The 72,089-nt window shown below is 37.2% G+C and overlaps 4 protein-coding genes and 1 long non-coding RNA gene across 6 annotated transcripts in view; 3 read left to right on the plus strand and 2 right to left on the minus strand.

Annotated features, from left to right (window-relative positions):
• Positions 1-7,471: 7,471 nt before the first annotated feature.
• On the plus strand, positions 7,472-33,148 carry LOC149053523 (uncharacterized). Its single transcript, XM_089183207.1, has 5 exons — positions 7,472-7,511; positions 8,542-8,871; positions 9,600-9,848; positions 10,424-10,538; positions 32,890-33,148. The coding sequence occupies exons 1-5, from the start codon at positions 7,481-7,483 to the stop codon at positions 33,146-33,148; spliced, it is 984 nt and encodes a 327-aa protein (XP_089039333.1). The 5' UTR covers positions 7,472-7,480.
• Positions 33,149-40,099: 6,951 nt separating this feature from the next.
• Positions 40,100-48,218, plus strand: LOC149053524 (G protein-coupled receptor GRL101-like). The gene is made up of 17 exons (XM_089183215.1): positions 40,100-40,152; positions 40,382-40,453; positions 41,138-41,209; positions 41,520-41,591; positions 42,031-42,102; positions 42,277-42,348; positions 42,714-42,785; positions 43,276-43,347; positions 43,508-44,504; positions 44,762-44,843; positions 45,474-45,536; positions 45,672-45,752; positions 46,587-46,631; positions 47,037-47,087; positions 47,406-47,462; positions 47,586-47,648; positions 48,187-48,218. Exons 1-17 carry the CDS (start codon positions 40,100-40,102, stop codon positions 48,216-48,218), a joined length of 2,028 nt encoding a protein of 675 aa, XP_089039341.1.
• Positions 48,219-52,363: 4,145 nt separating this feature from the next.
• LOC149053525 (diacylglycerol kinase theta-like) lies at positions 52,364-57,322 on the minus strand. Its single transcript, XM_089202664.1, has 9 exons — positions 57,220-57,322; positions 56,312-56,621; positions 55,900-55,990; positions 55,413-55,474; positions 54,924-54,966; positions 54,504-54,572; positions 54,226-54,279; positions 53,804-53,902; positions 52,364-53,513 (listed from the first exon to the last, which is right to left on the minus strand). The coding sequence occupies exons 1-9, from the start codon at positions 57,284-57,286 to the stop codon at positions 53,400-53,402; spliced, it is 909 nt and encodes a 302-aa protein (XP_089058790.1). The 5' UTR covers positions 57,287-57,322; the 3' UTR covers positions 52,364-53,399.
• Positions 57,323-57,608: 286 nt separating this feature from the next.
• Positions 57,609-59,818, minus strand: LOC149053526 (uncharacterized). 2 transcript variants are annotated; one of them, XR_016185553.1, is made up of 5 exons: positions 59,687-59,818; positions 58,927-59,001; positions 58,293-58,419; positions 58,005-58,046; positions 57,609-57,747 (listed from the first exon to the last, which is right to left on the minus strand). It is a non-coding gene; the product is annotated as an uncharacterized LOC149053526 (long non-coding RNA). The 2 variants fall into 2 exon arrangements; XR_016185554.1 differs by having other exon boundaries at positions 58,927-58,958; positions 59,687-59,808.
• Positions 59,819-60,039: 221 nt separating this feature from the next.
• LOC149053527 (uncharacterized) overlaps positions 60,040-72,089 on the plus strand; it is a 79,348-nt gene continuing 67,298 nt past the window's right edge. Inside the window, exon 1 of the mRNA XM_089202824.1 lies at positions 60,040-60,212. Coding sequence (XP_089058950.1) covers positions 60,112-60,212 — 101 coding nt within the window. The 5' untranslated portion in view covers positions 60,040-60,111. The remainder of the gene's footprint in view (positions 60,213-72,089) is intronic.

The following is a 72,089-nucleotide window of genomic DNA, read 5'->3' on the forward strand; positions in this document are numbered from 1 at the left end:
CTGCTCCCCAACTGGCCGAAAAACAAATTTTAAAACAAAGTTAAAGGGCAAAATTTATACAAAAAGACTTTACAAGTAACGAAGTGATAATCAGCTGCAATCAAAGTGATCTCAGAAAAGAACCCTTCCACATTCCGCCTTCAATCAGATTCGAACCCGGGCCTCCCAGATAATAGTTGGGGACTGCTAGCAATTGAGCTGTGAAGCCACATGATGTGAGGGAGACAAATTTTGAAAGGTTATTCGTTCCCGTAAAGGAATCAGGTCATAATTATATGAAATAGATAATATTGACCTACACGAATCATACTTTCACCGGGGATAAAAACCTTGCAGCTTAAAACTACTTGTTGAAGCAGATGTTCTGCGATTTTCTTGCAATTAAATTGAACATCCAACTATTACAAAATTAATTCGAATTAATTTGATTGAACTCAAATTCAAGCTTTTACTTACCTGCCTATGTTAAGAACTACATTCCTTCTAGTGTTCGTAAGTCGAGCTTTTTGCCATCAATTGCAGCGAAAAGGAAGTCACAACAGAGGATGCTGAGTAAACAAGATACTGGTGTCTGGAAAGTTAAAGAGGAGGAGGCAAACAACCACTGTAAAACGCCAAAACAAAATGCTCAGGTGTGTTTAGGGCATGAAATAAAAAAATTGTGCAACTGATATACATGCAATCATTAAGTGAAAGACGATGATGATTTGGACCGACACTCAATGCTAAGAAAGTTAAGTTTGAAAAACAAGACTGACTCCCCTATTGATGGGCTATTTAAGCTTTCCTCAACGTGAAGTGACTTCAAAATTTGCTATTCCACCTGATTATGATGGTTGTCCATTGCAGCTTACACTCCTCCCCCTCTCCCTCCCCCTCCGCGGGATTTTGTCAGGTTTTCTTAGCCGTTCGCTCGCTCCTAGGTGGCGAGAGGCTCTCTGAGAAGACAGTGTTCATCCCATGAGGGCATCAACACGAGTTGGCCAAGGCAAGAACATAAACCTTTCCACCCGTAGTACGGTCCGCTTTCCATGTTAGCCATCCCTTTAGGTACATAACCCATTCTGATACAGGGTTTTAATAACCTTTTTCCATAAGCAGCTGTCGATGGTAAAATAGGCGGCTGCGCCCGAAAAGGAGCAGTATGGTGAAACCTAAACATGAGCCCGCCCTCAGGATAAACAGAAGGCAGTGAGAGGTCTTACAGTCAGCGGTACACTCCTTTTATAAAAGATCAGCCATTCAATACCATCGTTCTATAGATTAATTAATCACCTCTATTTCGACCTCTTGAGTAAATGTCCGCGAGTAGCCTTTGACCATTTTCTTTATACCTGCTCTAAAGTAAACTCCTTTCTTGTGAAGCCTGAAACAAAAAGAAACAAAAAAGAACAAAAAAGCGGGAAAATTATAGATTCAACAAAGTCGCACTAACAATAAATTGCAAAACACAAAGTCGGTTTTTTTCATTTTTTAAATCTCTTTGTTTGTCCTCAATACATATTACTTAAAATAAGAAATTTTCACGGAGTTGCAAAAAAGTTGTGACATTTCAACCAAGTTGAAAGTTTTTCAAAACATTTAGAACTTAGCTTTTTTTGTTTGTCTTTAATTCTGAGCACGTGCAATATGTAAACCCTGTGTTGCACTCCAGAATTTATTTTGTCATGAGTCATTGACCAATCACGAACGAGATGTCTGTTGGGCATGTAGTAATAGCCAAATAGGGAAATTTTTCTTTTAAATTTCTTGTAATAACATAGAAAGGGAATGGTCAAGAAGCCTTTCCTTTTCCCTCAATTAGCAATATTTCTCCACAACCCCATACTTCACTATGTAGATAGTTTATGGCTAAAAAAAACAACGGCAGAAACAATATATTGCCTCTAGGACTATGACTTTAAATTGTTTTATTACAATAATAGTATGGGGTTATACAGAAATATTTCTACTACTCATGATATTAATATCATTCTACGTTACTAAATAAACAGTGAATCCAAACATCTTCTTATTTTTGCTTTATTCAAGCATAGCCAACTCTGTACTTATTTTTACCACCGAGTTCATGTCCATTAAGAGGAAGTCGCTGTTCGATCCGAAGTTACTGCTGCAAATAGGATTTTGGCCGTTCGTGGCTGGAATGATCTTGTACTATCTGTATAGAAAGGCATCTAAGAAATCTGGCAGGCCTGAAACAAAGTCGAGCAAGGAAAACAAAAAGAAATAATAAAACTGGAAACTGTTTAATTAATGAGATTATTCGTAAATGGTGTCACAATATACCTCTTACCCGGCTTAAGTTGGCTGTGACACGATTTTTTCCCCTCATTTTGGAAACTTTCCATGCGCAACGCTTGAAGTTCGTTGACCACCTCTGGAGCAATCAGCCCAGAAACCAGAACTCAGTTAGTGTCTGAGTAAGGTGACAATTTAGGTACAATGCATGGAGCGCGGGCAAACGCCAGTGTCAAAGTCGCGATTGGCTTTTAATTTAGATCTGATTGGTTGACAGGATGGTGCGAGTTTTCTGGACCAATCACAGAGCAAAGTGAAGCAAACCCAAAGAGAACTTGGCTTGTTTTTAGACTCTTCACACTTACTTTAGACACCGAAAAATTGCTCTAAATCGATAATTTCTAAGAACCAGTCAAATAATTTATCGTAAAGTACTATCCGCCTCCATTGACGATTATTCAATGGTAACGCTACTCACTAAATGACAAGGAAAGTCACGGTTAGTAGGTTCAAATGGTTATGTTAGAGTTGTAAGAATTTGTTCGTTTGTACGACGTAATGGCGCTTATACATCCTATCTTTATTCCAATGGATAACTGAAGTTAAATGAGATAACTTAAACAAGAAACGAGGCGGTTTAATTCGGCTTTCGCTCACTGAATTCTTTCGGTTTCTGATGTGGAATCCTGTAATGAAAAAACTTTCATAGACTTACCCAAAGTTTAGCTTTAGAAGAAAAAGGAGTAAAAATTTAGATAAGTAATTTGCCTGATGAAGGTGGACCCTACTAGAAGTGAACTACGAGCAAGGTTTTAAACACGCTGTCCCGCCGGAAAAAAACGGATATTTATATATAACAAAGCTCATCACCCGACAGATATCACCCGCTGCGAGCGTGAGAGTGTGTGTGCGTGTGTGGAAGAGGGGGGTGGGGGTGGGGGGAGAAGGGGGATTGCCCGCTCCGAGAACCAATCAAATTACAAAATTGTAAAATTCCGCCCGCTCACGAGCTGAGAAAAAAAGAGAAACTAATGGTAAGCTATTAACCGTCTAAGGGAAGGTCCGTATGGTGGAAACTTGAAAATGCTGCCCTCTAGCGGAGATTTCCACTGACATGTCATTTTCAATCCGAGGACATAATACTGCGGAAATAAGTTTTCCTTTTCGAGAAGTTGATAAAAGAAGAAAATGAAAATGCCTTTGAGATGAGATCCGTAGTTTTGGATTCCCGGCTCAAAAAAGTAAGTCAGTGTTCATGAAAAAAAAAATATTCAGCGTAAAGAAGATTTGGCATAATTTGGATTTGAAAGTCAAATACTGTTATGAAATAATAAAAGCGTTGGTTGCCGATGAATAGTCACGTTAGTCATATAATTTAGTCAGTTTATTCAGTTCATTGCAACATTATATAAATTAGTTATTAAAACTGCTCAAAGAGAAAAGGGAGAAGAAAAAAAAACAAATAAACCTTATTTCAGTTCTCTTTTGAGGTAGACGTGATGGAAATTTTTGTCTATCTAAAACTCTCAATTTATTAAAAACGACAATGAAAACAGCTGTAAAAGCCTATACCTCTGTGTGAATTAATTCTCTTCTGCTTATGCGGATAAACGCGATCAGATTCTTACAGAGTAAAGGGAAATCAGCATTCAGGTACTAAACATAAGAGTTTCGTTTCTTTCTGTTCTTATTTCATAATAGTTTAATTCATCTCTCTCGCTCACTATACGGTACAAAAGTTAGATTTGAAAGTAGAGAGAATTTTTTTGTTCATAGGAAATAAGCTTCCTAGATATTGACACATGGCGATCCTTTCGATGACATTATTTTTGTTCTGTTTGTTACCACTGTATTTATCCTAAAATATTCTAGCCTCTGAAGTTCTGTAATTCGATCATTTTAGTTTGTTTTCTCTATTTTTGTGATTTTATGTTATAGTTAGGTGAATTTTCCGCTTTTTTTGAGAAACAAAGGACACGAAAAAAGTTAAACATTTTAATCGACTGATTGATCGACATAGAAAAGAGTCTAAATTCTTCGAAAAACACAAATAGTAGTATTATCCTCGAAATAATAATCAAGAGTGTATGTTTTGTAACGGTATTTTACAATAGAGATGCGAATTTTACTGAAAGGGAAACATATTCCTTGTAAAACGTTAATTTGAAAGTCAAATGGCACCTGAGAAAAAAGAAACGAAGAAGTCAGTTAGTGAACGATAAACAGTTATATTTACAGAGTAACGGACACAAAAAAAAAGTTTACAACTCTTCGATTTTGTGGAGTCTTTCCATAAGCCTTGTTCAAAAATCTATGTCCCGATGAGAAATTGAAAAATTACTGAATCAATTAGTCTTTTAGGTGCTATAGAAAGCGCGCAACGCAGACAGATCTTTTTTTTCTGTCAGTTCTTTTATGATGTGTTGTCAGTTACACAGTTATGCAGTAGAGTGATGTAAGCGCAATTTCCCCTTTCTATCTTCAATATATGATGATATTAAGCAGATTTACTTTGAGAAGAACAAGACCGGTTAAACCACAAAATCGCAAACCTAACATTTCTGCGGCTTTTCTTCATCTAAAGATTAAAAAACAGTTTTAAATAGTTTCTCGCGACGTTCGCACCATAAACTATGCAAAATATGGCTAGAATATTTATATAGACATTGAAACATCTTTTGTTTAAAGGGAAGTAGCCGTTTTCTTGCCAAAAAGAACGAATAGCGACGGTTTTCGAATTTAAGATAAATTTCAAACAATGAAGAACCTAGTTATTTTATTACGAGCTCTTTTTATCTAAAGGTGGCGAGCATCCCTTTTTTTATTGCGAGATAACTACATGTACACAGTCAGTACAGATGTCGATCCTGTTGATGAATATGCTACGTGCTTTGCCACAATATAGTTTCTAATATGTCTAGAATATTTTTCCACTACAAAATCAACTCGATTCCTTTCAGTTTTTAACCATAGTATGTGTGAGTTATGCTCGAGATGTGCATTTTACGCCCTGTCAAAACCAGTACACAACAAAATGAGTAAAACTTGAATCAATTCATGATAACACTTCATTCAATTCATCGAAATCTCATTTCCCTCTACCAACATCGTTATATTGTCAAGAAAATTAGTGTTGAGAATTTTGGAAAACGGTCAACTCGATCAAATGAAAAATTCAAATGACATCAGAGCACAAACAAAAAGCATGCAGCTTGTAAAATTATCAGCTGAGTGATGGATAAAAGGATAACTATTCCCAGCGCGAGGATTTCAATTTATTTCCTCCAAAACTGTAAATGTGTCATCAATATCTTCGCCAAAGAGGTTGGAGAACTCCACAAGGGGAAAAGAAAAGCACTTTCTTTATAGGAAGGAAAATCCCAAAAATTTGTACATTCTTTCTTCCTTACATTAAAAATGCATGAACATAATATTTACTTTGCGCAACGGTCGGGATTTTGTTCAGCTTTTCCAAAGCAATAAAAATCACCTTTATATTTCATGTTTAGAGGATGAAAAGCGCTAAATATAGTATGGAATATTTTCATCGGTCGCCATGATTAGCAATAAGTTTATCGACGATTCATCTCGTAACTGAATTCTAACTAAGCTCAGTGATCACATTAGAATTCCTATTTCTTATTTGATTGGGTTGTTAAGTACTCTGTAAGCGAGAGTTGAGAGACTGATTCATTTCGGGTGCATGTTGATGGACTGCGTAATTTAAACCTGATAATATGAACTTATCGAGAAACTTTGAATGGCCTCTTTTCCAAGATATTTTGGCTAAGGAAGGAAAAGAAGAATAATTATCCGCTCTACAAAATTTCGTACGCGTATTTAAGGTCATTTAAAAAAAAAAAAAAAGACAAGAATAGTGATGAGGAATCAAAGTGGAACTAGCTTTTACTACCTTTTACTATTCCTCACATTTAGGATTAGTAGGGGCTTTGGAATCGATAGCGAACTACCAAGATTTTTTAGGATTAAAACTTTCAATATTCTTCACATTACTATTATTACTTTTTTTCCAATTATCTTCTTATTCAAAGTTCAAGAAGTAAACGTAAACGAAGCGTGTATCTGTTAGTTGTTCTTAGATTTTTATTTGACATTTTCATGTTTTTTTCGATTTTTATGGATTTTATCATTATTTTGTAAATATTTTTAGTGATTACAGTGAATAACGGATTATTATTACTACCTGTCTATGATCAAAATAAAAGGGAAACAGCGATTTTTATTCGAAAATTTCCGACTCTATGTAGATGAAGTTAATATAAAAATTGCTTTCTTTTAAGGTGAATACATATGGTTTCTGTAGTATCAGACGAAGAAGAAAGGAGACTTCTAGTAAACACAAGCTAGCACGAGGTTTATTCATGATGGCCGACCTTTAACCCAGCATGCAATGCAAAGCCTAATCCTACAGCTTCCTTAGATACATATATCACTCCACGCGTTAAAACAAGACAAAAACTTATATTCAAAAAGCTGCTCTTTCAATTATTTTTTCTTTTTATTTCGTGTTCCCATTTTGGAATTCTTAGTCCAACAAAAGATTTTACAACCGGTTTATTAATCTTTTTTGTTGGCTTTTGATGCCCATAGGCAGGGACTTTTTTCTCCTTCACCATGAAATATTGAAAGCTTAAAAAAAAGACAGCATTCGAATTCAATTTCTATTTAGATTCTGAATGCAGAAAAGTCATCCATCAGTCATAAGGGTTCCAACAATTAATATTTTTTTATGCTGATATTAGATGACATCAGCCTCAGTAACCAAATTACATTATCCCAATTTCAGATTTAAAAAAGAGTTAACTCTCTCAACATATCAACATTTTTTTTTCAGGAAATTTATGGACTATCCAGAATAAACCGTATAATAAATGATCTTGTTGTTTTCAATCTTGGTCCCAAACTACGTAATGGACCGATCAAGAGCTTCGGCTTCTTTTCAATACACTTTTTTCTAGAGTTGGCTCTCACACTAGCAATGATTTCCAAAACTCAGGTGAAGTAATGGTCTATAGAAAAGAAAATGTCAATCAATTTCGTGGAAGATAAAAGCATACATAAACATAATTTTCTATTTGAATACAATTATTGCGTTTCATTGTGTCTACATGTATTTTGTTTACAAATCTCTGTTGGCTTGATGTAAGCTTACAGTGAATAAGGAAAAATTAAGCATATGAACTTTACTTCTAGAGCACACAACATTGTGATGGTATCTTCAATGGCCAAGTGGAGTTTCATCCTTGTTTTCTGTAAGCGCCTTGGCTGTTTACAACCATTATCTAAAAATTTTAAGCTTTTTCATTCTTTTTTTCTAATTATTAAGGAGGGGAGGCTCCATGGGTGGGGTGGGCGCCACTGGGAAGGGAACAGAGATAATGAGTGGGATATTCGTCAAAGGAGCGTATTGAAGAGTTAGAGGATGAACGAAGACGGCATCTGCTGAAAGAATGTATCATGCAACTTTTAGGTTTAAAAACTATGCATGTCAAATGGGCGCTTTCTTTGTTACAAATTGTCCAAGACGTCAAGATTGTCTCATCTGAGGTTGAAATAAGGATCTCTTGCATATTTTGCTGGTGCACTAATTTTTATGAGATTTCAATCTCTTTCAAGTTCAACAAAATTAACTCAAATTAAAATTCAATAAAATAGTTTCAATGAAATGTATTTGAAAACCAGTGATAAACCAACTTTTCTCTATCCTCGATACACTTTTTTCACAAGGAAACTAGATTTACGGTCTTAATTCTAAATCGCTGGCACTTTTTTCATTTGGAATCGGAGACTCTTTGGTGCAGTGGCTATACTCCAAGCTTGGTGAGCCCTAGCCCTGACCGACAATTTATGTTGTGTTATTGAGCTAGTTACTTCACACAATGTCTGTGCTTATTTCTTCATTTAGCTTTTGTTTGTTTTGTTTCTGTCAAGCTAGGATAACCTCTGCGGGGTAATAAATGGATTTTTTTAAGATTTAATTTAACTCGAATGTTTGAAATCGTCATTCGTTTTGTTCCAGCTGGAGCAGAAGTCGATTTGTGGTATTACTTCACATTCTCCTGCGCGGAGTATAAAATAAAGTAAAGTATATTTTTATTTAGGATTTGTTTAATGGTCTAAAATTCAATAAATGGAGTAATTGTGCTCACAAGACAGAACTCAGCTTTTTTGCAAGCTACTGTCTTTTTTCGTGGTCTTAATGTATCATTTATAATTTCTTCATAATAACTATCAACTTTTTTTGTTGCAACCAGACTAATTGACTCGTTGCAGTTATTGCAGGTTTGATTGAGTATGATAAGCAAGCACGTGCACAAGATTGGAAACGAGTCCAGGAGTTTGACGGGAAAAAAGTTCTCTCAGTTTCACGGGGAAATTATGTGGAACTAAACTTTACAATAGGCAGCGACTTTCCACTACTATGTATATTGGGATTTAATCTTGAAATTCGTGATGGCAGTAGTCAGTCAACCAATCTTCTTGGTGAATTCTGTGGAGATTACGGAACTGGAGTAGTGAGATCCAGTGGACGATACATGTGGTTGAAATTTATCGGGACAGATCTCTATAACTTCGACGTATTCTATACTGCCAGATCCGTCAATGAAACAGGCATGATGTTTCTTTCAATTAATCAATATATACCTATATATATGCATATAGATATATATCTATTACTAATTTTAAATTCCAGAAACAAGTAGACTTTTAGTTAACAGAGTAACAGAAGTGGTAGGTTTTGAGCTGGGTAAAAAAGTAGAAAAAGATGCTTTTGGTCTGGTCTCGAGCGTAGAACGAAGAAATGAAAATCTCCAAAACTACAAGGTTTTATCCACTTTGTGAGATTATTTCGCCATTCCGCGAGGAATTTCTTTACTTCTTTTGCTGAAAGCCAGGTTTCTTTTTACTTTCACCTATGGACTCTTTTCCTTTTTATTTTTCTCCATTCACATGCTAGTTTTAAACGCAGACGGATAACAGAGATTTTCGCCCGCATTTCAATATCTCACCAAAATGTTCTTGAAAATCATAGTGAAATCAATAATGCTTAGTTTGACATGAAAAAAAAATTAAAACATAGAAAAATAGAAAGGTGGCACTCGAAGGTCTACCGTATCCTTAAATCCACAGACAGACAGGTGGAGACAAAGAAATGGGAAGGATACAAATAGAATCCGTATGTTACTTTGGCCTGAACACTGAATTGTGTCAGAGTTAGAATATTTTTTGATGTGCATGTATACGAATTATCCTCCCGAACTGTTTCTAAGGTTTTCTGCATACATACACCATAATAATTCCAACAATTGCTTTCCTTTTTTCTTTGAAATCTAATATAGTCAATCCTACGTTGGATCAAGCTACAAATACGCAGTATGTATTTTTGAACAGAACCTCTAAACTGTGGTGCCCAGTAAAAGGTGCGCCAGCTCCATACATTGTATGGAGAAAAGATGGTGTCACTGTTCAAAATAGTACCAGCATAACATTTCAGCTTCAAGTAACTTCAGAAGACAACGTGAATTACAGCTGCGAGGTAAGAAGAGATGGAGAGGTATTAAGAAGAAACATCAGCCTCAGAATTGAAGGTGAGGTATTATTGTTTTGTTGAAGTATATCAGTACTTTGTATAATTGGATTATCTAAACCTGTACTTTTTCATTTGCTCAAAATTCTAACCCCCCCGAAAAACGTTTAAGCCACTTTGGTGGTTGGATCTTATTTGACCTTTCAAAAGTGATCTTTCCATATCCCTTTAATTTAATTTGTATATTGTTTTTAGGTTTGAATGTTAATTATTTGTATGATAGCTATCTCGTGAAGGGGAAGGCGTATATGATGATAACCAAAGGAAATTCACATTTCTACGCTTAAACTTGTTTCTCTTTCAAGTGAAGTTACTTTACCAGTTTGTCGACTTTAGCGCCTGCATAGAGTGTACCTGTAGTTCGTGTTTTCAATCCAGTTTTCATCTTTGACTCATGATCAGTTAATTTACATCGTAACTCTGAAGTGTTCGTTTAATCTTGGTAATTGTGATTTTACAGTAATGTTCTATCAAAGTGAAATATTCTTCGTTGCCAAAACAGCTGACTTAAGTCTTTCAAATTTGAAGCCTTTGTTGACGAATTTTAACGGCCAATCATTTCTTGCCTCATTTTAGAGTGCCCAGGCCCTTGTGAATGTGACGTCTTCCACCAAACTATCGTTAGTGTGAATTGTAGTGGAAAAAGCTTTAATTCAATTGCATGGAAATTTCCGCCTGCTATGTCAAAATTGTGAGTGTAATTAAACAGTTATAAATACCAAGAAAAGATTGACCCAAAGGCCTGCTTCTCCACTAGAAGCCCTATTCTTAGAGGAATTCCTCTCATGCTATCGTAGACCTTATTCTCAAAGGAATTACTTTCATGTTATGGCAAGACTCAAATCGATTAGGATAACCCCAGGACAACGTAAAATGTACCATAACAGGTAGTCGAGTCGTGGGAATTCTTAATGTGCACAATTTTCTACGCTGGATTGGCTATATCCTCCTAGGATCTACAAGGAAGGGTTTGATCCTAAAATAATTTAACAGAGATAAGTTCAAGAATAAGGCTTACATGTGGGATTCAGTCTCTTTACTTGATCCTCTCTTAAAACTAGTAACGCGTACGTCCTAAACCGTGCGAATTTAACACTCAGCGTGTAGTTTAATAAAAAAGTGGGAAATGAAGGATTTCCTTTATCGGGTTGATCAAAGAGTGCAATTAGTTCTCAAGCCACGCTAACGAAGAATCTAAACTCATTTTAAGTTTTAACTCTCAATTTCAACAAAGGTTGCAGCACACAGAGCTGTAAACGTTCTATAATAAAAAAACTTATCGGTTCAGTTTGGTTTATCTGTTGACGTTGTGACAAATTTAGTTTGCGCTATTTTTTCACTTTCACTGGTGTAATAACTGACCAGAAATCAATGTAACTATCTCGATGCCAAGGTTAAATATAAGGAATAAATTATTCGATCAATGAGATTTGAACCATAAAACAGTTGCTTAATACCAAAGGAAGTAAAAGAACGCCAATCATAAGAAGCAGCGCATGGGCCAATTGCTAACACTGCTCTTAACATTGCAAGGTTCAGTGACCAACTGGTGAGAGTGTTTGACTCCAGATTGACAGGTTCGGATTTAAGCCCTGGCCAGATCAATGTATTTTGTTTTGGGGAAAGACATTCTCTCTAGCCAGAGATCAAAAATAGATACAGTGAAACTAAGAAACTACGAAAACTATCGATGAAGTTCCCGGCGATGGGCTATCGTTCCACTCAAATAGAGTATCATCACTTTCAATATCCCTACTCTTCAGAAAGTGACAAAATATCAGGCGGTGATGGATCATTAGGCTGACAAGAGTAATCTATGATTCAAGATAAGATATTAGTCATTTATTAGTTGTTTTCTTTATAAATTTCCTTATAGTTTTGACAATGAAGAGATTAGACGTTCAGGTGTCATTCTTATCGTAACGGTTGTACTCAGCATGTACATTACACGTTCTAACGTTATCTTGATAGGCACTTAAGCAACAACAAGCTGAAGGACTTGCCCCAAGGAATCTTCAGTAATTATACCCAGCTGGAGTGGCTGTAAGCCAGGACTATTTGTTATTTGTGCCAGACACATTTGTAATGATTCTTAATAGGAATTTGAGTTACAGTGAACTAAAGGACTCCTCACCGAGTAATCTGCGGTTGTAATGTTGAGTCTTTCTAGCTCCCAAAAATCATGACTAGCTTCGCCCAACCTTTACATGAACACCTGATGTGTACCTGAACTCATTACTTCAGTCACTGTGTCAGTGACACGGACTGACGTGTGATCTTGTGGCCTGATCGTCCGGATGGGGGTAGTCCTGCGAAGGATTGTTGTCGACAGACAATATTTATTTACTCGACCCTTAGGATAACCTCCACTGGACTTATCGAAACGTTGGAATTGGTTCCGAACACAATCCTTCGAAGCACCACTTTCACCCGGACAATAATAATTACCCGATAAATTCTTCTTAATTTGGGGAGCCTCCCCGCTAGAGATTGTGAAATTCCCCCCACCCCTGCTTTTTTAGTGTTAATGGGTATTTAACCAATTCCCCCTCCCCCTCCTTCAGGCTCTGGGTTTACATAGAGCTCTCAAATCTAAGAATTAAGGCACAGTTTCCAAAAATTAAGAAAAAATACTTAGCGTGAAAATGGATCGAGCTCACTTACAGTTCTGGTTAAGCACAAAATAGGCTTTATTCATGGCTGATAGAAAAGAAATGATTACATAGACTTGTTTGAGCCCCTCTATCAAAGCTCACACGAAAGTACAGCATTACCGGATGAACCCTTTGATTTAATGTAATTATCGAATACATGGTAATGAACACCACCCTCTATCAATTCTTGGCAGGGATATTAGCAACAACCAGTTGAAGGAATTACCATCAGGCATATTCAGTAACTATACCAAGCTGTCCGCCCTGTAAGTTAGGACCATTTCTTATTTTTGTAAAGAATTCCTAAGATCCATCTCGCACAGGGCAAGATAGATATCATATCAAAGCATGCAAGGAAATACAGCATTACTGGATACACGCTTCAATTCAACGTAATTGTTGAATATATCGTAACACCACCCTCTATCAATTTTTGGCAGGGTTATAGGCAACAACCAGTTGAAGGAATTACCATCAAGCATATTCAGTAACAATACCAAGCTGGACACCCTGTAAGTTGGGACTCTTTCTCCTTTTTGTAAAGAATGCCTCTAGAGGAGAAAGTTTCTTCTTGTTGCGCTTGATTTTAAATCTGCTATAAAGTATACGTTTGTTGGGAAAAGAAAAATAAACAATAGACCATCAATGAAGCAACACAAAATAAGCCAACTTTTCAGGTCGAATTTAACGTATGCAAGTCACAAATTTATTCTAACATTCAACTTGAACCTTGTGGCGAAGTGATGTTATCTCACTTTTCCAGCTTTACAACAAAATGTGTAAAGCACTTAGTTGTTCTCAGTGCTTAAAAATTTAAAAACCAACAAGTTTCAGTTAGTTTTGAGCCATATTATAATTCGTAGTGCTACCTTAGGTTTCTATATGTAAAAAAACGGAAAAGGCATCGGTTCTTCTAGAATATGACTTCGTTAGGGGATTAGAACATTAAAAAATAAGAAATTTCTAGCACACACAGTTCCTTCACTTAACTTTCATAACTGGAGGCACATAGTTTGTCTTCTGACTTTTTATAGACCTGTTTCATACGTCCCCAATATTAAACTAAAATATATGTAAAGTAAAAAGTAAGGACTATTCTTCTTAGTTTTAATCCTGTTGACATTTTAAAAGGAAGACAATAGGACGTAAACAGATAATTTCAGGGACAATTAGTGGCATTCAAGGCTTTATAATAATTAGACTGTGTCGCTAAAGTCACAGATTTGTATTATTGCTTGATACATTAGTCTTGATAGACCCGTCAGCCCCCGCTATAAAAAGCTGAGCTCGGAATCCATCTTACATGCAGGGAGGATGTAGTTTTTAATTACTTAGTGATTATTCACCCCAATATAATCAAATTAATCGTTAATAATTTATACTGTCATCCATTCAAGCACTTCTCAGCCTTATTCCCTTTGGAGCGTTAAGTTGGGAAAAGGAGGAAGTGGGGGAATAGCCCTTAGAGGCCTATTTTTACTATCCAAAGGGAAGTGCGTCTCGTTGTGTCGTTCAATCGTCCTTGATTTCGATGGATGAAAAGAAAACTCAGGCACGATATCATTTATTCGAGTCTCTCATTAAGGCTCTCTAAGATTCTAATTCATTGTGCATTGATTTTGGTCCAGAGGATGTGACCATCACTTTTGAATGCGGGTTGCAAGTTTCAATTCTGCGATAAAAAGACAATCTGTATAAAACAAGGTAAACTTTATTTATGCTGGAATGCTGATTATACGAAGCTGTCGAGAGATGTACCCATTAGTCGCATCTTCTTCATTTTCATTACATCTGCTTGTAATCAAGTGTAGATACAGGTCACAAGTTTCAATTTCTCAGTTAAAGAAAATCCGAATAGGATTTTTATAATATGCTATCACCAAAAAACATCCAATGTAGAGTATGAACCTCGACTTGCATAAAATCATGCATGTTTTGTTGTTTTTCCTCCCAAATTGTAGGAGGGTCTTGTAATGATAGGACTGTGGTGCAAGATATCGTGACCTTGTAGAACCATGTGTTTTTAGGCTAGTAGGCCATCAAACCTGTCAAACATGGAATTTACCCTCGATTTACACTCGAAGCTGGACATCTATCAAGTAGTGTCTCCCACAAGATACATCGCGTCAGAAGCCCTCGATATATACACTCTGGTTTAACCTTTACCTCCAAGGAAGAGAAAGGTAGGATCGATACAGTCTTCCAGATGTGGAATAATTACTGTTTGGCAACAATTTCGAGCGCTAAACAAATTTCAGTCTTAGTAGAGCGGACTGACATGTAAGAATGTAAGTGGATCTGGACTCATGACCAGAGAGATGCCTTCGAAGAGATCAAAGACGCTGTTAAAAAAAGCGGCAGAACTCAAGTACTTCAGAAAGGGTGACCCAACATAGGGCCAAGGAGATACGTCCAAGAATAGACTTGACTTTTTACTAATGCGGCATGGTGAACCAGTGACACTCCCGTTGGCAAAGAGGAAGTACTCTAAGATCGACAAGTAATTTTTGTTCCCGGCCTTGGCACGGAGCATAACCACCAATATGTGTTCGTTAAGAAAGTCATCCCGCGGACTGATCAAAAAGCCCTGGTCTTTATTATGCAGAAGCCCTTAGCATCAGCACCCAATAAGCTAGAGTGCCTTGTTACCACTTCAGCAGTATGACTACGAGATAAGCTACAAGCGTAGGAAAAGGATGCTGCCGGCCGGCTATCTATCAAGAGCTTTCATGAAGGACTGGGAGCTTACCCGCGCAGAACAAGTGGTCGATCGCATTCATACCAACCATTTCCTTTCCGTTCCGGATCACCAACTCAATGAAAACTCTACAGAGGCTAAAAAACACAACCTTGGATGGCTTTCCTGATACAAAAGATGATCCTCCAGCAGTCATCTGGCCGAGCCGCTCTAGACGAGCCTCAAGCACCTCCGTTAGCAGACGCTACAGTATGACCTAACAACTAGACAAAGCCACAGCGGCAAAACCAAGAACTGGCCAGTCACTTCTGTAACACCTGACAAGCTCCAAGCAATGGAGACCAGACCATTAGATCTGGACGGTTGTAAAAGCCGTCAAGTTACTTGCAGGACTATACTGACTATAGACCACCAACCCCACCCATCTACCGCTTAAGAGTTCATAGCCACAGAGTACATATCACTGACTGTAAGGCATGCAAATTTTGCTTCACAAAGCCTAATCAGGAGACGAACATGCCGGTTTTCTTTTAATCATCTCTTTTGAAGTCCGAAGCAAATTATTTTAAACGTAGTTTTTATTTTAAATCATGACTATACCTGGCATTATAAACCTGGACATAGCGTTCTAGTCCGCACCTGCTCAATTTAACACGCTGTTTATAATTTTTGATATAACTATTGAGACGTTTTGTGTCATTTTTTTCAAATTTTCCACTCTTGTCCTTTATCGGTAACCATCTACAAAACTTCAAGAGGTCAGGGTTGACAAGACCACTCGAAATCAATGGGAAAACTACTTTAAAGGAATGCTTACTCAGCTTTTATATGCACTTTGTTGATGCTCAAAGGAACGATTACAAAATCATAAAAACAGAGGTAAACATTGTAAGTACTTTCGTGACTAAGACGTAGAGACAGTTATTAACATATTATTAGCGGTAAAGAGATCCTGTAATTGAGCAGAAAGTACCACACAGGGAGATCGGATAGCTATGGCTTTTTGTACTTTAAGCATCCAACCTCTTATCACGAGTCTACAGGTAACGTCCACAGCAAAGCAGTGCTCGTTCGCCGATGATGCAGGTGGGACAGGCTCTACTACAGAGATGAAGAGATAGTGAGCCATGTTGAGTACCTTGGGTCCAGACTTTGGCTACTTTTCAAACGGCAAAGAGCGCTGGATTATCGCAAAGCCGAACAAGTAAGAGAGTGTGAAAGAAGTATTTAAGGAAACGGTCATTAACATGAGTGAAAGCGAAGATACATCTAGTCGCGGCGATAAGTTCACGGGAGTATCAGGAGGATTACATCAATGAGGTGTCTGATTGGGTGAGCGAGGTAGTTTAATTGGCAAAGTTCGCTCAGAAAAGAGGCACAGTCATGCTATGCTGCTTTCACCTTCGGCTTAGAATATCCGTCGACTTACCTCCTCAGAACCAGGATCTACTAAAGCCACTGGAGAATGCAATATCTCCACTGCTTATTGTTGCAATAACGGAACACAATTGTAATCAGCCAGATTAAACGGGAGTTCCGTAATGCTGTCAAACTACAATATGACTGGCCAGTCCATGATATTCCCTCCTCATGTCCACGTGTGTATGCGGGAAAGTCTTTACGTTAGACCACGCCATGATTTCGTACAACGACATAATGTTCTGAGAGACCTGGACCCTGAACTCTTAAGTGCGGTATGCAACGATGTTAAAGGCGAACCCGTCCTTCAAGACATCAGCTGAGAACAAATGAACAGAGGAGCTAACAAAGCACAAGGCTGGTCATTCTTGCACATGGATTCTGCGAGCACCAACGATGGGCATTCTTTGACGTCAGGGTTTTTCCAACCAGATACCATGTCATGGAAGAGCCTAGAGCCACAAAATATCTATGGTAAGTATGAGAATGAGAGGAAGCGACAGTAATCAAGGACAGTTCTCGACACTGAACATGGAACATTTACACCTCTAATATTTACCACAACCGGCGGGATTGGCTAAGAATGCTTGACTTCAGATAACACAGTCGTCTCGCGAAAATGATAGTTTTAGCGAAAAGCAATATGCAAAGTAGGGCAAAAACCTGTTTTTTCCTAATAAAATACGCCTTCATCTACTCGAGGGGTCAAGATTAACGAGAAGAGTCGCTTGCGATGCAAAGAAAGCTGATTTTGACGTCCAGACAACAGAGAGAAGGAAGTCGACTCCGAAATTTTAGATTTCATCAGCTTTTAATCGATTTTTTAAGCGTAGTTATTTTAAACATGGATTCAATTTCTAGCCAAATATTGCTTTATTTTATTAATTTTTTTAAAATAAAGATCGGTATTAAATCACAGTACATACCTGCTGGATATATATAGCTTGGAATGACCTTTGAGTTTGAGTTGAGTTTGTTAGTTACGCCGAAGATAAACACTGAAAAGACTATCAATGAAGCAACATCACAAAGTTTTTAGCCACTGCGAGACAAATCAAAGCAACGTTCGGTCACATTTTAAGTACGCAGGTTACTAATCTATCCCAGCATCAAAAATAAGTCGAAAAGTTATCTCATTGTGAATGGTTTTTTAAGACTCTAAAGGACAAAAGTAATCACCGGTGAAACCTGTACTTTGCGTATGAATTAAAGCCCATTAAAAGTACTTATTTTCGATGAATGTACAAGAAAGGAGGAGAGACAACAAGAAAACTCAGGCAGGCAGATATCATTTATTTGAGTCTCTCAAAAAGGCTCTCTAAGAGTCCTCTCCTCTGTGCATTTGATCCACAGATTGTGATCATCGCTCTTGAATGCGCGTTGCAAGTTTCAATTCTACGATAAAACGACAATCTATATAAAACAAAGTAAACGTTATTTATGTTAGAATAATTATTAAGCAAAGCTGTCAAGTGGTATACCCACTGATTACATTTCTTCGTTTACATTATAACTGTTTGTAATCGGGTGTGGACACCGGTCGCAAGTTACATTTTCTAGTTTGAAGAAAACCTGAGAAAGGTATTTGTGATATACTATCAAGGTAAGACATCCAATGCAGAATATGAACCTTGACTTTAAATTTAAAATAAAAATAAAGATAAAATTATGCCTCTTACGTTGTTTCCCCTCCAAATTGTAAGAGAGTTTTTTAATGGTAGGAGTGTGTTGCTAGATATCGTGACCTAGAAGAATTATGTGCTGTAGAGCTGGTAGGCCATCAAACCGGTTCAAAGACCAAACTGGTAAGCCATCAAACCTTAACAAATATGACGCCGCAAGCAGATACCAGCAGCAAAACATCAGTTCTCAGCCACAAACAGCGAAGCAAATCTTCGCTTCTTTGTGCCAGTTCCACCAAGGCTAGATCGTTGGGAGATTTAGAAAACAATTGCAAAAATTGACTTCAAACATGGAATTTACCCTCCATTTACACTCGAAGCTGGAAGACTACGAGCAGCGACGTTCATCACATGTATCGGGTCAGAAGCGCTCGATATCCTGGTTTACCCGGTAAACACAACACAAAAGTAAACGTTATAGGTACCTTCGTGGCTAAGACATGGAGACAATTATTAACTTGTCACTGGCGGTAAAAAGATCTTGTCACTGAGCAGAAGGGGTCACACAGGGAGATCTGGTCGCTATGGCTCTTTTTATTCTTAACGTCCAGCCTATGATCACGTGTCTACAGGTGGCGTCCACAGCAAAGCAGCGCCGGTTCCTCAATGATGCTGGTGGGACAGGTTATTTAACAGAAATGAGATAGTAGGGCATGCGAAGTACCTTGGGTCCAGATTTTGGCTTCTTCCCAAACAAAAAGAAGTGATGGATTATCACAAAGCCGGACAAGATGGAAAGTGTGAAGGAAGTATTTAAAGAAAAGGACGTTAAAATAACAGTATAGAATGGAAGGCACAACGGGGCACAGCAATAGGGTCACGAGAGTATCAAGAGGAATTCGTCAGGAAGAAGGTGCCTGATTGGGTCAGTGAAATAGATTAATTGGCAAAGTTCGCTTGAACGCAGGCAAAGTAATACCATGCCGTTTCCACCTTCGGTTTAAAACATCGATGGACTTATTTTCTGGCAACACTGCTCAAGTACCAGGAACTTCTAGAGCCAGTTGAGAATGTAATATCTCTGGGACTAATTACTGGGATAACGAAACGCAAGTGTAATCAGCTGGATACGGACATCCAGCGCTCCTATTTGCCTGGGAGGCGCCTGTGCCTTGCAAATCCAAGGCGAGAGTACGCTTCATCAGTCAAAGTGATAACGCACCTCATTAAGCATCTCAAACATCTTTAACACACCAGCTACCCAACGAGTCTCTTAGTAAATCGGCACACAACGTAATCAGTTCCCGAAGACCAGGAAAACTCAAAGACACCAGGGTAAGGGCACAACCAAAGATTAAGCTAGTGCTTGACCTGGCAGCTGTAAAAGGGTCATCGGTGTGGCTGACAGTACTTCCTCTCCGAGAAATGGGCTCCAATTTGATTAAACAGGAGTTCTGTAATGCTGTCAAACTACAATGTGGCTGGCCAGTCGATGATATTCCCTCCACGTACCCACGAGTGTATGCAGACAAGTATGTACGTTAGACAACGCCATGATTTGTAAACGAGGCGGATTTGTCATACAACGACATAATGAGCCGAGAATTCTGGACATTGAACACGGAACATTAACATCCCTACTATTTACCACAACCGGCAGAATGAGTGACTTCGATAAGAAAAAAATATGATTGTACTCGAAAGTAGTATCAAAACTGCTATTATGAATACCATTGTTATCATTACCACTGTTGTCATAGCTGTGGTTGTATCATTTATTTGACACTTTGATTTTAATTTCAAAATGGGCCTTTGCCAGGTATCCTAAACGCTCAGAATATTCATTAGCCTCCTGACATTGAAATGCGATCAATATTCGATTTGATCGGATTTCATAAGGCAAGAACAGATAAAATGCAACGTCAGGAAAAGAAAAAGAGTTAAAGAACATTCTATGTGCACCGCTATCAGATAATTAACTATAAGAGTTTACCGCTTTGCGCTTACGAGCTGTCGGTGGATTATGAACCAAGTCTCAGTGCGACCATTAGGCAAAATACGAAAATGCTCTAGAACAAAGTGGAAGTACTCGGTTTGAGTCCAGAAATGTTTTTTAGATTTTTATAGAGCTGTTTCATGCGTCCCTAAAGATTATTAACCCTTCAAGTAAAATCCTTCCTAAGCCAAAGTTCTGTGTTTGCAATAATTGTACTAATGCTGGAGACAACTTAAACTGCAGTTGCGATTGTTCCTTGTCGGAACAATAACAATAAATTGATATTTCTGTGAAACTTTATCAGCTTCAGAGCTCAGAAGCCTATTTTCAAAGATGGCTACTGTTCTAATGTTGTAAAATTACACACTATTTGCGGCTCTTTTATTCTGCCGTGACCATGGGAAATTAGCCTTTTCCTTAGCAGTCCTACCACAAATTAGTGGCAAATGGTAGAAAGGGAGTCAATTAAATTTATCGGGGTTCCTCCTAGGAAGGATGTAATTGAAGAAATCATAGATGAATTTTGCTATAGGCATCAGCAAGCGAAGAGCAAGATTTAGAAATGGATTTGTTCGGTGCTTACCCCAAAAAACTCTAGCTGGTCAAAATATTGATGATAATGATAATGCATTTAGACTGATAAAGCAGCTCAATACTTCTTACAAACACCAACTGTCGTCTTTTGCTGAAAGGAGCTTGGAAAACAACCAGTTGGAGGACTTGCCAAAAGACATATTCAGTAACAACATCGACCTAATAGTGCTGTAAGTAAAAAAGTAAAGAGTATTTTCAATAGTTTTACTCCAGGCCTACTGAATTTGTAAAAGGAAGACAAGAGGACATAAACACATAATTTGAGGGACAGTTGAAACATTTAAGGTATAACAATGATTAAACCTTGTAGCCAAGGTTATAAATTATGGCCACATTCTAAGTACGCAGACCATTAATTTGTCCTAGCGGCCAAGTTGCAATTTATTGCGTGAAAAATTTTATCTCCAGGCCGATTTTGGTCAAAAGTACTTACCAGTGAAACCTGTAGTACTAAGCGTACGACGTAAAGCGCATGAAATGTGCTTGTTTACAACGAATGAGCCAGGAGAGACAACAAGAAAACTCAGGCACGATATCATTTATTCAAGTCTCTCGATAAGGCTCTCTAAGAGTCCTATTGATTGTGCATTTAACTTACTCCAGAGGATGTGATTATCGCTTTTGAATGCGGGTTGCAAGGTTGAATTGTACGATAAAAAGACAATCTATATTAAACAAGGTATGAGTTATTTGTGTTGGAATAATAACTATGCGAAGCTGTCGAGTGGTATACCCACTAGTCACATTCTCTTCATTTACAATATAATTGTTTATAATCAGGAGAGGACATTGGTCGAAAGTTACAATTTCTCAATTAAAGAAAATCTGAAAAAGGTTTTTGATATATTATCACGGAAAAAACATCCAATGCAGAGTAAGAACCTCGAATTGCTTAAAACTATGCATGTTATGTCGTTTTCCCTCCAAAATTGTAAGAGGGTCTTACAATGGTAAGACTGTAGTGCGAGATATCGTGAGTTAGTGACCTTAAGTGTTTTTGAGCTGGTAGGCCATCAAATCGGTTCAAAGTCCTGTTTACCTTGTTTTTTCTAATAATTCGGGCCGCTAACGCTACATGGAAGCAGCTTTTAACCTGTGTTTCAGTCGAATTTAAGCTGACTTTGGACCTAAACACAGCGACAGAATCTAGACAAATATGACGTGGCTAGCAGATAGCAGCAGCAATGCATCAGTTTCAAGCAACAAACATCGGAGCAAATCTTCACTTCTAATGTTCAAGTTCTTTCGAGGCTAGAACTTCGTGGAGATCTAGAAAAATATTGAAATAAATAACTTGAAACACAGAATTTATCCTCCATTTACACTTGAAGCTGAACGGCTATCGAGTAACGTCTTTCATCACATGTATCGTGTCAGAGGCTCTCCATATCCACCCTGGTTTACCCTTTACCCCTAAGGGGGAGAAAGGCAGGATCGATAAAGTCTTAGAGATGTGGATTAATTACTGCTAAGACGAACACGATCAAAAGTGCAGATATTATGAGGGCTAGTGAGATACTTTTTCAAATTCGTATAAGACCTTTCAAGAATGTAAGAGCCACTACGCCGCCTTTTACGCAAGAATGCCTAGTGGATCTAGACTCACGAGCAGAAAGATGCCTTCAAAGAATTCAAAGACCCTGTTTCTAAAGCACCAGTACTCAATTACTTTTCTAAGAGTGACCCAACAGGGAGACAAGAAGATACGTCCAAGGATGGGTTTGGCTTTTTACTGTTGCAGCATTGTCAACCAGTGACATATATAAGTGGGGCGCTCTCGTTGGCAGATAGAAAGTATTCACAAGTAATGTTTGGCGTCGGTCCTTGGCATTAAGCGTATCCACCAATATGGACGGCTTCTTTGCTGCAGAAGATGATCTCCTTGCGGCAATCCATCCCAGGCGCTCCAGACGAGCCTCAAGTACTTCTGCTAGCAGACGCTCATATATTATTTTCACAACTAAGCAAAGTTATAGTGGCAATACCAGCAAGGCCCAGTCTCTGTCTGAAACACGGGACAAGCCCTAAGTAGTGGACTTCAGACCACTAGATGTGATCAAAGACCATAGGGCATGCAAATTATGCTTCATAAAGCCTGATCAGGAGACCAACACACCGGTTCTCTTTTAACCAGCTCTTTTGAACTCTTAAAAAAAAACTGGATTATTTTGCACAAAATTTTGATTTTAGGTCATGACTATAACTGGCAGTATAAACCTGAACATAGCGTCTTCTTCGCACCTGTTGGGATGAACATGCTTCATATAATTTTAAATGTTTTCGGGCACATGAAGACAACACTACATGACCGTACATAATCTTACCCGTAACATTAATTTTTGGGCAGCTTTATAATCTATTTAAGGCATTAATATGAAACACGAAGAGAAAACATCGCATCTTAAACAAACGAGTCTGTTAGCGGGTGTGTTTTAGGGCCTCGTGTAGAACATGTTCCTAAGTCTTAGAGATGTGGATTAATTACTGCTAAGTAAGACGAACACAATCAGCAGTGAAGAGATTATAAGGGCTAGTGAGGTACCTTTTTAAATTCCTATAAAACCTTTCAAGAATGTAAGAGCCACTACGCCGCCTGTTACGCAAGAATGCTGAGTGGAAATGGACTCATTACCACAAAGATGCCTTCAAAGAGTTCAAAGACGCTGTCTCTAAAGCTCCAGTACTCAATTACTTTAGTAAGAGCGACCAAACAGGGGGACAAGACGATGCGTCCAAGGATGGGTTTGGCTTTTTACTGATACAGCATGGTCAACCAGTGACATATAGAAGTGGGGCGCTCTCGGTGGCAGACAGGAAGTATTCACAGGTCGAGAAGTAGTTTTTGGCGTTGGTCCTTGGCATTGAGCGTATCCACCAATATGGACGGCTTCTTTGCGGCAGAAGATGATCACCATACGGCAATCCATCCCAGGCGCTCCAGACAAGCCTCAAGTACCTCTGCTGACTGACGCTCAAATATTATTTTCACAACTAGGCAAAGTCATAGTGGCAATACCAGCAAAGCCCAGTCTCTGTCTGTAACACCAGACAAGCCCTAAGTAGTGGACGCCGGACCACTAGATCTGATCAGTGACTATAACGCATGCAAATTATGCTTCATAAAGCCTGGTCAGGAGACTAACATACCGGTTCTCTATTAATTAACTCTTTTGAACTCTTAACAAAAACTAGATTAATTTGCGCATAATTTTGATTTTAGGTCATGGCTATACCTGGCAGTATAAACCTGAACGTAGCGTTCTCCTTTGCACCTGCTGGATTGAACACGCTTCATATAATCTTAAATGGAACAATTGAGACATGTTGTGTCGTTATTTTAAAATTCCCCACTCTTTTCCTTTATAGGTAATCAACCCCTAGCCTCCCCTGCAATCAATGTTTTCTGGCACATTATGAGGACAACAATACGTGACCGAGCATAATCTTACCGTTACATGCATTTTTGGGCAGCTTCATAATCTATTTAAGGCATTAATATGAAACACGAAGAGAAAACATAGCATCTTAAACAAACGAGTCTGTTAGCGGGTGTGTTTCAGGGCCTCATGTAGGACATGAAAGAGATATGATCCTTTGTAATGTTTGCTCATAACTGTAGAAAAGACCTAAAAACAAACTTACAAAGGTACTTACATATCGGTCTCGCTTGAGCCAAGGGTCAAGAGTCAAAAAAACATCAAGAGGTCCTGGTTGTCAAGGCCACTCGAAATCAAAGGGAAAATTACTTGAAAGGGATGCTGACTCAACTTTTATATGCGCGTGATGATGCTCAAAGGACCGATGACAAAAACAAAAACAAAAAAAAACTAGAATTAAACGTTAGAGGTACGTTCGTGGCTAAGACGTGAAGACAATTATTAAATTATTATTGGCGGTAAAAAGATCCTGTCACTGAGTTGGAGGGACCACGCGGGGAGATCCGATCGTTGTGGCTCTTTTTGTTCTTACCGTCCAGCCTATGATCACGTGTCTACAGGTGGCGTCCGCGGCAAAGCAGACGTAGTTCCCCAATGATGCTAGTGGGACAGGTTATACTACAAAAATGAGATAGTAAGGCATGCGGAGTACTCTGGGTCCAGATTTTGGCTTCTTCCCAAACAAAAAGAAGTGATGGATTATCGAAAAGCCAAACAAGACGGAAAGTGTGAAGGAAGTATTTAAAGAAAAGGACATCAAAACAACATTATAGAATGGAAGGCACAACGAGGCGCGGCCATAGGCTTACGAGAGTAGCAAGAGAAATTCGTCAGTGAGAAGGTGTCTGGTTGGGTCAGTGAAGTAGGGTAATTGGTGGAGTTCGCTCAGACACAGACACAGGCATGCTATGTCATTTCCATCTCGGGCTTAAAACATCGGTAGACGCACTTTCTGGCAACGCTGCCCGAGGCATCAGGATCTACTAGAGCCACTGGAGAAAGCAACAACTCTGAGACTTATTCCTGGAATATCGAAACGCAAGTGTAATCAGCTGGCAACGACCATGCTAGCTCCAATGTTCGCCTTGGAGGCGCCTGTGCCTTGCAAATCTAAGCCGGAAGTACGCTTCATCAGTCAAAGTGTCAACGCACCTCGTTAAGTATCTCAAACATTTCAAACACAACAGCTAACGGTGAGTCTCTTGGTAAGTCGGCACAGAACGTAATCACTTTCGAAAGACCAGGAGAACCACAAAAGATCAGGCGAGTGCTTGACCAAGTAGCTGGAAAAGGCTGACAATACTTCCTTTCCGAGAATTGGGCGCCAACCTGATTAAACAGGAGTTCCGTGCTGCTGTCAAACTACAATATCACTGGCCAGTGGATGATATTACAGCTGAACAGAGGATCTAACAAAGCACAAGGCTGGTCATTCATGCACGTGGACTCTGCGAGCACCAATTATCGGCATTCTTTGATGTCAGGGTTTGCCACCCAAATGCCAAGTCCTGTAAGAGCCTAGAGCCACAAAAAACCCACAGATATGCATGAGAATAAGAAGAAGCACCGCTAATTAAGGACATTTCTCGACATTTAACACGAAACATTAACATCCCTCATATTTACCACCACCGGCAGGAAGAGTGACTTCGATAAGAATAAAATATGATAGTACTCGAAAGTAGTGTCATAATTGTATCTTTCTCATCATTATCATTGTTATTCTTGCTATGGTTGCTTTTTTCTTCCACAAAATGGGCCCTTGTTTGCTAACCTTAACACTCAGACTCTACACCGGCTGCCTTGTCACTGAAATGCGATGAATTTCGATTTCATAGGATTTAATGAGGCAAGAAAAGATAAGATACAACGTCATGGAAAGAAAAAGAGTTAAAGAACATTCTATGAAAAGGGAGGAGGAGGAGGGGGGAGATGGCCACTGCTAGAGGCCTATTTTTTTGCCACCCGAAGAGAAGGGCGCTTCGTTGTGTCGTTCAATTGTGCTTGGTTTTGAATTTGCTAAAAAGGATGAGTTTGTTAGTTACGCCGTAGATGAACGATACACCATCAATGGAGTGACATCACAAAGTCTTTAACCTCTATGTGACATATCAAAACAAAGTCCTGTCATATTTAAAATAGGCAGGTTACTAATTTATCCTAGCATCCCAGTTGAACCTTGTTGCGTCCAAGAGTTGATTCAATCTGACAAGTTTATGAGGATCTAAGAGTCACACGTACTCACCAGTGAAAAGTAAAGAACTTAACGTTCAATGTAAGGTGAAGAAAGGAACTTATTTTCGATAACTGTACGAGGCCTAGAGAGACAAGAAGAAGACTAAGGCATAACATCATTTTTTTAGAGTCTCTCAATAACAAATCCATCCATTGAGAGATAAAAATCACAGGGAGGACACTGTGTATGTAAAGTTAAAAAACAAATTATTCAGAAAATTTGCGTCTTGGTATGTTAAACTCCCCCCCCACCCCTGGAATCAACGTCACCTGGCTTGTAATAAGGACTGCTCTAAATGACCGTGTGTAATCTTAGATCTCAATACGTAAAACAGGGCAGATGACATCGGTTTTTAGACAATGCGACTTTGTCAGCAGATTATGATTCTAAAAAAATGTCATTTTCGAGCAAACACGGGGCCTGTACCATGTTTACAAGCACAATGTAATCAAAACCCCTCTCTATTACTTTTGGTAGGTGGTTGAACAACAATCAGTTGAAGAAATTACCATCAGGCATTTTCAGCAACAACACCCATCTGGGATGGCTGTAAGTTTGGAGTCTGTCTTATTTATGTAAGGAACGCGTTAAATCCATCGCGCATTGATAAAAATACCAACAGATATGACCAACGATGTCTTAGCTCCAAATGAAATCAGCTACGCAGCAGGAATGTTTTATTTTTGTAAACATGGAATTTTTTTACCCTGCACGTACAATGGAGTAGTGGTGCAGCTCAAATGCACCCTCTCACTCCACCCTCCTATCCCCTGTGCTACACTCTCCCCTCACTTCTGCTGAACACTACATACCATTCCCATTTATATATCTTCATATTTTGCTCGCTTTATAAATCATCCAAGAAAACTTGTGAAGTGTATTCCGAAGTTAATGTGTTCTGAGGTTAGTGTTTTCAAAAACAATTTCCTTTCCAATCGTAGTTTATTATATTGTATAATCTCTTTGTCAAAGACTGCACTCCCAAGTGTCGCCTTTTAAAAGTTTTCCCATGATAAGCTTCTTTGGTCAAACAGTGGCGTAGCTTGTCGAAAAGAAAATCTATTAAACCAGAGAAAGAAATCTATACAATGAAGGAACATCACACCGCGTCAATCTAGAGTTTGATTAGTAAAAAATGGTTTAAACATGGCGTTATCATTTGTGCTGGTACAAGTGAAGACACTGTGTATGTAAAGTTGAAAAAAACTATTCAGGCCATTTGTGTCTTGGTATTTCTTAAACTTCCCCTCCCTGCAATCAATGTCGCCTGGATTATAATGAGGACTGCTCTAAATGACAGTGTGCAATCTTAGGCCTCTATATGTAAAACTGGACAGAAGACATCGGTTATCAGACAATATGACTTTATTAGCAGATTATAACTAAATTATACGTCATTTACGAGCATACACGGTGCCCCCACCATGTTGATAAGCACAATGTAATTAAAACCCCTTTCTGTTACTTTTGGTAGGAGGTTGCAGAACAATCAGTTGAACAAATTACCGTCAGGTATTTTCAGTAACAACACCAAGCTGAGATGGCTGTAAGTTTGGAGTCTGTCTTATTTATGTAAGGAACGCGTCAAATCCATCGCGCATTGATAAAAGTAACAACAGATACGAGCAGCGATGTCTTAGCTCCAAATGAAATCAGCTACGAAGCAGGAATGTTTCATTTTTGTGAACATGGAGATTTATTCCCCTGCAAGTACAATGGAGTAGTGGTGTAGGTCAAATGCACCCTTTGACTCCACATTCCTGCCCCCTGTGCTACATCCCTATCCTCACTTCTGCTGAACACTACATACCATTCGCATGTATATATCTTCAAATTTTGCTCACTTTATAAATTATCAAAGAAAACTTGTGAAGTGCATTCCGAAGTTTTATGTGTTCTGAAGTTAGTGTTTTCAAAAAGAATTTCCTTTCTAATCGTAGTTTATTATATTGTATAATCTTTTTGTCAAAGACTGCACTCCCAAGTATCGCCTTTTAAAAGTTTTCCCATGATAAGCTTCTTTGGTCAAACAGTGGCATAGCTCGTCGAAAAGAAAATCTAGTAAACCAGAGAAAGAAATCTATACAATGAAGGAACATCACACAGCGTCGATCTCCATGCAACAAATCGAAACAGAGTCAGGTCAATAATCACTGGGACACACATTAATTCACCTATTGCTCTGTCCAGACAACAGAGGGAAAGAATACGACCGTGAAATTTAAGATTTTATCAGCTTTTGATTGACTTTTTAAAAGTAGCCATTTAAACATGGATTTTTCATGAAGATTAGTATTAAAATATAATACCTACATAATAGTAGTATCATAATTGTTATTATAAATGTCATTGTTATCATTACCAAATGTAGTTATTGCTGGGGTTGCAGGATTTATTTGACACTTTGTGGTATCCTTTGTTTGGTATCCTTAACCCTGAGACTCTTCACCAGCTTCCTGTCATTGAAATGCGATCAATGTTTGATTTTATATGATTTATAAGGCTAGAAAAGATTATATGCAACGCTAGGGAAAGATAAACAGTTAAAGTACATTCTATGCGCACCGACATCAAATAAACAACTATGAGAGTTTACCGCTCTACGCTTGCGAGGTGTAAATGGATGATGAACCAAGTTTAAATGAAACCATTCGGCAAAATACGAGAAAATACTGTAGAAAAAAGTGGAAGCATCGATTTTGAGTTCAAAAATGTTATTCACATTTTTGTAGAGCTGTTTCATATGTCCCGAAAGAACATTAGCCCTTCAAGTAAGATCCTCTGTGAGCTAAAGTCCTTTGTTTGTGATTACGGTACTCATGCTGGAGACAACTTGAACTGCAGCTACGGTTGTTCTTCATCAGTGTTGGTCATACAGTGATATTCGTTGCGGTTCCAATGTAATAAAATTAAACATCTATTTTCGGCTCTTTTATTCTGCTGTGATCGTGAGAAATTAACCTTTTCCTAAGCTGCAACACCTGGCAAGACCCAAGTAGTGGAAGCCGGAGACACTAGATCTCGACGGTTGTAAAAGCCATCAAGTTACTCGCAGGACTATGCATAAGTATAATCGAATGGCTGCCTGTAGACCACCCAAAATATGAAAAAAGGGAAACATTGAACACATAGAGCCTGACTTTATTCGTACGAAAGATTCACAGTAAGTTTTTTTTAATTTAAGCTTCTTCAAAAGTGTTAAAATTGTGTCTTTTTACCATTTTCTGTGAGAATATGGATGTAATTGTAAGCCTGTGGTGTGAGGTCTGAGGCGCGAAACGTTTTTATTCGTTAGTTTCCTGAGATGAAAACTAAATTGAAACGACCATCATGCTTTAACTAATGACATAATGACCCTGATATTACTTACCGTTCAACAGAATTCAAACTATCTTTAAGTTCTCGCATTTAACGTCTCCTTGAAATATGAGAAAACCCATACTATTTTCCCGTCAATCATAGATTTTGTAAGCGGCCCATAATCAATCATAAGATATTTTTTTTATGAAGTAAGAAAGATGTTATCACCAATCCCTAGCTTTCAAGTGTTTTTATCCCTTTCGCTCGCAAGATCTCATCATTAACTCTCTCTACTGTCTGCCCTAAATCCTTAAGATGTTAGTGCGGAGAATTTGGCATTGGATCGACTAATAATCTACTAAATCATCTTTTTCTCTATTCTCATCACATGTGTATTTGATATTGTAAGGATATTTTGAAGAGAAATTCTGTCTTGGTCATTCATGGGAGTTAAACGGTTAAAGCGTCTTTTTTTCCGAGGGCTTAGGGCTTAGTAGTAATGATGCCTATATACACTCATCACGACAGTGTTTACACGTGAAGACTTTCAAGGGTTTTTTCTTTTCCTGTTTCCTTTGAAGATTCAGGCCCACTACCAATTGTATTTCTAATCAAGTAAACTTTGGGATACGGGCAGCTTTAAACCTAGAAAGCGACCACACTTAATGAAAAATAAGATGCCATACGTCCTTCTACTGAGCGTCTTTTTCCGAGAAGTTTCTTCAATATGCGAGGGCTTCTTGGCTATTAACAGGATTAAAAAGGTGAAAAAAAATTGATACCGAGAGAATTTTTTATGGATATTTTGTGGTTAAATAACCTCGGGTATTTTCATTTCAAATATTTTGAAAAATAACATAGAACCAGCTATATTCAACATGGTTTCTTCACTGTGGACCACTATCTTTGACGTTATTCGTCACCAGGAGGAAATAATGTGCCTAGTCCTCACCTATCCATCACTCGAGAGTTCAAAACCACAGAGTATATATCACTGACTATAAAGCATGCAAATTATGCTTCATAAAGCCTGAAAGGAAGAATAACATGCCGGTTCCCTTTTAATCACCTCTTTTAAAGTCTCAGACAAATTTTTTTAAACAGGATACATATATTACAGTTATCATGACAATAGCTGGTAATATAAACCTAAACACGAATAAAGGGGGTAAGTTTCTAAAGAAACTGTGGTGCTGCGTTGGCGGGAAAGTATAACATGGTAATTTAGTGTTAACAACTGAGTTGAACACGTAAATTGGCCACCGTAAAGGGTGTAAAGGCTTTACCCTCTACGGGGGCCGGCTTATGTTTTGAAGTCAGTTGATAACACCAAATTACCTGTTAAACCAAGCATAGCGTTTTAATTTGCGCATGCTCAAATGAACACATGGTGTAGACAAATCGGATAAATGAGTGTACATGCTTGTAACACACAAGAAATTTTACGCGCGTAAAGGAATAGGAACGACAATATTTACATAGTATAACTATCGAGGCAAAATGGCGGCATTTTTTAAATTCCCATTGTCTGTTTTCCTTTCACGAGGAGAAACCCGAACCAAAACAGACAAGACTAACGTTTTCAGGAAAGTTTCCGTCTACGTCACTAAAACCTTCTAAAACCTTAAAACCTTCTACGTCACAAAAAAAAATATGTTGCAGAAGCAGGTGTGGATTTATCAACAGAAGTAGAGCATCCTTAATATGGCTACAATTTCGTAGCACCTTTTGCCTTAAGCCGGCGACACACTTTGGGATTTTATGCGCCAATTGCAGCCAATTATATCGCCACATATAGCTGCTGACACACTTGGCGATTTTTTTTGCCGATCGCGAAAATGTGGCACTTCATCCCAGGTTCCATAGGGTGACGTTTAAAAATTGCGCGAACCAATATAAACAAACAGAATGGCGACAGCGAAATGAAAAAATTGTTGGCTGCTGCCATAATTTTGCACCCAAAGCGCTTCAGGAAGCGTTCTTAAAAGTGGGACAATGGGAAAGTATGGTCAAAGACATGGATTTATTGAAACGCAGAGTATTTCTTGAGACGATTACCGTAGTCGCTCGACGTTACACCAAATAAGCATGGCTTTTTTGACCACAGTGTGGTCAAATTTACCTCTTTTTCTTCGGTTCAGAAACAATTTGCGATGCCTTTCTCCATTTGAAAAATCATGTGATAATATCGCCCAACTTGATTGGTTAATTTTACTGCCGACTCCCAGAGTAAAAAGGCGAGAAAATCGCGGGAACGGACAGACTCAGCGAATGCCGGCGAATTAAATCGCCGATATCTGATATGCCAGATATCGGCGATTTTATACCCCGATCGCGGAGATTGGCGAATGTCGCAATCGCAGCACCGAGCACAAGTGGCGATTTTCGCCGATCACCGTGATCGGCGTATAAAATCGCCAGGTGTGTCACCGGCTTTAGCGCTTCTTTACGTCATCGCCTCCTCGGTAGTTAAATCCCTGGCGAAAAAGTTTGTTTTTTTGGTGGAAAACCAGCGTCAGCTTTGTTTGCAAAGGAATAAGAATGGTAGCCCTAAACGCTCAAAAGACACGAGTAATGAAGCATGTGCAGTCATTTTGTCGCTGTGTCTTACGGGAATTATTTCAAATAAAACTGTTGAGACATTTTTTGTTATCATTTTAAATTGTCCCACTCTTTAAAAAGTAACATTAGCACGAAAAGTTTGTTAGCGGGTATGTTCCATGACCTCAGGTAGAACATGAAAAAATATGTGTTCTCTTGTATTTTTTGCCCATAACTATCAAACGTAACCTCAACAAAATAACGAAGGTGGGCCAAGGGTTAAGAGTCAAAAAACGTCACTCAAAAAAGGCCACTCGAAATCAAAAAGGAAACTTGTCTGAAAGGATGCTAACTCAGCTTTTACATACGCATGGTGATGCTCAAAGGACCCATTACAAAATCAATAAAAACATAAGTAAACAGTACGTTCGAGACTAATACGTAGCGACAATTACTAACTTATCGCTGGCGGTTAAGAGATCCCGCCACTGAGAAGAAGGGACCACAAAGGGAGATCCGATCTCTACGGCCCTTTGTACTCTTAGCATCCAGCCTTCATCCACGAGTCTACAGGTGAGGTCCACAGCAAAGCAGTGCTGGTTCGCCAATGATGCGGGTGGGGCAGGCTCCACTACAGAAATCAAGAGATGGTGGAACATGTTGAATACCCTGAGTCCAGATTTTGGCTACTTCTTAAACGCCAAGAAGTGCTGGATTATCGCAAAGCGGGACAAGAAAGAAAGTGTGAAAGAAATATTTAAGGACACAGACATTAGTATGACAATGGAAGGGAAAAACCATTAAAGAGCGGCGATCGGCTCAGGAGAGGAATTCGTCAATGAGGTGTCTGATTTGGTCACTGAAATAGTTCAATTCGTATAGTTTCCTCAGATATAACCAAAGGCATGCCTCGCCTTTCACCTTCGGCTTAAACATCGCTGGACTTACTTTCTAAGAACACTGCCCGACATCCAGGATCTATTAGAGCCACTGGAGAATGTAATATTTCTGGTGCTTATTTACACTTTTGCTTCCCAGTGCCCTAGTATGGTGAAATGACTTAATTTTGGGGTACAAAACGAGCGTATCTTCAAACCTCATGAAGCCTCTTATGTGATGCTGTTCAAATGTTTTTGCGACACGTAGGATTATATCAAAACAGATATGACCGGACAGTACCTAGGAAAGTTTTATCAACACCTAAAACAAAACAATTTTTACTGAAACAGATATTTCGATACAAATAACCGTGCTGCCATCTGTCGGCGTTCGGTCGATAAATAGGTGAGATGACAAACATTTGGTTTGGGTGACTGACAAAGATTTCTCCATCTCTCTTTTCTACAACAGTCCGCCGCGACTGACAACAGTCCTTCGTCACTCGTAACATACGTTATTCAATTTTTCTCTGAGGCATAATTTTCCCGCTTCCATTAATATGCTTAAAATATTGGTTTCTAACCTTGAACAACACTCTCTTCACGGGCTTCCTCACGTAGCATCACGTGGATAAAGATTGTAAACTGTAATTATCTAAGAAAAGTTTGTAAGAGTCTCAGTGGAAAACAATTTGAGTTCGAACATGGCGTTATTCACTTGTGCTGAAGACACTGTGTATGTAAAATAAAACAAAACTATACAGATAATTTGTGTCGCGGTATATTACCCTCCCCTCTCTGCAATCGATGTCGCCTGGTTCATGATGAAGACTATTCTGAAACAAAAGCCTTATGTATTGCATCGCTGGGCAATGAAAGGAGGGAGAAAAGGCATATGTAAGGCATTCAGTTGTTTTTAGTGCTAAAAAAAAACCAAGAAGTCTCAATTGGTTTTGAGCCAGATTTTAATTCGTAACACTACCCTAGGTCTCCTTATCTATTTCTGAAAAGAAAGACATCAGTTCTTGGACATGTGATTTTGTTAGAAGATAAGAAAATTAAGAAAAATACGACATTTTCAACACCCGACACCCTCTTTCTATTACTTTTGGTAGGTTGTTGGACAGCAACCAGTTGAAGAAATTACCATCAGGCATTTTCAGTAGCAACACCGAGCTTGATTATTTGTAAGTTTGGACTCCGTTTTATTTTTGTCTAAGGAACGCGTCAAATCCATTGCGCATTGGTGAAAAAAAAAAACCAGCAGATACGAGCAGCGTTGTCTTGGCTCCAGATAAATATCAGCTACGAAGTAGGAATGTTTAATTTTCGTAAACATGTTATTTATTTCCTCTGCAAGTAAAATGGGGTATGGGTGTGGGTCAAGTGCATCCTCAGACACCACCCTCCTACCCCCATGTTACATCCCTGTCCTCACTTCTGCTTAACACTACTTTCCGAATCTTTAAATTTTTGGATCTTTTAATTTTGCTCGTTTTGCAAATTATCAAAGAAAACTTATGACGTCTATTTCAAAGTTAGTATGTTCTGAAGTTAGTACTCTGAACGAAAATTCCTTTCTATCTCTGGGTTTTTTTAAAATTTTTATTTTATTTTATTTTTTTACACAATCTCTTTGTCAAATACTACACTTCTGAGTTTCGCCTTTTACAAGTTTTCTAATGGTAAGCTTCCTCGGTCAAAAAAGTGGCATAGCTCATTTTAAAGACAACCAAGTAGACCAGAGAAAGAAATCTATTAAATGAAGCATCATTACACAGCGTCGATCTCTAAACTCCATGCAACAAATCGAAGCAGGGTCAGGTCAATGTTCAGTGGAGCACTCCTTAATTTACCTATTTCTTTATCTTTGTGATATGAGAGTCATAAGTACTTGCTAGTGACACTTATGGTGTTTAACTTGCATAAGAAGAGACGTCAAAATATAAATAAGTATCTAGTTCGTTTAGTATCATTTAGTCATTCGTTCATATTTGGCATGTAGTTTCTATAGGAATTCGATGTTCGAAGTTATTTAGGTTTAAGCCATCGCAATGAGTTTCTAAGTTGGACATGTGTTGTTTAAATTCAATGAGTGGACGCTCATATTTTGTCTACGAACGTTTTATAGAGCTGTTTCACACGTCCCAAATAACAAACTAAAATATCTGTTGGTCAAAAGTGAAGAACATTCTTCCCAGATTTAATCCTACTAATTTTTTAAAAGGAAGAAGAGTACATGAAGAGATTATTTCAGGGACAGTTAGTGACGTTTAAGGCATTAAAATATATAGACTTTGTCCCCAAAGTCACAGATTTATAAAAATGTATGGCACATCAGTCTTGATGACTCTTCAGCTCCGAAGGAAAAATGCTAAGCTTGTAATCTATCTTATATGAAGGAGTAATATAGTTTTTAATTACTTAGTGATTATTTACCCTAATAAAATCTGATTAATCATTAATGATTAATATATAGTAATTCATTTAAGCACTTCTCAGCCTGATTCCCTTTAGACCGTCGAGTTGGGAAAAGGGGTAGTGAATGCCCACCAGAGGCCAACTTTTGCTACTTAAGGGGAAGGGCGCCTCGTTGTCTCGTTCAATCGAGCCTGATTTTGAGTGTGCTGACAAGGAAAAGTTCGTTACTTAGGCCGGAAGATAAACAAAAAACATCAATGCAGCAACATGACAAAGTCTCAAGGCTGCTATGAGACAAATCAAAACAAAGTCTGGCCACATTTTAAGTACGCAGGTTACTAATTGATAATAGCGTAAAAAATGTTCTCAATGTGACCGGTTTTAACTGAAGCCTCTAGAGGTCAAAACTACTTACCAGTTAAACCTGTATTAGTTCGCGTACAAAGTAAAGCGCACGAAAGGTGTCTATTTTCTATGAATTTACAAGGCCTGGAGAACAACAAGAAAACTCATAACATTTATTCGAGTCTCTCAGTAAGGCTCTTTAAGAGTCCTATCGTGACTTGGTAGAACCATGTGTTTTGAGATGGTAGGCCATCAACTCCTTTTTAAAGTTCTGTTTACCCTGTCTTTTCTGATATGTCGGGCTGCTAACGCTAATGGTGGCGTGGCAAATTCTCAGCAAGACATATAGCAACTTTCAACTTGTGTTTTAGTCGAATTTAAGCTGACTTTGAACCGAGACACGGCGACAGAACCTAGACAAATATGACGTCCCAAGCAGATTGGGATTGACAGTCTCTCTCTGTAACACCTGACAATTTTCAAGAAATCGCCCATAGGTTCTGTACGCAATAAGTCTACTGGACTTCAAGAAATACGAAGACAGTTGAAAACGCTCAGATGGGATCTAAAAGTATGAACAAGGACCACGAGAAATTTGTGCGTGGCACCGGGCAACCGAAAGCTTCGTGGAAAAGTGGAATTATTTCTGAGGTCCAAAATGTCCGGTCGGAAATCAATCTCATCGAGAATCAACTGATCAACCAAGTCATTTAGATGGGCATAATCGAGGGGTTCTCGAACTTAAACTGGCGGAGATGGAAAGCAGATTGACATATTACAAAGCCACTTAAAAACAACTGAAAAGAGGAAAAAGCAAGCCTTTAGAATATTTAAAGTCCAATTTCATTGAAAGGAACGACTTACTTCTTATAATCTGAGAAATACTGGGATCATAATTGCACTTCTCCTCTCAGTATTTTTGAAGTGAAGCTCTAGTTACGGCAACGCAGTGTTGTGAAATAGCTTAGGTCGCCACTTGCGTCAAGCGTCATCGCCGACAGAATTTAAACTTTAATAAACCGTCCCAATTTTTTAGTCAGTTCTCCTTTCACTATATCTGTAGCACGGCATCCATGCAAATCTGTATCATGACTTGCTATATTTTAATCTTTTAGAAGTACAGAAGGTAGAAGTACGACGTTTTTACTTGGTAGACTTCGTGTCACTGTCTATATTTATAATCATAATCTTGTAATTCCACGAGGATTGACCGTGAGTAAACGTAAAGGTCTTTTACGTAAATTAAGTGACACATTCTGTCATGAAAAGGAGGCGATTTATGTTAAGAGCGTTTTACCGGACAACCATTTATTTTCTTTATTCTTTATATCAGTATGACAAATTTCTTATGCATATCGATGTTTTACTTGACAATGCCAAACTGAAAGCTTAAAGAAGGCCACTATTAACAATTTCAAATTGCATTTCTAATTTTTTTTGTTTCTTATCTTTCAGAATCTTGTCTGATAACCCGTTGAAGAGTTTGCCATCTGACATTTTCGCTACAAATACTAAATTGATTTGGCTGTAAGTTAATTTTTCCTCTATTAAGGGACATCAAACAATATTTTTCTTTGTATTTTAAAACACATTAACCCACTATTACGTGTTTATAAATGTTTGGGTACCACTTTTAGTTTGAAAAACAAGAAAAATTTCACTCTGATATTATGATTATACGCTAAGACTAACAGATCATATTACGACATTAGAAAGGCTTTAAGGAAAGAGTATAAAATAAAATAAATTGGACAATGATCCTCGAAGTTGACCTGTATTTCATACAATTGCAAAAACTGAGAAGCCAAGGTGACACTAGGATGGATGATATGCAATGTTTAAGCCCGCCTAAATCCAAGATGGCGTCTAGTTACGAGGAAGTTTGCCGCGGATTTGTCTTTGCAAATCTTTTTAATTCACTATATCTCCAGGTAAGGTTATGATGGAACATTCTAGTCGCCAATTTGGTGACTTATTTTCAGGATTTGGTCGCCAAAGTGAAAACTTTAGTCGCATTGGCGCCTGTACTAGGCGCAATTTCACGCCGAGTGAAGTGCCTCAACCAACTGAGCTAAGACGCCACTCGTTGAGATCAGGGCACATTTTGGAGGGTTCTTCTATCCCGTAGAGGAATATTATCATACTTTTTGATGAAATAAATTTTGCGGATGAAAATCAAGCAAAGCAATGATCCTTGCAGGTAAGGTGCAATTGCACAACCGCGCCTGCGAAGATCAGTTTTGTACTTGATTTTCATCAGCAAGAACTTTCGGAATCATGTAAGGAGGAAAATACGATGGTGCATTCGAGAATCAGAAAGATAACCTTTCTATATGTTTTCGGAGCAACAGATTCGGAAAGGAAACGGGGAACCACAAATTATCGTAAGATGAACCGCCAAAAAAAAAGAAAGCCTGTTTCAGTTCATCCATCATGGAAAAAGGCCCGAAAGGTGGCCTAAGACCGATGTAGCTGGAGGATTGTTTTCGAGGCCTTATGAGTAGCTTGTTTCTCCGTCAAAGGGTACATAACTGAGTTAGGATAACCACGACAGACAAAACCTTGCTCGTCTTGACAAGTGAGAATATTAAAACATATGTACATGGCTGCAACATTTTGATTTCAAGGTAAAATCTCAATAATAATCATTTTGAGTTGTCTACACAATCCTCAAGCTGCATTTCAAAACTGAGTTTATTCCACTAGTCATCTGATTTATTACTTTATATGCATCCCAGCTCTGGCCTTCATTTAGTGTACTAAATTTTCTTCGAATTCATAGGTACTTGTCTGAAATGCAATTGCACCACCTACCTCCAGGAATCTTTGACAAGAACGCACAGCTAAGGTTTCTGTAAGTAAACTCATTTTTTTCTGTCTGATCCGCGCTCCTAAATTCTTAGTGATGCAATATAAGCGTTAACAAGATTGACAAAATTTGCAAATATTTCATTCATAATATGTAGCTATTTAAGTACAAAATAAATTCATCTTTAATTAACACTACTAGTCAACTTTCGCACCTGCAGAATAAGAACTCTAATCTCAGACCAGCTGCACAACAGTTCTACGGGCCTCCAACTGCTTTTTGTTGTTATCGTTGTTTTATTAAATTTATCAGATTATTCGTTTCGCTTCGTAAATCAAGAAGATCACATATCTACTGTTGCATTCTGGATCTTTGTCCAGGACTGACCGTTTATGAGATTCTGTCCTCTGTATAAAAGGCATCAAGAAGTGCCTTCATTAAATAAAAAGATCATTCCAATTTCCATCGTTAACAAATTTCCATATCTATGTCAAATTTGATTATAATCTTATGTTGTAAAATGAGTAAACGGTGAAGTTAGCACAAACAACTCTTCGCTCAATGACAGTGTGACGAACGTTCAGCAAGCGAACTGAACTGAAATGAACTGAACTGTTTTGTTTTGTGTGATTATTTACTATCGTTTAAATTCTATTATCGTTTCATTGTTCATTCCTTTAATCATTTATCAGAGCGTATTTGATCGTGTTATTAGCCGCCTATCATGTTTAAAGCCTGTTGCTTACATAATCTCTGTAGTATCACATATCGGAGTGTCGGAGTAAGTTGTCGGAGTATATCCATCTAGAGTTTTCTATCGGAGTTATTGGAGTTTTCGGAGTAACTGGAGTCACTTTCCCACGGAGTTTCTTTTACCCTTTTTACGCAGGATCAAACGTGAGTTTCCTTTGGAAATTTAATCGCCTTTTTTATCGTTATATTCATTTGTAATTTCCATAGAATCATTTCTGATTACGCAATCATAAATTTCCTCTTAGTTTTCACCGCATTGTAACACGTTATACTCAATAAAAACTGGAACGAGACGGATGTGTATATGTGGTTGACACTCAACGTAATCCCAACACTTGAGTAAACGGTGAAGTTAGCACAAACAACTCTTCGCTCAATGACAGTGATGCCGACTTTTGCTCACAAGTCAAAACAACCGTAACTGTCTTCGACAACAGCCCTGAAAGGTTTCAGTAGTACCCCTATCTAACCAGATAAACTTCTGGTGGATCTTTAAACTAATCGTCAGTTTTATATGGTAAATAACGCAGACGCCTGAATGACAACGACATGAAAGGGTTGAATGGAAGTGCCTTCAAAAACTTGACAATGCTAGAGGAACTGTAAGTTAGTGTATCAATACTGTTGTGGAGGGAAAACTGTTTTTGTAACGCAGCAGCATTCCCCTCTCTTACAGCCTTGTCTATACTTGTTTTTCAAATTAACTTTTTTCCTTTCTCTTTTCTTCCCTTCCACTCAGTGATCAAAAAACAATTCGGTAAATAACTGTTTTAATGAAACTAAACATATTTTACATACAGGTCACATACTTTTTTTTTAATTTCAATACAGATGGTTGCAAGACAACAACTTCACGGAATTGCCTCCTAATTTATTCCAAGATCTAAAAAGCTTGAAAGAACTGTAAGTTATTTCATTCCAAGCTTTCCCTTGTTTTAACTCAATGACTACATAAAGTGTTCCAAAACTTAGTAAAATTTTCCTTTCCTTTGTTAAATCACTGCTACTGTATTTTAACACAGATTCTGGTAGTATCATACTTTCCGTCCCTTTCTCTAATTAGAGCATATAGAAAGAAAATCTTTTCCAGTTGCAGATTATAATATCTTTCCATCTGCACTTATAACACGTTTTAAAATTGAACCATCTAGAATTCTGTGTTTGTTGCTGAACTAACATTTCAGTGACAACGATCATACATACAACAATGAAATTCACGCATGTTATGAATATCAGAGTTGTTTTTATGGGTTATCTTTCTCTGTTTTGAACCATGTTGGCATATTTTCTTAGATCACGAGCTTAATGATTTCATTATTGATCCAAGAGGCAGCCATTGCCAGTGTTGGGGAAAAGAGTTCAGTATGCACACAGATTTCAAGTTTTCAGCGGCCTTCAATTGCTTTTTGTCATAAATATTGACCAAACTAAATGAATGAAGTGACTCTTGAATATTCTCTATACTGTAAGAAAAAACATTGCATGTGTATCACTACGTACTTCCCTTTGTTCTTTGGTTGTTTCTGATGACCAGAATCTTTATGTATTTAATGAAAATGCATTTTCTTGTTTCGTCATTCCTATCAGCTATCTGTCAAATAACAAGTTGAAGAGTCTACCAGACAGACTTTTTAACAGCCTTTCCAAGCTGACATATTTGTGAGTTAGTTATTTAACCAAGGAGATAATTGGACAGAAACAAATGATCATTCTTAAAATATTTTTCTTAAAAGCACAGCCATCATAGTTGAAACATCATGAAGTTTTCCAGCTCGTATCTGCTAATCTTAATTGAAGTAGACTATGCTATCTTATGTATTTCTTGTGCTTCGGTTAGTAATGTTAAGTTACTTTGTGGTGTAAGAATTAAATAGCTTCTGATTAAATAGCAACCTTAACAATTCCCAGATTTCAGTTGGTAGCTCTAACATAAGCGAAATTTTAGTAACTGTGTAATAATTGTTTTCAGGGATTTATCAAACAATGAAATTGAAAATCTGCCAGCGTATGCTTTCAAAAACATAAGAGCGGTAAAATTTCTGTAAGTAAGATTGATATCGTCCCAAAATATTAAGAATTGTTTTAAAAGATTTTCTTGAAAATAACAGCACTTGGTGACTATAAAAGCTTCTCAGTGAATGACAACTTACATTGTAAATTACCTCTAGAAGGCAAAGGTTGTTTTGTTTCCTTTTTATCTGAGTTGACAATATCTAAGAATTTGTTGTATTGCCACATCCCTGGCACTAATTTTGTAATTTGTAACAGAGAGTGAACTTGAGAGTTTTCGCGCTTAATCTTGAGATCATTATAGATAAGTCTAATGTGTTCTTTGAAGATTAAGATATAAAGACTGGGAGCTATTTTACTGGAAAACGTTGCCATTCCCTGCCTTAACCGCAAATCTTACAAAAAAAAAAAGTAGAGCTAAAGATATCACTACACATTTCATTCTAAACTGCACATAATGCTTTCTTCAGGAAGATGGAGTACAACAAAATTAAGAAGCTTCATGAAGATCAGTTCCAGGGCTTGGTGGAGCTATTAGATTTGTAAGTGCATTTAGAGTTTAAATCATTTTCCACAATGATCTGAATCTCAAACCGTATACGGTAATATTTTTTTACTGTAAACTCCGTCATTGCTCAAATAGAATTTGCCTTACCCAATCATATTATGTTACTGTACTTTAATATTTATTTCCTTATCCGTTTCCTTTGTTTAAGATATCTCTCGGAGAACAAAATCGAGGCTCTGCCTGATAAAATTTTCAAGGGCGTTAAAAAGCTCAGATCTCTGTAAGTACAGTTAATCACATACAAAACATTCCAGAATATTTGAAGTGATAGAATGAATATGATATCAGCGTTCAAAATCTGAGATTTTTGTCTACAAATTTACCACGATGTAGAACAGGGGTGGTGCCAGTTATCTTCCTCAACAAAGCAATGTTTTTTTTAATTTATATTGCACTAAAAATGTGCCTTTATATAACATACTTTTGATGCACCTAGATGGATATTAAGAAAAAGCGGAAACAAACATTGTGGAGATCTATGTAGTCTTAACTGAAATTCCATGAGAATTTATTAGAATGAGGAATGTGACTGCTGCAAGTCCCCGTTTTGGTGTTAGTTGTAAATAGTTACGTTCTTCGTTTCAGGAATATCTTCGGCAATAGGATACAAAACGTTACCAGCACGACTTTCAACTATGCCCGCAAATTGCGATTTTTGTAAGTTTACTGCAAATGACAGATGTTTATCTAGGCAACTAAACTTAGTTGCATATATTGAAATCAGATAACATTCTTTTGATTTCGTTTTGTCAAAGAAAAGACTCGTGCAAAGTAATTTTGGAAAATAACATAAATATACTAAAGGAATTTTTCCCTGTAAGAGTCCGGAAAGAGGCTTTTGTACAGCGAACGACCTCAACCGAATGGGCTGCCACGTCCATAAAATCAGTAGCCATCAAAAATTTCCAAGAAAGCAAGACGAGACTTATCTTAGGCTAAATGACTACTTTTGAAAGAATCTTTGAGATAACATCAAGCTAGGGTCCGTACTGAAGATCCTCAGCTAGGTTCCTGATTTTGTCTTTTTGGACAGTCAATTTGAACATTAACATTAACTTAATGAATCTTATTATTGAAATTCACTTTTTTAGGTTATTTATGATATAAACCAACTTAAAATTCACATTATGATTATTTTAAATCACAGGTTCATGCATTACAACCTGATGGCTGAGCTCCCCAAAGGCTTTTTCAAGCATTTGACGCACATCATCAGAGTGTAAGATTCCATGACGATCCTTTCCTTCACTCACCCCTTCAAACAATTATTTTAATAATAGTCTATGTTATTAATCAATTTATGATTATTAAGGGATTTCAACGATGTAATAATAGTGTTATTTCTTCTTTTTTTTTCCCTTTTTTTTTTCCAATTCCAGAACTTTGGACACCAACCTGATGTGCTGCCATCTCGATCTTTTCAGGCAGGATGCTGATTGCGAATATTCCTTCAATGACAATTTCGCAAGCTGCCACTCCATGTTCCGCCACCATGCTCCAAGGAGAACTCTTTGGATTGTCGGTCTTCTCTCGTTGCTAGGGTCTTTATTCGTAGTTGGGTGGCAATATTTCTACCCTGATAACAATGTGGTCCAGTCTATCATGTTGGTGAATCTGGGTGTATCTGACGGCATCATGGGGATATACCTTATCATTATTGGCATAAAAGACCTGCAATGGTCAGGGGAATACTACCTGCATGACTATGAGTGGCGCACCGGTTGGTTTTGCCATTTCAATGGTGCCATGTCTGTCTTTTCAAGTGAAGTGTCAGTGATGATGATTTCTCTGATCGCATTGGACAGACTCAAGAACATCGTGTTTCCTTACACCTTTGCAAAAATTACCCCAAGGCAGACCTGTCTAATGTGCGTAGTTATCTGGCTGGTGGGAGGCGTTATGGCATTCCTTCCCTTGTCTGGAATGCACTATTTCAGCGAGTGGTACTATGGCAATAATGTAGTGTGCCTGCCCCTGCAGCTTTCCCCTGAATTACAAGAAGGCTGGGAATACTCCACTTCCATCTTTATCGTTTTGAATTTTTCTCTATTCATCTTCATCATGGTTGCTTATGTTGCCATCTTGTGGAAATCATGGTCGTCAAGCAGACGGCTTGGTGCACATGGAACTGTTCGTGAAATACGAGCAAGAGCACAAAGTGCACAAGCTAAAAGAGAAAGAGCACTCGCCAAGAGAGTCTTCTTCATTATTCTGACCGATTTCTTGTGTTGGATGCCAATCATTACTATCGGCATCCGGTCCCACGTCGAGAAAACATTTGATCCACCTGGTGATCTGGCAGTGTGGATTGCAGTGTTTGCTCTGCCGATCAATTCAGCTATCAACCCATTGCTGTATACGCTTTCTACTCCGCAGGTAACATGTTTTTTTTTTGTTTCTTTGGAATAGCACCTACCGTTATGTTCAAATTTGGTTTCGTGTCAGAGCAGGCTGGCAATTTAATTTTGTAATTGTAACGATTGACATACAAAACAAGCATGAAAAGTAAATGATCGGACAGATCTTTTAGCATCTTCACCGTCGACTTTAACCATAGAGACCAGCGTGACTTCTAAATACGTTACTTGAAAGTCTTTTATACGTAAGCTATTCAATATATTTTGAATGTCTAGGTTCAGCCTGTGTTGAAAGCAAAACTGATGAAGCTGTGGTCCAATTTTCGAACTATTTTCAGCAGAGCACAAAATCAAGAAGGTACAGTTTTAAGCTCCATTGAAAAATACCATGATAACAATAATTGTATTCCAAACCTTGAATTGAACAAAATTTAAGTTTCACCAAATTGAGTATTAGCAACCCAGTTTTCTTTAAGTAACATGTCATTTTTACTCATAAGGCTTCCAACTGGTATGAAATCGTAGAAAACTCATGTATTTTTCAATTTTTTCGAATAAGAAACTGAGCAAATTATTGAAACCACAAAGGTGCAACTGATAGTATGTAAAGTTGTAGCAGACGTAAAAGAGGAAACAGGAGTGATTCTAAATAGAGAGGGGATCAATGTATAAAATCATCAATTTTAATGATTGAAATCATGCTTTCAGTTCGATTTTTGAGGGTTAGTCTCTCTAAAACTATGTATTAGGGAACATTGAGACAAATGGATGCCATTTGCGACAAATTTTTTAAAATAACGTGCTAGTCAAAACTCATTCTGCGAACAATTCTAAAAGTATGAATTGCTATACTTCTGTCCTAAATCATAAGGTTGAGATTCTGAATTGTAGAATGCTTTTTATATATATATATATATATATATATATATATATATAAACCTGACAATGGTCATTAATTTTTTACTGGTGTTACTTTTTTATCTAAAAGAAGCAGATAATGATCAGCAGGGACAGATTGGAAATGGAGATGAACATGCTAACGTCGAAGAGGGTAAAAATAGAGTGGTTCTTAGTGTAGTTACATACGAAATATCTCCTCCACGCCTTTGTAGGGTTCTCTGTATGATACTTTTCTTTCCTTTCTCTTTTCTATACTTGATTCCTTTTTTCATTTCCTTTCCCGTAGGAGAGCAAATTGAAATGCAGGTATTGGAACACAACGAAATCCCAGAAGTGGAAGCCCCTGAATTGCCTGCACCGCAACCAGGTCAGTTAAGAAATATAAGAGTTTGGATGCTAACCATAAAGCTGTAATTGACTTTGCAATCCAACTCTCTTGGCAGGTATGTATAGTTTAATCAATTAACCTAGCAAATATTAGTTCTCTCAAATTGAAATACCTATAGAAACCATAGCATTCCTTTTCTGCTCTGATAATTTCTGTAGGTGCATTTTAAGAAAGGATAGATACTTAATTCCTGTTTTTTATTTTCCTTCCCGTAGGAGAGCAAATTGAAATGCAGGTATTGGAATACAACGAAACCCCAGAAGTGGAAGCCCCTGAATTGTCTGCACTGCAACCAGGTCAGTTAATAAATATAAGAGTTTTGATGCTTACGATAAAGCTGTAATTGACTTTGCAATCCAACTCTCTTGGCAGGTATGTATAGTTTAATCAATTAACCTAGCAAAAATTAGTCCTCTCAAATTGAAATACCTATAGAAACCATAGCATTCCTTTTCTGCTCTGATAATTTCTGTAGGTGCATTTTGAGAAAGGATAGATTAAGGAATGCTTTCCCATATGACAATAATGTGACGAAATTAGGTTATATTACTTTTGGTTGATAAGTTACCTCCAGACATTCTGGTGTTAAATTGCCATATGCACTTTTTAAGACCTCCACTATTGAGATCCCCATTCCTTTACATTGGTAACCTGTACAGTGTATTATGGACGGAAGATACCATCGTCTCCCATATGACACGGTTGTAGTTAATAAATAATACATATATATTGAAAATGATCTTTCATTGTTTCCAGTTTTCACTTATATTGTATGAAAAATAACTTAATGATAATTCTTTGCTCTGTTGACAGCAATTGAACAAGCCTGTGGAGGGGATGCGAATCCATCTTCCTCAGGTAAAAATTTATTTATGAAAGAAATATATAAAGAAGGCGTAGACAACCGCTTGATTTAAGAGAAGTACTAGTACTGCAAAAGTCACAGTTGCCCAAAGTGACTTCAGCTGCAAATTGCTTTTTGCAAACGGCCATAGGAATCGCCAAAATGAAAAAAGGTAATGCATCTTAACAACTATATTTGGCAGAGATATCATTCCAGCAACTATTTTCATGCGCCCAAATTAACTTTCAGATTTAAATGTGAGCTTTGTAACTCGGTGTTATTTCATAAATCAATAAATAATTGAATACATCTGAAATTCTGACGTACCTAAAATAAAATTTGTAGAGATATTTATTGCAGAATAACACATGAACCATGAGTATCATGGAACATTTTACTCTACTTGTTCCTTAAAACAGATTATCAGGAGGATTTTGACATCAGACCAGCCACTACAAAGACTGTGGAAGGTAAACACCATTTCAATTTTCATTTCATTTTTTTCGGAAATTTCATAACTCTAAAAAAAACAGCGAATGGTGGCTGGTAACGCTTAATCACCAATCAAATCACGATTTTAAGTCTGTCACATGAAAAAATTTACGAGAGCAGCTTGTCGGTCTCTATTTCCGGTAAGGTACAAAACCCTTTCTCAGTTACTAAACCTAATGGGTAGATGAATTTAAAAAACTCTTATTGGAAAGTTTGTTGTCGTCAAAGACTTAAGACTTAGTTGCGTTGTAAATGTAACTAACGTAACTTTTAATAATAAATCTGATTTCACACAGCTGGTAAATCTGAGGAGCAGGTGGAGGTTGAAGAGATTTCGGTGCCCAGTAACAAAGGTAAAGGAGATAATTGGTTTTGATTGGTCACTAACCATTAATGATTTTAACTTCTAAGTACAAACACAAAATTGAATGACTGTATACTAACTTTTTTTGTATCAAACAAATCATTTTCTAAAGGAGCTAAAAAAGGTGAAGAAGAAGTGAAGGCGCCTGAGCCTGACATGGATGTCGCAGAGGAAGGTAACATTTTTTATAAATCAGAAGAGATAAATTCAAATTGGTCCACAGATGCCTTATTAGGTGATGCATAATCAGTCCACTCAATTGGCTGAAGATCACTTGAAGTGCTTAGTCCAAAGGTCGTGGTTCATATCGGGAGGCGACTTCATTGAGAAAAAACAAAAAAACGACACCACTTGGGCATTATTATACCTCCTCGTAACGAAGAGCCATTCCTTTTTATACAATGCTAAAATCCAACATTTATGAATTTATGAAGCCGTTTTACTGGTTTGTTTGTTTGGGTTTTTTATGGATACAGTAATAATTTGCCCAGATACAGAAAACATAGCCGCCTCTTACCCCAGCTCATTGAAAGGACATGGTTACTTTGATGTTGTTTACCTCAGTTTTCAAAACACCTCAACACAGACATGCAAAAATTTAATAAGCTTTGATAAGTGGCAGCCCTCTTTTCTGTGTTTGTGAAAATTATTATTGTATCGCTTAAAAGAAAATGAGCGCATTGTATTTCAATCTCTTTTCGTATTCCATCCAGGGGAAGAAGAGGTGTTTGATACCAGACTTTAGTTCTTTGTTTTCGAACCAAGGTAAATGCTTATTACGTCTTCTTTAATACTGAATACCGCTGACTAAAGGGTTGTGGAAAACAAATCCCTCTAAAGAAATGGTTTTTTTTTTGTTACATGCATCTTTCTAATCTTATAGAATACGTGTAATATTTGAGATGTAGGGTGAACTCTATGCTAAATTTTTTAAATCCTTGGCTAATTCAAACCAATTTCAAATTTTATATTTAACCGCAACTGTAATGATTGAAGTTATTGGAGATGAAGAAGGAAGTCTGATTTTTTATTGCTGTAATATGCTGTTTGTCTTTTTTCAAAGTCACTTGCGAATTTTTTTCAGCTATCCCCTTCATTGTTGGCAGTAAGGGTACCAAAACATTTTCAAATTGATCAATTTTTTTCTCTGCTTTTGTTGATGTATGATTTGAAAATTTTTAATAAAAAAAAAAACTTCTGGGTGGCGAGTACGCCGCACTGATGAGTGCTCTCTCTGTATATGCTTGTATATTCATATCTGCCTTCTGTCCTTAAAGCACTGACCAGCTTACTCACTGACAGTCTGGTCACTTGACTTTCTGACTAACTGGCCGGTAAGCCGTCAAATTGAACTGACTACCTGAGCTATGACTACTGGCTGACTGACAGATGGGCTGATTATCTGCCTGACTGTTTTCCGGACTCTCCACCTGGCCAGTGGGCATGGTTATTACTAACAAGATTATATTATGGCTGCAATACACTTCAATGCAGACATGTAAACATTTAATGCGAGACTGACCGATTGTCGGGTCAGTATATCAAACAAACAACTATTCGATAATTAACTTTTGCATTCATTGATTAGCATGCTTTTTTCTTTTGCGTCTGACAGTCTACAAGAGCCAAAAACATTGCCATTAGTATGGAAACCGCGAGTGCTAGAGAAAAACTAGAAAAAGTTCAAAGAAAAGGGAAAAAATAATTCTAGTAATCAATACGTATGGTCGTGTGGTAACATCTTAGTAAAAAAAAATCTGCTTTTTAATCCCTTTTTTTTAGATTTAATTTTAACAATAATTAGTAATTAAGTATAGTTATGGTAATTATGGTATATTATGGTAATTAAGTATAGTTGGAGTGGAACATATTGCGCTCTATCTGAGTAGGCGTGTAGTGGTAGTTCATCTTTCTTTTGTTTTTTGTTTCCCGTTTTTGGTTTGTTTGTTTGTTTGTTTTTGTAACATGTACATCTACCTGACACTTTAAGTCTGTTAGTTTTAGCGTATTTCTAAAGACCATGATTGCTACACCGCAGTTAATTCGGATGGCTCAAAACGGAGTACAACAATATCAGGGGTGTAGCCAGCCTAGAGTCCTGTACTATTAAATTTTATCATATCACTCTTGCAAATTTTGAAACAAAAATTGAACTTTCTCAGGGTATAAGCCCACGACAAGTCGAAAAGCTGGCTATGGTCCTGATGTGATAAGATATTCTATTCTGCATGCTGATCTTTCCATCATTAAATAAAATATAGCTGAAATGAGCTGTTTTGATTAGGAATGCCTCACTGGTTTTAAAAGTAATGTTTAAGCTCATTTCCATGGAAAATGTTAAGTTTATTCGGAGTTTACTCATAGTTTAGAGGGGATTCGATGTCCCAGAAGAACTTTCTTGTAGAGTTCCTAATATAGAAAAGAGCATAGAAGGTTAATAATGTGATAAAAATAGAAAACTAACGAGCTTTAAAAAGAATTATCAGATATTAATCTGCACAACAACTATTTAGATAATTCATTTCTAGGTTTTGTTTAAACACGAAAAATCATCTAAAATTTGACAAGAAAAACTTAGACAAATGCACGGGTTGAGGACGTCCACTTACTAGATATTTGATGGTACGCTGGTAATCTAAATAGTTCATTTCTTAACATTTTAGTACTCATCCGCGAGCATTAAAGTCATAAGGAGTTAAAGTGACGTTAATTTTGGGTTGTATATTAAATTAAAGAACTTAGACTTGCGGTTAAGATTTCCGCAGCTAGTAGACACTAGGCGGTACAGTAACAATCTGAATAGTTCGAACATTACTACAACTCGTCCGGCGAGTATTCAGAGTACGTGTGGAGTTGTTTAATTTCGTTAGTATCTCTAGCTGAAAAAAAAAGGTAAAAATGTCACCCAAAAAAAGAGAAACAATTACTGGATAAGACGTCATGCATTAGAGATTTAACAATATATTGAATGACCTAACTAGCTCATTTCTAGAATTTTTATAACTCGTATGAGAGCATAATGATAGCTAAAAGGTAGAGTGACGTCTATTTTCGTTATGTAACTACTTTCTTTATGAACGCAAATTCCTTAAAAAAGAAATTAGAAAGATGTTGTGGTAACGAGTAACAAGTCAGATTTAGGATATTAATTGGTATAACAACAATCTGATAGTTCACTTCCACAACAAGCTTGCGAGTGCTTTGCATGCAAACTACGTTTAGAATTGTTAGAGGAAATAGACAAGGTTAGAGTTCGTTTGTTAGAGGTTTTTATAGAATGAAAATAATTTAAATAGGTCCTGTCTTAGAGTTTTTATAACTCGTTTGCGAGAATTATAGTCAATAGTGACCTCTGTCATGGCTGAAGCCTGCCTCTTTACATAATTTACATTATTATTAACTTTTTGTAAAATTTAAAAAACGATCTCTGGCTAAAACTTTTAAAATACGAGCTTTCGGCTGTTTGCGCTACAGCCTTCAACGGGTAAAATGATAAAAAGGTAAGAAATACTAGGTGTGAAGTACAAAGTATAAAATTAAAGTAAAAAATTAAAAATGCTGATAACATTAACCTGAAAATCGACAAAAAAAGAAAAAAGGTCTAAGAATACCACAAACTTAGATATTTAGTAGTGTTTTTAAATCTAATTTTGTAGCCCATTTCTAGATTTTTTTAACTCACAACGAGAATTCTATTTCATTGTAGTATGTGGTATTTTTTTTAACTTTGTTCAAAGTGATCATTAACATGGCTTCTACAGTAAGAATAACTTGAATGTGTGAGTGGCTTTTTGAGGGAAGTAACACCGAGTTACGAAGAAGGGTTCCAGATCTACTGTAAATCGTTAACGAAGACTTCAATAAAACATCTTTATGACCTTACACATGAGTCCGTTCTCAGTTTACCCTGTCAAGGTTTCTAAGTCACGCTTCGGGTTCATCCGCAGTGTGGATTATGTGCCACAATGACCTGTGACAAGAAAACTGATACAAAATTACTCTCTGTATCTCTCATAATGTTGAACTTTTCTTTTTAATGAATTATTAAGTCTGAATTTTTCCCAGAAACTGGGCTGTTTTCTTTTAAAACCATAATGTATCTTCTTGACGCGACTCTCTTGGAGGTTTTTGGTTACACCCGATGTAAAAAAAGGGGTAACAAATATATATTTCCGGGAGGTTAGGAAACATTTTTAAGCTTTACATTTCTATCCTAAGACTTCCACCAAGGGTGGATGGGAGTGACGGTTAGCATTTAAAAAACCCTCAGATATGGAATCGTTACTGCACTGTGATTGGTTTAGAAGTCTCGCACCACCCTTTGTTCTGCCTTTTAGGGTGTTGACTCGTCATGAATTTTAGTCCTTAGTGACTGCTTGTGATATTTCATTCTTGTCAACCGCTGAGCGAACTTAAGAAATTCAATAATTTGCCATTGCGGTTAAATTTACTGGGGGACTAGAATTTACGCTCCAAAGTTATATTTCCAGTGAAGGACTCGAAGGTGTAACATGTAGAGATACACAGCTAATTATGACCACACTTGAAAGAGACCTTCAGTTAAACCTGAGTAAATCGAGTCACAAACCTGAGTGAAACTAACTCAACTTAAATAACTTTACGTCTGTACAACCCACTAGAAGCAAACCGGAAAATCTTCCCTTCCATTCTACACTCTTCCTCGTGCTACACAGCTAACCTTGCCTCTGGAAGCCTGACACAGTGAGCACGAGCATAAACTTGGGGTAAGTGAGAGTAAAATCGAATTAGAATGAAGGAAGGTGTCATACCTTCCCAGAACCTCGCCGATTTTTGCTCGCTCTCTTTTACTCTTCTCTCCTCTTACCGCGAGCCTATCACCAGCTATGCCTTTAACGACGAAAAAAGAGGTTTTCTCACAAATTTAATTCACGCGGATCACATCTACATGAACTGATCATTTTATAAAATGAAACATATGGAGAAAAGGTTAATAAATAGAAGGCATTCATGCATATTAGCTTGTTAATGAATACTTCTGCAGTTAAACCACTTTTTACATATAATTACAAATACAACATTCTTTTGAAATATACTCGAACTTATATTATCTTCAAATTCATCGGTGTCTTCTGTAAAAACTCCATTTACGGGACAAGCTAAGCTTTCAACTCCACATCGAGACAGAGATTTCAACATTTTAGTTCGCACCTTTGATATACGATTGTGGAACACCAGGGTACGCGTATCGTCGACTCTCAAGTGTTTTCATTCCTATCTGAAATTGCGTTAGTTAATCGTATTCTTCTCACTTTTTTCTTGAGCATAAAATCTTTAATAAACTGTGATTCGTCTAGAAATCTCGCGCCACCCTTTTTTTCCTACATACGACTATGGAATACCAGGTTACGAGTTTGGTTCGTTAGCGCGTAGCGTCTACTACAACGCCTTTGCGCATTTACGGGCGGAACGGGGAAAGACAGAATGTGGCCGAGACTAGTTCAGAATCATTATATACCACTTCGATAAACAAATCATGGCCGGTGATAGAAATTGACTCCAATAGCACGAATGGTAATGTACACTGAAGAGGGTTCGAATGGTGAGGACTGAGCCGCTCTCCTTGTTTCAGCCTATATGACGAGCACGTGATGTTCGTGTGATTTCTCAACCAGCATGCATTTCGTGCTGGTAGAGTTTCACAATTGGTTCAATTTAACGCACTATAAAGATGGAATTTTAGTCTGCACTGTTTACAATACAGCGTATACCCAAAGCGATGCAAATGACAGTAATTTCCTTTACAATTTCGAATTACATTTTCTCGGCTAAAGCAATACTTAACTAGATGAAACTTTACAAGATTACCAAGTTAAGTATAAATCAGAGCTGGAAAAAATATCCAGTATGGTTTCTAATTAAGCTGCCATAAGCCCGGGGTAAGTGTTTAATCGTCAAAAAAAATAGTTCTTGTTGCGCTGGGGCTTGCAGGAGGGCGAGACGAACTTGTGGGTCTTCTTTTGCTTTTTATTTTAACCTTCCTCTTCGATAGCATCAGCGCCTAAAGAAAAAAAAAAGTGAACTTACGATGAAATTTCTAGAAGTGTTCGATGGCCGTTTGGGTTCTAGCAAAATATTCTTAATTCTGAACCAAAGTCGTCCGGTTATAAACGTTTTATTGAATTCTTGGATGTAAATGTTGGCAAAAATAATCAGGTAAAAAGATAAAACTAAATTGATTTTTCGAAATGTTCTAGGTGCATTTTTAACACTGAGATATGCGAGTCCAATCACAAGCCTTTCATTTTCCCCAAACGGTAATCTTTTACAGCGTCGTTACACAGTAAATACCTGTGTTAGTATGGGCCGTACAATCACATTTCCAGGAGGCTGCATCCAAGGTTCACCATCTATTTGTACGGGCATCTCTGATTTTAATTTGATGTTGATCTGTAATGAAGTAATAATAATTTTCATCAATTAAGAAAAAAAACATTGAAGCGGATGAATGAAGAGGGTAAATTTCTAAAGAAACTGTGGTTCTGCGTCGGTGTGTGTGTGGGGGGGGGGGAGGGGGGAAGGGAAGGGGTGGTATTACATGATAGTTTTTTTATCAACTGATTTTATAAAGTAAATATGCAGAAAAAAATGACGCTACGCCACTGGTGGGAACATAGTAACGTGAAAAACAGAAATTACAAGAGAATAGTACGAGGATAATCAACTTATGGCTTCATTATGTTATTTACTGGATTACAACCAAACATGTATACCTGGGCTCCCTGTGCAAGCCGAATACCAGTCCTGATTCCACTTTGAATTTGACCCTTTTAATAAAGAATTCATTTCAATTAAGAACTAAGGCACCATTTTTATCGCTAAATAAAAACGTTTCTTATGCAAATATTTAAGAAGAACGGAAAAGGCAGGATACAAAAATTGTGGCAGTTGTAGAAAAAAATACGCGGAGCAGATTGGAGAGAACAGTATGGTGCATATGCCTACTGATGTTAGGGCGTGAAGGGTAAAGATGGTGGTGATTCTGACTCACCAGGTGCATTACTCCCTGAAGTCCAACCACCTCGACAAGACCGTCACAGTGACAAGCTGAGGCATGACCCTGCAAAAAGATTCAAGCAATTTCAATTGTGTGTGGAAAAGGAATCCGGGATTGCATTTATTTCGTTTAACTTCGCTTTGCGATTGGTCCAGATAATTCAAGCCACTCTCTGAACCAATCACGGGCATAACTAAAACCAACAGTGGTTTGGTCATTTGCTACTTCCCGCGCTATTGGCGGTTTGGACAATTCTACTCTTCGCACTTATTGGCTTCTTTATAGCTAATGCGCTGAATCTTTGAGTCTTTTCCAGACTTCATCTTCTAGGGAAAAAATGTCATGGTTATTTTATCAGTTGTTTGGTGCTAAGAATGAGCAGATATCCCACTAAATTCATGAAGTACTACATACATCTTCTTTGTCTGGTCCCCATGCATCTGTGCCTGCTCCCCAACTGGCCGGAAAACAAATTTTAAAAAAAAATTAAAGCGCAAAATTTATACAAAAGAATAAAAGACTTTACAAGTAACGAAGTGATAATCGCAGGTCAGCTGCTATCAAAGCAATCTCAGAAAAGAAGCCTTAAAAATTCAGACTTCGACGAGAATCGAACCCGGGCCTCCCAGATAACAGTTGGGGACTGCTGCGAAGCCACGTGATGTGAGTGAGACAAATTTTGAAAGGTTGTTCGTTCCCGTAAAGGAATCAGATCATGATTATATGAAACAAGTAATGTTGACCTACACGAATCATACTTTCACCGGGCATAAAAAACTGCAGCTTAAAATTACTTGTTGAAGCCGATGTGCAGCGATTTTCCTACAATTAAATTGAAAATCTAACCACTGCAAAGTTAATTCGAATTAATTTGATTGACCTCAATTTCAAGCTTTTACTTACCTGCCTATGTTCAGAATTACAATTCCTTCTAGTGTTGGTAAGTCAAGTTTTTTGCCATCAATCTGCAGCGAAAAGGAAGTAAATAAGATACTGGTCTCTAGAAAGTTAAAGAGGACGAAAGGCAAACAAGCACCGCAAAACGCCAAAACAAAACGCTCAGGTGTGATTGGGGCATGAAATAAAAAATTGTGCAACTGATATACATGCAATCATTAAGAGTTGAATACAACTGACAGACGATGATGATTTGGACCAACACTCGATGCTAAGAAAGTTAATTCTGATACAGGGGTTTCAATAACCTTTTTCTATAGGCAGCTGTCGATGGTAAAATAGGCGGCTGTGCCCGAAAAGGGGCAGTATGGTGAAACCCAAACATGAGCCCGCTTGCAGGGTAAACAAAAGGCAATAAGAGGTCTTATAGTCAGCGGTACACCCCTTTTATTGTGATCAGCCATTCAATACCATCGTTCTACAGATTAATCACCTCTATTTCGACCTCTTGAGTAAATGTCCGCGAGTAGCCTTTGACCATTTTCTTTATACCTGCTCTAAAGTAAACTCCTTTGTTATGAAGCCTGAAACAAAAAGAAACCAAAAAAAAGGGGGGGAACTAGAGATTAAACACAGTCGCACTAACAGTAAATTGCAAAACACAAAGTCGGGGGTTTTTCAACCTATCCCTTTTCAAAAGAGCTTTCAACGGAGGTTAATATTTATCCGGAGTTTGAACACATTAAACGCAGTAAAGATGAAACAACAGTACATCTCAGAAGACTATGGAATCTTTGTTACCATCCAATGGCTTTCGCAATCAACACTCTTTTTCTTCAATCGAATGCCGCGTAGTGACTACGACTAATTTTGTAACCTGTAAATTTACTCCTTTGTATCCTCACCTGCTATGGAATTTATCAGGTGCTTCCTCCCTCTGAAGATGAAAATCTAAACAAAGCTCAGCTCCAATTCCGACGCCAAAGTAATTATTCATGGTAAAAATACTAGGATCGTCTTCTCTTCCTCCCATCGAGCCAAGCGCGCTGTCGTTTGACATTGTATCTGGAACATTAGTGTCCGCTGAATCAAACATGACACACCATCTATCAAGAAACACTTCGTGTGCCTGATCAACGGCCATGAGAAGCGATACAGGACTCTCGCCACCAGAGTAACCACCTCCCCAATGGAGAACACGCGAGAGATCGTTACCTGTAAATTGAGAATCTCGTTCAATTTCCCACTCATTTTCTAGCTGCTATAGAAATCACGAGAGAGATGAATACATATAAGCTGGGAATCTCATTCAATTTCCCACTAACTCTCTTGTTACTATAGAAATCACGAGAGAGATTCATTCATAGGAGAGTCTTGTTCAATTTCCCACCCGTTCTCTTTTCACTTTGCTACAACACCCGAACGGCAGCTTTCCAAAATACGCTATAACGGTATCTCTACTAATTTAAACCTCTGCTATTAATCGTAACTTGAAAATGCATATCATTACCGTATAGAGTTCCATACTTTCAGTAATCAATTCAACTTGATTTACTTTCAAATACTACGAACTTTTCAGGCCTTAAAAGGGAAAATCTGCATGACTTTCCAGGGTCTCTATCGCTTAGAAAACACGAATGACTAAGTCATGATCAGTTTCAGATTTCCATCTCATTGACCAAGTTTGTCGAACGAGTCTTGAAATCTATGACATATCGCAGAAAAACAAAACGTACAAAGGTACTTTTGATTCTGGAAATAAATTTTCTTTAAATCGTGGGGTACACGAATACTTTGGAAAAAATCCACTTACCAATGCCAAGAGGAAGAACTGCTGATGCAGGTAGCTTACTCTTTATCTCTTGAACAACATCATGCATACATGACAGCACCCAGCCAACTGTGCCATCACCACCACAGATCAAGACACGAAAATCAGAAATAGATCTGAAAGCATAAACTCTGAAACAAAGATAAAAATCGATTCATATTTTAGATATTCAGAGATTTAAAGACGATGGGACAAAGCTGACAGAAGAAGACAAGACTTATAGTTTTGAGTATAGAATAGCTGTAAATGATTAATTTGGGAAGCAACCTATACAAAAAAATATAAATCGCTCTTCTACAGGACGACGTCATATAAGGAAAAGTAACCGCCATGCCTTTTTTGGACTAAAAATTTTACATCAATCTTTACCACTTCCTTGCTTGTTCCATCTTGAAAGCGAGGCTTGGGGGGAGACATTGGGTTATCTCATGTAAATATGGGTATCGCCCTTTAAAGGTTGCAATCTGCCAGTACTAGAAGGGGTTGGCTTCCAAAGGGGAACAGTCCAGGCTATAGGGAATAACAAAAAAATCAAAATAGGCATAACTCCTTAACTGTAGAAAGAGAATACCGATATGCAAGAAACAGAAATCTTGATTCCAGTCAGTCTTTTTCAGTTCATCTGTTTTTTAAAGTACTTCTAGGAAATGCTCTACAGAAAGAACACAGAATTTGCTTTATACTTCCCATGGGCACTGCCAGTGATATAATAATGTGTCTTAATTATTAGATACATGAACTGAGCTCTAGGATTACTAGTAACTCACCACAACTTGAAAACACACTTTTCACCTCACAAAATTCCATGACTACAAAACAATTACAAGAAAAATATGAGAGCAGCCAAAAGCCTCCCTTTGAGTATTTTAATGCGTAAAATATTAGGTCGCCAAGGTGTCGTCAATCTTGTTACCAGGGTCTCTGTCACTCTCAAATTGCTGAATGGACATGGCAGTTGGTCAGGGAAACGAGGACTCAGGAAACGTACATTAGCCCCTCGTAAAACAAAGATACTTGTTTAGAAGCATCTAAAAAACAAACAAAACAGAACTTACTTTCTCCTAGAATGTTGCCAATCAAAAGTTTGCATTTGCTTGTGTTAAGGCCAACTGGGAGACTGCCCAAGGGTTCTATGTTTTGCCTCAGGTAGAATCTTTTGAGTTTCATTTTCCTTACAGACTTCTGCAAAGAAAAGAAGTACATTAACTTTTATAAGGAGTCTAACACCTTCAGATGAATATAAGATCTATTATTTATCATTAAAAATCACCTTGCAGTTATCAAAGGAAGTTAATAACAAAATGGGTGCAAAGACATGAAACTATGGAAAGCAAAGTTGTCACCACCTTACCACCATATATTCAATGGCTATAACTTAAAAATAAGAAAAGTGGAAGGTAAAAAGGCAGAGGAGCTCCTCACCTAGATAATTAACCCTTTACACCCAAAGATCAGTATGCATATTCTCCGTGCTGTTTTCTAAACATTTCCTACGGTGCTGACATGGAGATTTTGCTTAACAATCAAGAGCTCTGGTATTTGTTGATCATTATTTAATTCTCATGACCTTAATGTTTGATTCAGGGGTGATACTTTAAGGAGAAATTAGATGTTGGTCTGTCTAAGGGGTAAAAGGGTCAAACTATTATATTGTTTAATACTACATAACTACATCTACTGTTGACTTACTACGTGAGAGGTTGATGATTCTCTGTTAGCTTCTGTCCTTCAAATGACAACCAATAGGTTTTCCAAATGTACTTCCTATTAGTTTTTATTTACAAAATTATATTACATTATGATTTGTGTATTGGTAAACAAACATTAAACTGTTTGTCTGATGATGTCAGAGTCAGGCTAATTGATAGATAAACATCCATTTAATCCATCAACACCTTCATCAGGTGTTGATGGATTAAATGGATGGATTAAATGGATTTGTAGCAATTTGGTTTGTAATTATTGGTGGATTATAGCTTGCTGTCATTGGAGTATTTCGATACTCATTAATTATTCCCTTAAAGGTCTATTTTGTTACTGATCAGCTGTTATGCTATTTGATAGTAAGCATTTCAATTCCATCATCTTTATTGACGTATTAGATTTGTGTATAAGTTGAACAGTTAAAGTTAATATCTAACCCTCTACCACCTTGAGTGTTGTACTATGAATATTGACAAGTTTTCAAGCAGAAAGCTAATGAGAAGACAGTTCCTTAATGGTTGGCTAATGGTCGAATAAATGAATATTAGGTTATACTGTTTGATTCAGTATCAAATTTTCATGGCTAAAAACATAAATATGTATCAATCACACAATGCAGTGGACTGATATGTTGATTTTTCAAGTACAGTGTATAGGGGCCATCTGATTACATCAATCAGAAATATAAAACTATGTAAAACCATACTATGTAAACTTGACATCATTTGATTCCTTATCCACTTACCAAGAGACAATATGCAGACCTCCTTCCCTGGAGAGTTTAAGTGAGATGTGTCTTTGTATTGCCTTCTTTAAGTGATGCACTGTCGCATTTTGGATGACAACTACAGCTGGAAGTTTATTAAAAGGCATATAAAATTATACATATATATATATATATATATATATATATATATATATATATAAGGAGTGGATCTTCCACTATGTTTCCCAAATTTTTTCACCAAAGAGAGCCATCACTTCTGGATGCGATAGAGAGTCAATCTTTTTCTCCGATTCTTCTGGGCTCTCTTCGTCCGCCATAATGAGTTGAGGTTCATTCCCAGGCTTTCTCGAAGTGCAAGAACGCCTGCCTCCGCTTGCCACGATTAGATTACAGCCGACATTTCAGTACACTCAAAGATCGCGTAGATTGGATAATGATCTCCAATGAATAACAACTTAAGATTGTTGTTCTGTAGTACTTTTGTTTTTCATGTGGGTATGCTGCTGGAGCCAAAAAGAAGAAGGATCTATAAACTATTGTTGAGGTATGTGAAGAGATTGAAATCTCAGACAAGCTTCTTGCGCTTAAATTACTGGTAGTATATTCTTGTGATCGATCTTGTGCTAATTTCTGCAATTTTGAATTTGGATTTTATCTTTCTTCGAAAAAAAAGCGAGCATTTATAAAGTCTGTGAAATTGGTATTATTTGAGGGAAAACTCACGAAATTTGTCGTGATAACCTACCCGCGCGGATTTTGTTATGCAGTCGAGAAAATTAGAAACTTTGCATACGTACGGTACGTACGGGATGACTTTGGGTGAACTTTATGGCAAAATATGTTATACTGAAAAAAAGATCCATATTCGATTGTTAGCCAAAAGTGGCTAAGCTAGAGGTTGTTGTTGAAATATCGATTAAACTGTTGATATGTATTGTGTATGCCAGATGATAACACTTCTGTGGTAAATGTGAACGAGAAGATTAGTCCTTCGCGGGCGAAAGATACAAAAATATCACGCGATTTTTTTTTTGTCCTTTTATCGCGGTATTTCAATTCATCGATATTCAAAATAATATTTTTGAAGCGCTCCTCATGGAGAAAAAGTGGAAAATTAAATAACTAAGAACATTTTTGCTTTTTTTGTTCAAATATATGCACACTACATGATAGTCTGGGCTATTTGAGAAGGAGAGTCACGACAGGTGGTCTAAAGTGATGCTAGAAATTAATAATTTATTACAAATCTCGTCTCCTGGCAGCAGTGATTAGGTTAATATCATGGCTTTGATCTTCTAGTTTACATGAAATATAATTTGTAAGGACTTAAAAGCATAGATCTTATTAGAAATCTGTAGACTGTTCTTCAATGGATGGGTGCAACTGGTTCATATGTGATTCATACAACGTAACTCATACAATGTAACAATGAATTATATTCATACATGTACCAATCCAATAAGCACAAGATTTTAATTTTAATATGTATTAGAGAAAAAGTATGATTTGTGCATTTCTGAAGAGTAGTTTAAATACCTGACTGTGTATATATTGTTAAATTAAGACAAACAAAATGGAGTTGAGAGGGGAAATTCCTACAGTCTCATTAAAACATTCACTAGATTTTTCATTCAAAGTATGGTGTTGAAACTCAGTAGAATATGAGTGACACAACATGTTAAGAATATTCTCAAAATATTTATACAAAAAAAAAGTACAGGCCACTATAATTTTAGCAAGAAAACATGGTCTGCACAGTAATCTGAATGTTCTCTGATCTGTGATCCCCTTTGGTGTTCTTTTCAATGAACTATTTTATTGCCAAATTTGGAAACTGGTGGGCAATGGACATAATCAAGTAAATTGTGTTAAATTAGATGAGTATTGTAAATATAATTAAGTGAGGGGGCAAAATCAAATCCAAGGTGTTAAAGACATAACTTAAATTCCCTATGGGGTTTGCACAGAATGCGGTTATTTAATTTCTTAAATTATAGAAATTTTCACACTAATCAGGAAAGAATGCAAAAACGAAGACTAATTAATCTAGATGAAATTTGGAATTTTTTAGTTCTTTTTTGTAGTTTAGAAGCTTCCAGTGGAGCTAGTAAATATGTGATCATTATCTGTCTGCACTTGTTGGTTTTATATCAGAAGTCTCACTCCTTGAATATTTTATACTGCCAACTTGTGCATAATTGTCACATGGAGAGACTTTCCATGAAGTATTCTATATACATGTATGTGACCTTTCCATTTCAGTAAAAGCCTGCTACCTGTGAGGACAAAGCAGATCAGTGGCAACATTGTTTCTGTTCACTATACAGCATGCACATGTATGACCTCATGTTGTCTGCTTCTTACTTGAAAGCATTACAGGGAATTCCTAAGGAAAGGATGTTCTCACAAGCTTACATTTTTCTGGCCAGAAATTTGAACCAAAAATTGTTTTAGTCAAGCACGCTACAATAAGCCAATCAGAATCCCTGTTAGAATGGTTCAAATAATCTGATTGTCTGTACAAGACTAAAGCTGTCAAAAGTGTCAAACTATCAAAGTTCAAAAACCATCAAAGTTCACATTCTACGATAGTTTATAAACTAAAATAGTTCGGCAAGTCGAATTTAACACTCACTTTTGCTTGAAGTTTTTAAGTCTCTAATACAGAATCTTGAAGTGAAATGTTCAGTGAACTTCAGCCGAATTATGCCTCATAAAAATACGTGAGTTTTTTCACATGACAAGGTAGCAACTACTACTACTATCGTAGAATGTGAACTTTGATGGTTTTTTAACTTTGATGGCTTGACACTTTTGACAGCTTTAGTCTTGTACAGCCAATCAGATTATTTGAACCATTCTAACAGGGATTCTGATTGGCTTATTGTAGCGTGCTTTATGAGAGTATAGAGCATGCTGACGACACTGTTCTTCGCTTTGGAAATAAAGTTTGTTTTGAAAATTGAATGTAATGCTTGGGTAATTTAACGGATTCTTTATTATAAAACGAATAGAGAAGCCTTGACTGTGCTCTGTTCTGTTATAAAGCACTTAGGAAGCGGCTAGAGCACTCAAGAAGTGGGAAGAAACACTCGACTACGTCTCGTGTTTCCCCCTACACTTCTTTCGTGCTCTAGCCGCTTCCTGCGTGCTCTATAACAGAACAGAGCACAGTCAAGGCTTCTCTATTTGTTAAAGAAAGGCATCTAAGAAATCTGGCAAGCCTGAAACAAAGTCGAGCAAGAAAAATAGAAAGAAGTAATAAAACTGTAAACCGTTTGATTTATGAGGTTATTCGTAAATGATATCACAGTATGCCTCTTTCTCAGCATCAGTTGACTATGATACGATTTTTTATTGTTTTTTTAGAGGGCACGGTAACGAATCTTGCAATCTAATTGGTTCTTTACCCGGTCAGTATTTTCCTATCTCTGCCCGCGGGCCACGGTAACGCTTTCGTGAGTCGCCGAGTACATCCCAACTTTCGTTGTCATTTTTCATAAATATACCTCGTTTTCCGGCTGGGCAGTATTTTTAAGCAAACACGTCGGTCACTACCTCAAGCCGATAAAGAACTTATGAATCCTCTCTTTCCTCTCTATCAAATCACTTTGGTTGACAGAAAAATATTGGTTTCAGAATGAATTTGTATAAACAATGGTGTCATTACGTTGGTTGACAAGCGGCCTAAAAACCGTCTGCAATTAATTTTAATCGTTCACAAAAAGTACCCAGAAAGTTGAAACGTGAGGTATTTGGTTACAGTTAAACTGAACGATGGAACTTTCATTCATTTAATATCTGAATTTTCTCGAGCAATTTGTTCATAGTGAAAGAGCGAGCGAAGTTTTAATTTAAGTTCTACAACAAATATACGCTCCTGGTGAGTCTTTCCAATTCCGTTCAATTTGGACATTTGTACCTTAAATTGCACAACAGAAATTGAAGGAATTTTTTGAGAAAAAGCCGCATTACATTCCCTTGTGTCTCGTTGGAGTGTGCCGTTCGAATTTAGTTTTTGTGAAGGAAAGATCAGAGTTAAACACGCCATTACAGCAAACAAACGAGCAAACTCTCACAACTTCAAAATAAAAAAATTGAATTTACTCACAATTACTTTCCTCGCCGTTTACTTAATGAACAGAGGTAAATCTTCGTACATGAATGAATGGTCGATGAGAGTGAATAATACTTTCCGTTAGATCATTAACTGATTTTGAAGAAAACATTGTCGTGACAGTCCTTGCCAAACTAGTTCTGTTTGTTTTCAAATGTTCCTACGGTTTTTTTTTTCTTGCGCGCTCTCTAATTGACAGGTGTCAGATTGTGACAGATACTTGTAAAAATAATGTTTCAAAGTTTGTTTGGAAGCCTTTTAAATCACCTTTATCGTTACGCAAATGGAAATGTTTCGCTGAGGCATCTCTCTTAAATTTGCATCACCTCTATTTAACTACCATTTACCCACTCAAAAATTTTTCAGTTTATGGAAGATCTTGCCGTATTTACGGCCATAAACATGATAAATCATTCGGGTTCTTTCGGAAAGAATTTCGTCAAGTTTAAAAACAATAAATATGTTATTTGCCGGCTAAGGGTCGGTCCGTATGGTGAAAAACTGTGACCTCGGTCTTGAAAATGCTGCCCTCGGCCTACGGCCTCGGGCAGTATTTTCAAGACCTCGGTCACAGTTTTTCACCATACGGACCTCCCAGCCGGCAAATAACATATATATACCCTAATTTTGGAAACTTTCCATGCGCAATGCTTGAAATTCGTTGACCACTCTGGAGCAATCAGCGTAGAAACCAGAACTCGGTTAGTGATTGAGAAAGGTGACAATTAACCTTTTAACTCCCAAGATCTGATTGTGAATTCTCCCCTCTAGCTACTACACATCCCCTTGTTAATTGATTACGAGAATTAGGTGTTCAATCAAGGAAATAGATTGTACCTGATGAGTCTGAGTGTTCTCATTACCTGTTTGCTGTACAATATATGAATACTACATGGAGAGGTTATTTGGTAATCACTTCAGGGAGTTAAAGGGTTAAAGTACATTGCCTGAAGCGCGGGCAAACGCGACTGACCAATTCGCGACTAGCTTTTAATTTAGATTTGATTGGTTGAGAGGATGGTGCAAGTTTTCTGGACCAATCACAGAGCGCAGTAAAGCAAACCCAAAGCGAACTTGGCTTGCTTTTGACACTTCACACTTACTTTAGACAGCGAAATATTACTCTACATCGATATTTTCTTAAGAACCAGTCAAATAATCTATCGGAAAGTATTATCCGCCTCTATTAACGATTTAACAAATAGAGAAGCATTGACTGTGCTCTGTTCGGTTATAAAGCACGCAGGAAGCGGCTAGAGCACGAAAGAAGTGTAGGGAGAAACACTTCTTGCTTTACTGTGATGACCGGAGATCGTCATGATAAGCGAACCGCGATGGACTTCAGCATGATCATATTTACTCAGACACCGTCATGATTAGTATGAATTTTAACAGTTATGCCAGTTTGGTTATATTTTTCATCATTTCTGTTTTCTTTTTTAACTCTGAACTTTATATACTATACGAGTGTTGGATGTGTTTGATTTTTATTGCCTTACGTAAGCTTGCAATCTAACTGAGCGTGAAAATCTTTATCGGAATCTTTAAATTTTGTTTTTCCTTTGAGGATTTTCGTATGTGCTCACGTTTTAATAACGTAAATTACGGCGCCTGGTATGTTTACAAACCTTTCTTTGGTTCTTCTGTTGCTACTTGCCGGCTCGCTTGTTCCGAAATTTCACTTTCAATTATCGGAAAAAAAGCTAAAAAGAAGTCCCGGAAAAGGTCGAACATAATACGCTTTGGCAGATGGCGTGACAGCTTTAGCTCAGTTCTATGCTCTATACTCTCATAGAGCCCGCTCTTTCAACCAATGACAGCGCACGTTATATCCGAACTTTATTATAATATGCAATGGTAATGCTACTCACTAAATGACATGGAAAGTCACGGTTAGTAGAATTTATTCGTTTGCTCGTAATGGCGCTTCTACATCTTATTTCCTTCCCATGGTTAACTGAAGAGATAACTTTACAAGAAACGAGGGGATTTAATTCAGCTTTCGCTCACTGAATTCTTTCGGTTTCTGATGTGGAAGCCCGAATTGAAAGAACTTACCGAAAGTTTAGTTTAGAAGAACTCATAACTATGCTTAAATTTTGTTCACCGAAAAAAATTATGAGAATCCAGACTTTAAATAACTGAACGTGAGAATTATTTATTAAAATGCTAATAAATACCTCTCCAAGTCATTTTGCAAAGAAGTAAACAATACCCATGGTGTTTAGACGGCGTGTCAAATGTTATAACCCAATCAATGATACATTTGCGATAACAAATTTGTTTGGAAACCAATTTTACGCAAACAACGAAAATGATTTGAGGAGTAAAAATTTACATAAGTCATTTGCCTGCTGAAGGTCGGCCCTAGTAGAAGTGATCCATGATCAAGGCTTTAAACACGCTGTCCCCCACTGGCAAAAAATGGATATCTACATATAACGCAACTCATCACCCGACGGATGTCACCCGCTGTGAGCGTGTGTGGGTGTGTGGGTGTGCGGAAGGGGGGGGGGGGGGGTGGGTTGTTGGGTGGTAAGAGAAGAAGCGGGATTGCCCGTTCCTAGACCCAATCAGATCACAAAATTTCAAAATACCGCTCGTTCACGAACTGAGAAAACAAGAGAAAGTGATGGTAAACTGCTGAGGAAGGTCCGTGTGGTGAAAACTTGAAAATCCTGCCCTCTAGCGGAGATTTAAACCCTAAGGACCTGCCAGTCGGTAAATAACATATTAAACTTTCCACTGACAGGCCATTTTCAATCCAGGGACATTACATCGCGGAAATAAGTTTCGTTTTCGAGAAGTTGATAAAAGAAGAAAATGAAAATGCTTTTGAGGTGAGATCCGTAGTTTTGGATTCTCGGCTCAAAAAAGTAAGTCAGTGTTCAGGAAGATAAAAAAAATGTATTCAGGGTAAAGAAAATTCGGCATAATTTGGATTTGAAAGTCAAATACTGTTATGAGTGAAATAAAAAAGCGTTGGTTGCCGAAGAATAGTCACGTTAGTCATATAATTTAGTCAGTTTATTCAGTTCATTGCAACATTATATAAATTAGTTATTAAAACTGCTCAAAGAGAAAAGGGAGAAGAAAAAAAACAAAAAGAAATAAAACTTATTTCAGTTCTCTTTTGAGGTAGACGTGGACTTAGGAAATTACGTGATGGAAATTTTTGTCTATCTAAAACTCTCAATTTATTAAAAACAACAGTTAAAACAGCTGTAAAACCCTTTACCCCTGTGTGAATTAATTGTCTTCTGCTTATGCGGACAAATGCGATCAGATTCTTACAGAGTAAAGGAACAATCAACATTCAGGTACTAAATATAAGAGCTTTGTTTCTTTCTTTTCTTATTTCATAATAGTTTAATTCATCTCTCTCGCTCACTATACGGTACAAAAGTTAGATTTGAAAGTAGAGAATTTTTTGTTGATAGGAAATTAGCTTCCTAGATGTTGACAGATGGCGATCCTTTCGATGAAATCATTTTTGTTCTGTTTGTTACCACAATATTTGTCTTAAACTATTCTAGCTTCTGAAGTTCTGTAATTCGATCGTTTTAGTTTTTTTTCCTCACTGTGTTGTGACTTTTATATTATCGTTAGGTGCATTTTCCGCCTTTTTTGAGAAACAAAGGACACGAAAAAAGTTAAACATATTAATCAACCAATTGATCGACATAGAAAAGAGTCTAAATTCTTCAAGAAACACAAATAGTTGTTTTATCCCCGAAATAATAAGCAAGAGCGTATGTTTTGTAATGGTATTTTACAATAGAGATGCGAATTTTACTTAAGGGAAACATATTCCTTGTAAGTTATTCAAACGTTAATTTGAAAGTCAAATGGCACCTGAGAAAAAAGGCACGAAAAAGTCAGTTTGTGAACGATAAACAGTTATATTCACAGAGTAACGGACACAATCTTTAAAAAAAAAAGTTTACAACTCTTTGATTTTGTGGAGTCTTTCCAGAAGCCTTGTTCAAAACTCTATGTCCTAATGAGAAATTGAAAAATTGCTGAGTTAATTATTCTTTTACGTGATATGGAAAGCGCGCAACGCATACAGATCTTTTTTTCTGTCAGTTCTTTGATGATGTGCTGTCTAACGATTATTGCAGTAGAGTGACAAACTGCAATTTCTCTTTCTATCTTCAATATATGATGATGTTAAGCAGATTTACTTTGAGAAGAACGAGACCGGTTAAACCACAAAATCGCAAACCCAGCATTTTTGCGGCTTTTCTTCATCCAATGATTTAAAGACACCTTTAAATAGTTCCTCGCGACGTTCGCACCATAAATTATGAAAAATATAACTAGTATATTTATATAGATATTGAAACATCTGTTGTTTAAAGGGCAATAGCCTTTCTCTTGCCAAAAAGAACGAATAATGACGTTTTTCGAATTCAAGATAAATTTTAAAACAATGAAGAACCTAGTTATTCTATTACGAGCTCTTTTTATCTAAAGGTGACAAGCCTTCCTTTTTTTAATTGTAAGATACCCACATGTACACAGTCAGTACAGATGTCGATCCTGTTGATGAATATGCTACGTGCTTTACCACAATATAGTTTCTAATATGTCTAAATTATTTTTCCATTCCAAAATCAACTCGATTCCTTTCAGTTTATAACCATAGTATCTGTGAGTTATGCTATAGATGTGCATTTCACGCCCTGTCAAAACCAGTACAAGACAAAATGAGTAAGACTTTAATCAATTCACGATAACACTTTATTAAATTCATCGAAATCTCATTTCCCTCGACCAACATCGTTATATTGTCAAGAAAATTAGTATTGAGAATTTTGGAAAACGATCAACTCGATCAAATGAAAAATTCAAATGACATCAGAGCACAAACAGGAAGCAGGAAGCTTGTAATTATCAGTTGAGTGACGGATAAAAGGATAACTATTTACAGCGCGAGGATTTCAATTTATTTCCTCCAAAACTTTAAATGCGTCATCAATATTCTTGCCGAAGAGGTTGGAGAACACCACAAGGGAAAAGGAAGCACTTTCTTTGTGGGAAGGAAAATTCCAAAAAATTTGTACATTCTTTCTTCCTTACATTAAAAATGCATGAATATAATATTTACTTTGCGCAACGGTGGGATTTCGTTCAGCTTTTCCAAAGGAATAAAAATCACCTTTATATTTCATGTTTAGAGGATGGAAAGCGCCAAATATAGTATGGAATATTTTTATCGGTCGCTATGAATTAGCAATAAGTTTATCAATGATTCATCTCCTAACTGAATTCTAACTAAGCTCAGTGATCACATTGGAATTCCTATTTCTTATTTTAATGGGTTGTTAAATAGTCTGTAAGCGAGAGTTGAGAGACTGATTCATTTCGGGTGCATGTTGATGGACTGCGTAATTTAAACCTGATAATATGAACTTATCGAGATACTTTGAATGGCCTCTTTTCCAAGATATTTTGGCTAAGAAGGAAAAGAAGAATAATTATCCGCTCTACAAAATTTCGTGCGTGTATTTGAGGTCATTTTTTTTTAAAAAAAAGACAAGAATAGTGATAGAGAATCAAAATGGAACTAGCTTTTACTACCTTATACTATTCCTCACATTTAGGGTTAGTAGGGGCTTTGGAATCGATAGCGAACTACCAAGATTTTTTAGGATTAAAACTTTTAATATTCTTCATATTACTATTATCACTTTTTTTTCTAATTATCTTCTTATTCAAAGTTCAAGAAGTAAACGTAAACGAAGCGTGTATCCGTTAGTTGTTCTTAGATTTTTATATGACATTTTCATGTTTTTTTTTCGATTTTTATGGATTTTATCATTATTTTGTAAATATTTTTAGTAATTACAGTGAATAAAGGATTATTATTACTACCTGTCTATGATCAAAATAAAAGGGAAACAGCGATTTTTATTCGAAAATTGCCGACTCTATGTAGATGAAGTTAATATAAAAATTGCTTTCTTATAAGATGAATACATATGGCTTCTGTAGTATCAGACGAAGAAGAAAGGAGACTTCGACTAAATACAAGCTAGCACGAGGTTTATTCATGAAAGCTGCTCTTTCAATTATTTTTTCTTTTTATTTCGTGTTCCTATTTTGGAATTCTTAGTCCAACAAAAGATTTTACAACCGGTTTATTAATCTTTCTTGTTGGCTTTTGCTGACCATAGACAGGGACTTTTTTCCCCTTTACCATAAAATATTGAAAGCTATAAAAAAGACAGCACTCGAATTCAATTTCTATTTAGATTCATCCATCAGTCATAAGGGTTCCAAGAATTAATATTTTTTTATGCTGATATTAGATGACATCAGCCTCAGTAACCAAAGTACATTATCTCAATTTCAGATTTAAAAAAGAGTTAACTCTCTCAACAGGAAATAGGTGTCGAGAAAAACAAAATTCATCATTTATGGACTATCCAGAATAAACCGTATAATAAATGATCTTGTTGTTTTCAATCTTGGTCCCAAACTACGTAATGGACCGATCAAGAGATTCGGCTTCTTTTCAATACACTTTTTTCTAGAGTTGGCTCTCACACTAGCAATGATTTCCAAAACTCAGGTGAAGTAATGGTCTATAGAAAATAAATGTCAATCAATTTCGTCGAAGATAAAAGCATACATAAACATAATTTTCTATTTGAATACAATTATTGCATTTCATTGTGTCTACATGTGTTTTGTTTACGAATCTCTGTTGGCTTGATGTAAGCTTATAGTGAATAAGAAAAAATTAAGCATATGAACTTTACTTCTAGAGCACACAACATTGTGATGGTATCTTCAATGGCCAAGTGGAGTTTCATCCTTGTTTTCTGTAAGCGCCTTGGCTGTTTACAACCATCATTTAAAAATTTTAAGGTTTCTCATTCTTTTTTTCTAATTATGAAGGAGGGGAGGCTCCATGGGTGGGGTGGACGCCACTGGGAAGGGAACAGAGATAATGAGTGGGATGTTCGTCGAAGGAGGGTACTGAAGAGTTAGAGGATGAACGAAGACGGCATCTGCTGAAAGAATGTATCATGCAACTTTTAGGTTTAAAAACTATGCATGTGAAATGGTCGCTTTCTTTGTTTCAAATTGTCAAGACGTCAAGATTGTCTCATCTGAGGTTGAAATAAGGATCTCTTGCATATTTTGCTGGTGCACTAATTTTTATGAGATTTCAATCTCTTTCAAGTTCAACAAAATTAACTCAAATTACAATTCAATAAAATAGTTCCAATGAAATGTATTTGAAAACCAATGATAAACCAACTTTTCTCTATCCTCGATACACTTTTTTTCACAAGGAAACTAGATTTACGGTCTTAATTCTAAATCGCTGGCACTTTTTCCATTTGGAATCGGAGACTCTTTGGTGCAGTGGCTATACTCCAAGCTTGGTGAGCCCTAGCCCTGACCGACAATTTATGTTGTGTTATTGAGCTAGTTACTTCACACAATGTCTGTGCTTATTTCTTCATTTAGCTTTTGTTTGTTTTGTTTCTGTCAAGCTAGGATAACCTCTGCGGGGTAATAAATGGATTTTTTTAAGATTTAATTTAACTCGAATGTTTGAAATCGTCATTCGTTTTGTCCCAGCTGGAGCAGAAGTCGATTTGTGGTATTACTTCACTCTCTCCTGCGCGGAGTATAAAATAAAGTAAAGTATATTTTTATTTAGGATTTGTTTAATGGTCTAAAATTCAATAAATGGAGTAATTGTGCTCGCAAGACAGAGCTCAGCTTTTTTGCAAACCACTGTCTTTTTTCTTGGTCTTAATGTATCATTTATAATTTCTTCATAATAACTATCAACTGTTTTTGTTGCAACCAGACTAATTGACTCGTTGCAGTTATTGCAGGTTTGATTGAGTATGATACGCAAGCACGTGCACAAGATTGGAAACGAGTCCAGGAGTTTGACGGGAAAAAATTTCTCTCAGTTTCACAGGGAAATTATGTGGAACTAAACTTTACAATACGCAGCGACATTCCACGACTATGTCTATGGGGATTTAATCTCGAAATTCGTGATGGCAGTAGTCAGTCAACCAATCTTCTTGGTGAATTCTGTGGAGATTACGGAACTGGAGTTGTGAGATCCAGTGGACGATACACGTGGTTGAAATTTATCCGGTCAGATCTCTATAACTTCGACGTATTCTATACCGCCAGATCCATCAATGAAACAGGCATGATGTTTCTTTCAATTAATCAATATATACCTATATATATGCATATAGATATATATCTATTACTAATTTTAAATTCCAGAAACAAGTAGACTTTTAGTTAATAGAG

This window comes from Pocillopora damicornis, chromosome 1 (genome assembly GCF_964200805.1).
Source record: "Pocillopora damicornis chromosome 1, jaPocDami1.2, whole genome shotgun sequence".
Taxonomy (NCBI): Eukaryota; Metazoa; Cnidaria; class Anthozoa; order Scleractinia; family Pocilloporidae; genus Pocillopora; species Pocillopora damicornis.

Excerpts from the sequence above, each read along its gene's own strand:
- LOC149053525 (XM_089202664.1), bottom strand. The coding sequence starts at position 57,286 with ATGCATGATGTTGTTCAAGAGATAAAGAGTAAGCTACCTGCATCAGCA. Across the intron at positions 54,573-54,923 it reads GGGGACCAGACAAAGAAGAT|GGTCATGCCTCAGCTTGTCA; the intron begins GTATGTAGTACT and ends ATCTTTTTGCAG. Across the intron at positions 54,280-54,503 it reads TTCAGGGAGTAATGCACCTG|GGTCAAATTCAAAGTGGAAT; the intron begins GTGAGTCAGAAT and ends CTTTATTAAAAG.
- LOC149053523 (XM_089183207.1), top strand. The coding sequence starts at position 7,481 with ATGGCCAAGTGGAGTTTCATCCTTGTTTTCT. Across the intron at positions 7,512-8,541 it reads GAGTTTCATCCTTGTTTTCT|GTTTGATTGAGTATGATAAG; the intron begins GTAAGCGCCTTG and ends CAGTTATTGCAG. Across the intron at positions 10,539-32,889 it reads CCGCCTGCTATGTCAAAATT|CATCCAGCCTTCATCCACGA; the intron begins GTGAGTGTAATT and ends TTGTACTCTTAG.
- LOC149053524 (XM_089183215.1), top strand. The coding sequence starts at position 40,100 with ATGAAAGGGTTGAATGGAAGTGCCTTCAAAAACTTGACAATGCTAGAG. Across the intron at positions 41,210-41,519 it reads CTTTCCAAGCTGACATATTT|GGATTTATCAAACAATGAAA; the intron begins GTGAGTTAGTTA and ends AATTGTTTTCAG. Across the intron at positions 42,349-42,713 it reads GTTAAAAAGCTCAGATCTCT|GAATATCTTCGGCAATAGGA; the intron begins GTAAGTACAGTT and ends TCTTCGTTTCAG.